We start from the raw sequence: 71,584 nt of genomic DNA, 5'->3' as shown, positions 1-71,584 counted from the left end.
TGCACTAATCCAAAAGCATATATAACTCAATTAATGTATTTTCTTGTATAGTTGAGCTCTCTGCTTGTGACATGCCCGAGTTCTTGTCTTACATCTAATGCCCTTTGTGCTATGCGTTAGTTACATGATCCAAATAAAACTTTTCTTTTGTTATTTGTATTTGTGAGTTGTAACAACAGACGAGTATATTTTAAGGCATCATGTTAGACATAACAAAATTGGTCAATGCTTTTGGAAACAAAATGAGTCTGTTCTGCTAGACAAATACTAAAACGAAAAATAGATAAGGAAGAGCACAACATCTTATTTTTGCTAAGAATCAAAATGGACTGTATACATGGAAAAAGCCTACAATAAAGAAGAGTAGGAGAGCCTGATAGTTAAACATGATAACATCATTCAAACAACATTTGAGATGGCCACAAGTTTTGAATAATTTTGTGGACAACTTTTTGCTCTTCTGGGAATTCAAGCTGGCCTTTTTCTTGGCCTTGTTCAAAACTTGGATCAGGCTCTCCAAGCAAATCTCAGGCCTTCCTGAAGCATTTTTAGGCATCAAGTTCTCGGCCACATCACAAGGACTCACGTCTACTTCCTCTATTAGACGTTGAATCTGTTGAAACAAAGGGTGTGTTTCAATGCCCGAGTAATTCTTAGCCAACACTTTGAATGCTTCGTATCTGCAATATGACATCTCAATGTGCATATCCATCCGTCCTCTATGTATTAGAGCTGGATCAAGTTTGTCCACATGATTAGTCGTAAATATAATGATCCTCTCTTGACCACAAGCTGACCATATTCCATCTATGAAATTCAACAGCCCCGAAAGTGTAAGTTTGTCTGATTCCTTATTTTCACTTGCTTCCTCCTCATCTTTTGTCGTTTCCTTATTTTTCTTCTTTTTATTCTTTCTCTTGCCTGTGAGATCTATAGAGCAATCAATGTCTTCAATAACAATGATGGACTTGCTTGTTGTTTCCATGAGCAACTTCTTAAGCAGTGAGTTGCTATTAACTGATGTGAGCTCAAGATCATATATGTCATAGTTCAAAAAGTTCGCAATTGCTGCAATCATAGTTGATTTTCCAGTTCCTGGTGGACCATAAAGAAGATAGCCGCGCTTCCAAGCCTTTCCGACCTTGGAATAATAGTCCTTCCCCTTGCTAAAAGCAACGAGATCATTGATTATTTCCTCCTTGTTCTTAGGGTCCATAGCGAGAGTATCAAATGTTGCAGGATGGTCGAAATTAATGTGGTTCCACATGCCATACCAATTCGAATACCCATTGTCATTAGAGTAAATCCTTTGTTTCTTGTTCTTGAATTCAATGGCCTTGCCTTCTTCCATCACATGCCTCAAGTATTGTCCAGTGACCATGTCTTGATGTTTTTTATTGAAAGTTAGCGTGAAACATTTCTTTTCAATCGGAAGCTGAGAACGGGCCCCTGGAGAATTATCAGGGAATGTTTCTTTGTAAGAGCGCCAACAGAGTTTGGCACCTTGAAATTCATCAATGACCTCTTCACCATCATCCAAGCTAACAGCTAAAGACTTGCTCTTCTTGAACTTCTCAGCTTTGAGATACTTTGCATCCTTATTGGACTTAGTACCCAAATAAGCTTTGACAAGTTTGTAGACTTCATTTCTTTTATCATTGGAGAATTCATCGATGGTAATGTGGACATAGGGTAGAAATAATTTTCGAGTCGATGCCACAAGGATTTGATGCGCTTGTAGAATGAATGGGGAACAAGTTGCTGAATTGTGCCCAAAATGAACATCAATCCAGCAAGCTTGGAGCATAATTCAGTCAATGTATCTACCATTGAGTTTTCCTTCTTTAGCTATATTTGTGGGCAAGATTTTGAATAAAGAAAGCAAGTGTATTTTGTGGTTAATGATGGTGATTAATACAACTAACTCATACAACTATATATAGAAGGGGAAATTGATGTCCTTCGTGTGGCACAAGTACAAGAAAGTTGGCCTGTTGTACGCGGTCCCCTTTAAAGGAACTTCACTACTGTAAGATTTTATAAACTGTTATATAATTCTTAATTTAGTATAAGCATGGAGAGAAAAACGAATATTAATGTATTTCCCTAAAAGATGGGTATGACTCATGTTTTCAAAAGGAAAAGATAGAGCCAATATGTTCGTTTTCGAAGCTTCGGGGTGGCTTTTCACACAACTTTGTGGAATTAAAAAAGGCAAAAACTGAAAAGATAGTCCAACTCGAGCTATTAACTTATCACTAATCACTTTTTCTTTTTCGTTCAATAGGATTTCTTTTGTAAGCCTGCCTTCAGTTTTTATAAAATTGGACACGATCTGCATTCTGCACCTTCCAATAGCCTTGCATCAATCGGTTAGCGCGAAATAATAGTATATTATACGATGGAGTAACTTGGGCACGAAGCATTTCGTGGAAAGATTTTAATTAATTACATGCACTGATAATTTACATTTTTTTTTTTTTACATTATCAATGAATTTTAGCATGTGATGGCATATTACTTACTCCCTCCGTCTCATTTTATATGAAGGTGTTTGACTGGGCACAGAATTTAAGAAGGAAAGGAAAGACTTTTGAAATTTGTGGTCCAAAATAAGTCATAAATATTTGCGTAGCTATAAAATCATTAAGGGTAAAATGATAAATTTGAAGTTAAATTGTTACTGAATATATAAATGTGTCATTCTTTTTTGGACTAATTAAAAAGGAAAAGAGCATATAAATTGGGACAGAGGGAAGGACCATTTTCAATGGATTACCAATTAATGTTTATCAAGAGACTTATAGATAATTATCTTCTAAATGACATGATTGTGTAAATATTCTTATACTATTTAGTGTGTAGAACTTAAACTTCAGGAGGAAACTTCTTTTGGCTAATTTACCACCATCACACATTCTTAATTCCAGTACTACATGAAATGAAATGAGAGTGAAACAATTTTATGGAAGGATTTAAGTTATATACACAATGTCACAAGTATTTATATTTTTAGTAAACTCTTTATCTTGTTCTGCATTTAAATTCCAAATTTACAGACTTGGCTTAATCAGAAAACCCCAAAATTCAATTGGTATTATAGGATTACGTTATGCAATATATATGAATATGAATAGGTTCGACGAAATCCCCGTATTATTTTCTTTGATTTCTAGATAAGGAGCAATATGACGAGCGGTAGTTCAAATTCTATACAATGTTAGTATTTTTTTTTCGTCTCTAAATCAATTAAATTATCCAGCTTTCTTTTTCCCTTGAAACTAGTCAATTACACAAATTCTCTAGACCGTTGCTTCGTGGTAGGTGGGATCTTTTAAATGCATTACCTTTGGATAACATTTTAAGTGAAAAAATCGTTAAAAATGATGTCAAAAGAACTTTTCTTTGGGAACATGTGGAAAGAACCTTTCTGCAGATCTTGGACTTATTCGTCAAGATATCTAATGAGCTCTTCAAATATTATCCTTACTTTTTCTTTTGATAGAATCAATTACTTATCTCATAAAGCCTTCTGAGGTAAATCATGAGAATTATGTTGGAACAAAAGAAGTTAATTAAAAAGAGCATATCGCTAATTGAGATTAACACTAGTAGATACGTTATCATAAAACCTCTAATGAATCGAACATTAATCTGAATTACAAATAGATAATTTAAAAACTCTTAACAATCAATTATTCTATGGTTATATTGAGTTCTAGTGGCAAAAGTACTCCTAAAACAAAACCAAAATCAAGGAATACAAGATACAGCAACAATTTAACAACTCTTAACAGTCAATTATTTAGATGGTTAAGATAAATATATTAAAGGAGTCACAAATGTTTTACTCGGTCCGTCACCAGACCTATGTCCACCAGTGGAGATGAGAACAGTTTCAGAGATAATACAAGAGATAGCAACAATTTTGAATTTACACTATACTTAGCTCGAAAATATCGGACTGCATAACCTCGTGAAATGCAACTATGATGAATTTATTACAAAGTCAAATTGAGTATGATGCCTGCAGATTTCAATTAAGGATTGCAAAGTAGATAGTACACTAATATCTATTAATTTTGACATGTTTGACATCCTAAGTACTCCATTGCAATTGTCAATGCCACAAAGAGCAAACAGCATCTTACTTCTGGTAACACCAATACAAGACTATACATGGAGAAGCCCCAATTCCCTAGCCACCAAAAAGAGAAGGAAAGATCGAGTAGTTGAAGTTAAAAATATATGAAAACATCATTTGAACAAATTTTGTACGATGCCAAAATTTCTAACTAATTTTGTCGAGAACTTCTTAATTTTCTTGGAATTCTGCTTAGCTTTTTCCTTGGCTTCTTTTTTGTCTTTATTGGCCTTTTCTTTGGCCTCTTTCAAAGCTTGAATTAACTTCTCCAAGCAACTTTCAGGTCCTCCTGAAGCATTCTTGAGCATCAAGTGCTCTGCCACATCACAAGGACTCATGTTTACTTCCTCAATTAAACCTTGAATCTGTTGAAACAAAGTGTGAGTTTCAATATCCAAGTAATTCTTAGCCAACACTTTGAATGCTTCATATTTGCAATAAGACATCTCAATGTGCATATCCATTCTTCCTCTACGTATTAGAGCTGGATCCAGTTTGTCCTTGTGATTGGTGGTAAATATAATAATCCTCTCCTGACCACAAGCTGACCATATTCCGTCAATGAAATTCAACAACCCCGAAAGTGTAAGTTTGCCTGATTCCTTGTTTTCAGTACTTTCTTTCTCTGCAGACGAGTCCGAGTCTTCTTCCTGATCTTCACCCGTTGTTTCCTTTTCCTTTTTCTTTTTCTTCTTTCTCTTGCCTGTGAGATCAATAGTGCAATCAATGTCTTCAATGACAATGATGGACTTGCTTGTTGTTTCCATGAGCAACTTCTTAAGCCCCGAGTTATCCTTAACCGAGGTGAGCTCAAGATCATAAATATCATAGTTCAAGAAATTCGCAATAGCTGCAATCATGGTTGATTTTCCAGTTCCTGGTGGACCATAAAGAAGATAGCCGCGCTTCCACGCCTTACCAACCTTGGAGTAATAGCCCTTCCCCTTGCTAAAAGCAACGAGATCGTTGATTATTTCCTCTTTCTTCTTCGGGTCCATAGCCAGAGTATCGAAGGTTGCAGGGTGCTCGAAATTAATGTCCCTCCACATACCTTTACCATACCAATACCAATCTTCACTACAATTGTTGGAGTAGATCTTCTGTTTCCTATTCTGAAACTGAATTGCCTTGCCTTCTTCCATCACATGCTTTAAGTATTTTCCAGTAACAATTTCTCTGTGTCGTTGATTGAAAGTAATTGTGTAACTTTTCTTTTCCATTGGAACAGAATTATTAGACCGACGCCCTGTAGAATCATTGGAAATTTTTTCCTTGTAAGAGCGCCACCAGAGTTTAGCACCTTGAAATTCATCAGTAATTTCTTCTCCTTCATCCAAGCTAACAGCAAAAGATTTGCTGTTCTTGGATTTTTCAGCTTTGAGAAACTTAGCATCCTTGTTGATTGACTTAGTACCCAAATAAGTGTTAACCTGGCTGTATATTTCATTGCTTTTACCATTGGAGAATTCCTCAATTGTAATTTGGACATAAGGGAAGAAATAATTTTCCACTCTGTGCCACAAGGATTCGATGCGTTTGCGGAGAGCATAAGGGAAAAGTTGCTGAATTGTGCCCCAAAGGAACATCAGTCCAGCAAGCCTGGACATCATTTCAGTCAATGATGCTTCCATGGTGTTTTTTTGTTCTTTCTGTTTTGAGGTATTTTTGGGGGAAGATTATGAATGAGGATGAGAAATGAAAATTGGTCTGAGTGTATTTTTGTGATTTGAAGAGGTGCTTAGTACAACTATATATATGAAAAAAATTTGCCCAAGTTACATCAGAAGCAGTGTCTGCACCGTGTAGCGCAAGGAAAAAAAAAAGGTGGGTTCAACCCGGCCATAGAGCTTTGACGTCGGTAGTCGGTACGAAGTGAAGTGATAAATGACGATAATACTTATATTGCGATTTGCGTCATACAAACTTGCAGCATCCAACTCATTGAAAAAATACATACTCCTCCGTCTCAATTTATGTGATACTGATTTGGTAGGGTATAAAATTAAAAAAAAAAAAAAAAAAAAAAAAAAAACTTTGAATCTTGTGATTTAAAACAAGCGAAAGATATTTGTGTGGTTATAGATTATTTCGTTAAGCATAAAAGATAAAGTTTAAAGTTAAATTGTTCACAAATAAGGAAATGTATCATTCTTTTTGGACGGACTAAAGAATAAGGTGTATCACATAAATTGAGACAGAGGGAGTACTTGTTTTACAAAGACAGCTCAAATAAGACACATACAAATCATAAGTGGATTCATGATTTGAACTTTATAGTTCCGAAATACTACTTGATGCATACATATTTGAATTATATTGTGCAATATTTATTATGTGTATATATTTAATAAATATCTTAACATATTATAAAAGTTTTGCGAAAGTTAGTGGGTTAAGTTAAGCCATAACTTATACGGAGTTTTCTATATTTGTCCCTGTTACAAATTATTTTTTGTAAACTCTAAAACAAATGCCACTTCTCACCCCAATTTTTCATATGTGTGACTGGTCGTGCTGTTCAAGAAACAAAAGAAGTTGTTCTATCAAAGTAAAGTAATGTTTGTCGAATTTAAGTTTTTATAAGCTTACAATTTGTTAGATTTTTCACACAATTAATATAAAATGAACCAATTCTAGCATGGTATTTACTATGTTTTCATGTTTTTAATTTAGCTTAATATAAAAAATTACCTTTAGTTGATTATAACTAATAATGCAAAATGCTGAAGGTTGCTCTAGTAATAGAATCTCTCGTTGTAATTAAGAGTTACAAGCCACTCGAAAGGCAAAAATCATATGCTATCACTGATGAGCCATGTGGGTTTTTGTGACGTGGGAACAGGGGTTAAGGGTGGGTTAACATAAAACAAAAAGATAATGCTTCTTTTTTGTAGGGCCACGTTGGTACATAAGTTACTCTAAATTATTTGTAACGTTTGTTAGGATGTTTCCCCATACTTCCAATGGGGATAGCTTTTCTCTCAACAACCCTCACAGAAAGGACACAAAGTCAAAAGATAATCCATAGCGTCAAACTCTAGCTGTTAAAATACTCACTCAAAGGCACAAGCTATCACTCTCGAAAGACTCGTGTGGAACTAACATGCTTCGTGTTCTCATTTACGCATATAAGCCAAACATTAGAGTGGAAACTTCATAGGTAAGTTTCACTACATTTTTAAATTGTAAATTTAACTTCACTTGTTTCAAATATTAGTTATGCGAGGATATAATGTAGGAATTGTAATGATTAATAATGACTAATAATGAAAGAATTAGTATGCAGTGATTAATAACGATGATTTATTATGTATAAATTGCCTATTTTCATAAGGTATTCTTATCTTTAAATGAGTTTAATCTCTGCATTGTTATATGTATTTTTATTTCATACTGTTAGTCAATATTATAATTATATAGTTATTACAATATATATTCCTTCCAAGAATAGAATAGGACTTTGATTGTATAGTTATTACAATATATTCTCCTTCCTAGAATAGGACTTTAACCATACAGTTGTATAGCTATAAATATTCCTATGATATTATTGAATAAGTACATAAAACAATTCTAAAAGTCTTGCGTTTCTTCTATCATAGTATACAGAGCCAAAATCTTTTTTTTTTTTTTTGTGCTCTATATTCCTCTACACAGGTACTTTGCCACCTTCTTGTTTCTCTGTTTTCTCTAGACAGGTAACCTGTACCTTTTTTTTCTTTCTTTTTCTCTCAGTCGTATTTTGTCGCTCCATGGATTCAAAATCATCCTCGCACGATTTGCTCTCCACAAAATTGGACGGTTCCAATTTCGCTCTATGGGAATTCTACTTCGGAGTCTTTGTTCAAGGTAAGGGCCTTTTGGGTTGTTAGATGGTTCTACTCGCCAGCTAACATATCCAAAAGAGTTGGATCTCTAGAAATTAAATAATGCAAAGGTAATAACTTGGATGCTGAATTCGGTACATGCTGACATTGCTATGGTACTTAGACCATTTAGTCATGCTTCTGAGTTGTGGCTCCACATTCGTACAGTCTAACAATAAAGCATTCTTGCGTGAGAATTTGAAGTGGAACGAAACATTGCCGAGTATACACAAGGGGACAAGAATGTTCGCTCTTTTAACGCTGGCTTGCAATCACTCTGGTCAGAACAAGATCAATTTTCTGGGCAGAATATGTCTACGGCAGGGCTCAAGGAAGTCCTGAAAGAACGGGAGAAGACAAGGATGGTGCAGTTCTTAATAAAACTTAGGCCTGAATTCGAGTCGATTCGTGGCAGCTTGTTGAACAGAGAAGTCACACCTTCTCTGGACGATGTGTTGGCAGTCGTCTTGCGTGAAGAGATCAGGCTTGGAACTCAGGCTGCCATGGAGTCCACGCCATTACCTGTTGTTGCACTACTTGCAGAAAAATCAGATTGTGTTGCTTCGACAGGAAATACTAAGTGAAGTGTCCAATGCTATGAATGCCACGCCTTCAGTCACATAGCAACCAATTGTCCAAAGAGGAAAAAGTATTGTGCTTATTGCAAGATTGCTGGCCATCATATTTCGAACTGTCGTCGTCGTCATCCAAACCGTTCGCGACCTACTCACCAAGCATATCAGACAGATGTTACTACACCATCTAGTTCCTTCTCTGCTGGTCATAATCTCGAAAGACTAATTTGAGATTCTATAGCAGCTGCCCTTCTCGCTGCCATCTCAAGTGCACTCTCGGCATCCTCTTCAGGTACAATTAATTCTATTAAATCTACTTAGCATCTCAATTCAGTTGCTTTTAATCATATGACGGGAAATTTATCTCAATTTTCTTCATTATCTGATGATGTTTCTAAACATGTTATTCATACGGCAAATGGGCACACATTGCCCGCGTCGGGTATTGGTTCTGTTGGAAATCTGTCGAACATTCTTTATGTACCGAAGTTGAAGGCTAATCTTATTTCAGTTGGTCAACTAGCTGATCAAAATTGTGTTGTGAAATTGTCACCTAACGGTTGTGTTGTTCAGAATCTGAAAACCGCAATGATCATGGCCACGGGGCGTAGAGTTGGCAGAATGTTTCTACTAGAGTCGGTTCATCGTCACTTGCATCATTGTTTTCTTTTAGTTTCTGCAACGGATGCTACTCGCTCGAATAAGTTGCTCACTCTTTGGCATAATAGGATGGGCCATCCTTATTCCTCTAGGCTTCAACACATGCTTAAATCATGTCTTCCAGCAGCACATGGCATCCATTCCAGTCTCCCTCTGTCATGTTCTAATTGTGCCGGTTCGAAAAGTCACAAGCTCCCTTTTCCATCCAGTTCATCTGCTTATGAAGATCCGTTTGATTTAGTGCATAGTGATGTTTGGGGTCCTTCTCCTATTTTTACAAGGATGGGATATAAGTACTTTGTTTTATTTATTAATCATGTATCTAGATACACATGGGTGTTTTTTATTCGAAATAAATCTGAGGTTCCGGCTTGTATTATGAATTTTGTTGAGTATGTGCATACACAATTTCATAAAACTATAAAAATATTTCGTTATGATTCCGGGGGAGAGTACATTAAGACTAATCTTGTTGAGTTTTTCAAAAACAAAGGAATTATAGCCCAACACACTTGTCCTCATACTCCAGAACAAAATGGCATCGTAGAAAGGAAAAATCGACATGTTTTGGAAACTACATTAGCTCTTTTGGGTACGTCTAATATGCCAAAGAGTTTCTGGCCTGAAGCTGTACATACTTCTGTCTATTTGATCAATAGACAAACTTCCCCAATCATTGGCAATGAGACTCTGTACTTCAAATTATTTCACAGGAAGCATGATTATTCTCACTTGCGAGTTTTTAGTTGTGTTTGCTTTGTCTATCTTCCAGCACATGAATGGCATAAGCTTTCAAAGAAAGGCAGCACAATGTATTTTTGTTGGCTACAGCGACACGCAAAAATGGTATCTATGTTATGATGCCTTTCGTCTTCAACTCCGAGTATCTAGGCATGTTATTTTCTTTGAGGATCATTTTTCTTACAAACACGATTCTAAAAAGCATGATTCGAAATCTGTTTCTTTTATGTACAAGTTTGATGATGATGCGGTAGCTACTGATCCTCCCCTTGACCCTCCAGAACAGCCCGTGAACTATGATAACAATGATCCCCAACTCTCTTTTACTTCCAGTATCTACTCTTCATCTGCATCGTCAACTTCGAAAGAGGTTTCATCCCATTCAGTTACTCCCCCATGCCGGTCTGGAAGGACAAACCATGTCGCACCTGAACGGCTTAGTTACTCTCCGGGGAAATTTGGTAAGTCTTACGCCATACATACTACATTACATTCTGTTGACGTTCCTACATCTTGCTCACAAGCTTCTACACAAACCTGTTAGAAAGGGGCAATGTCGGAAGAGCTCCGTGCACTAAATGAGAATTCTACTTGGGACTTCGTTGATAAACCAGCAGATGGAGTTCTCATTAGAAGTAAGTGGGTGTATTCCATTAAACTCCAGGCAGACGGTACAATTGATCGCTACAAAGCTCGGTTAGTTGCTCAAGGGTACAAACAAGAGTGTGGCGTGGATTATGAGGAGACATTTGCACTTATTGCTAAGATGACAACGGTACAAACATTATTGGTTGTGGCTTCGATAAAAGGCTGGACCTTACATCAGATGGATGTGAAAAATGCCTTTCTCTACGGTGACTTGCAAGAAGTTGTGTTTATGAAACCTCTACTCATGTGTTCTGCCAAGACCAAATGCAGTTTGTCGTCTTCGTAAATCTCTGTACGTCTTAAAACAGGCTCCCCGAGCTTGGTTTAATAAATTTCGGTCCACGATTCAGACTGCGGGCTTCTCTTAGAGCTCTTCAGATCATTCATTTCATACTTCTCCGACAGGTATCACAATAGTTCTCATTTATGTTGACGATATCATTATCACAAGAAATGATCCAGAGAATATTACGAAGTTGAAAGAGTTCTTGCATGCCTCATTTAAGATGAAGGACTTGGGACGACTGACATGCTTTCTTGGGCTTGAGGTTTTATACTTGCCTACTGGGATCATGCTTACACAACAAAAGTATGCTAGTGATCTTGTTGCGACGGCTGGTTGTTACATTCCGTATTTTGGACCCTCGGGTAAGTCAAGGCAAGTGACACAAGTTGCGTATGGAAAATTGTAAAGTTGAAATATTAAGAAAGGCCAGGGGTAAAATGGTAAATTTGCATAATGACTCGTGGAAATACGGAGAAAGGCTAGGGGCAAATTTGGAACAAGGGAAAATATTTTTCATGAAATTGAAGAGATTTGCTAGAATTTTCAAGAAAGGGGCCACTTGGCCATGGACCCCACTTTCAAAATGTGGCCAAATGAAAATAAGCCAAACAAGGGACAATTTGTTCAAATTTTATTGGAGGGAACTAAGTATATAAAGATGTGGAAAGATGATTTATTCATCTTCTTCTCTAGAATTTCCAAGAGATAAGAAAGAAAGAGAAGAGAGGAGAAAGAACACAAGACCATTCGGCCTTGAGGAAAAAGAAAAAAAAAAAAAAAAAAAAAAAAAAAAAAAAGGGAGAGAATTCTCAACTTGTTCTTCATAGACAAACAATCCCTTGAAGAGTTTGTAGTAAGTTGGAGTGGTTTGTGGAGCAAGAAAAACACATATTCATACAAGTTGGTAAATTGAGCCAAGTGAAGAATTGAGGAAAAGGTAAGGTTTAATTCTATTTCTATGTGTTATGGATGTTTAAGTATGTTGGTTGCATGAAAATGGATGAAACTCATGTGTTGTGGAAGTGTGTGTGGAGCCGTGAGTGTGTGTATGTGTGTATGTGTTGTGTTGTGTTGTGTTGTGTGTTGGTTGTTGTTGTAATGTATGGAAAATATGGAAATTATGAAAAACATGCATATGGGGAGGGGGTTGGCAATTCAAGGTTATGGTAGGGTGTGATGAATTGATTTTATTTAGAATGGAAATTGTTGTTATGATGGGTTTTATGATGTTAGAATAAAGATTTAATGGTTTAGAGGAATGAAAATTGGATTGTCGTGCTTGAATTTGAAAGAAGGAAGAAAATGTTGTTGTTGTCTCATAAATTGGAAGATGTGAGCAAGTAGTATGTTGATGGTATTGTTGGAATATTATGCGAATTATATTGTATTAAATTATATCAAATTGTATGGAAATTGTTGGAATTGTTGAATATTGGATATATAGTTTGAAATGCTCTTGGTTTATGTTTGAATGACCTTAAATTAGTATGTGAATATGAACATATTGATATTGGATTGTAAGTGTAAAGTTGGATTTGGAGTTGTTGGGTTATTTGGAAAATAAGACTATTTGCGCTAGAATGCGTTTTAGTCGATTGTTGATGTTGCTTATATTGTTGTTGGTATTGTTGGTTGATAGTTTGGCCGGGTTTGAATTCCCGGATTGTTGTTGTTTGATATGGGCCAAGTTGAACTTGGTGGGATGGAGTATTTATAGGGGAGGTGCTGTCGAAATCTCGGTAGCCAAGTTTTATTTTAAGAATCCAATTCCAAAGGCACTAATCATGTTTGGTAAACATGACCAATTTGTAGATTTTGGCGAACTTGGAGCTTGAGTTTGGAGACGTGTACAAAGCGTAAAAGGTATGTGAAGCCTACTTCTCCTTCATTTGGCATGTCCTAGTTAGTATAGGTCAAAATCCGACCCTCGGGAAAAGTTCTACCCCTCGGAAACGACACCTAAATTTATTCACTATTCATTCGGTAGAATTGAACCCAAAACTTGTGCTTTAAGGTAAAATGATGTTCAAACGTCCGAAACCTTTGGAAATGAAATTGAAATGTCTTGAAACCTTCGTGGATGACCCAATGGGACGTAATGACCGTGTTTTCATGTTTGTCACTCGAGTCTCGATATACGTTTCCCATCACTTGTTTTATTGAAACTTTATAATCTGTTTTAAGTTTTCTTGTGGTGTTGCTATTCATTGCCCGGTAATGTTTGTTCTTTCAAGGTGAGACGAAGCGACCGTGGTTATTCCATAAGGTAATCGGGGGCTACCGACCTTACGTCACCCGATAGACACATGACTTTCTTTGGGTTCTTATGCACACTGCTTATATGATATGTATATGACATGTATATGATATGTATATGAAAATGGGGCGGGGAATGGATACATGTTGCGCTATAGACAAGGTCGGTGTATAATTCCATCCCGGACGCGGGATGCCGGACGCGGGACACATATGAAAGCCGACGTATTTCGGCGACATGACTTGTTATTTTCACATGTATATGACACGATATGTTTTGAACAAAAGTATATAATAAGCAAGCGTGACATCCGCACGAAAGGCACTACATGATTATTCCTTTTATCTCGTTATATGATCCTTGGTCCCACATGTTGTTATTGTTCATATGTTACATGGTTCACTGTATTATTTCCATGGCTTACATACTCGGTACACTGCTTGGACCCCTTTTCTTCGATCTCGTACCACGCGGTGACGGTTGACGGGATTGACCCCTAGGAGCTTTTTGGTTGTACATCGAGAGGCGCTCCGTTGTTTCGGAGCTTCTATTTTGGGTACTACTTTTATGTATATATTTGGACACGGCAAAATCGATTACTTGTAATTATATGTATCGTGTTTAGAGCTCGTATATGTACGTAGATGTTTCACGACCTAGTTGTCTTTGTCACCATATGATATGTCGATGCGAGTTGATATTACTACTCGTCTACATGTATGCTATTATCGACGATGTTGTTAAGAAAAAAAAAATGTCAGTGTTCATACGGCCCACTTAGTAATAAGAACAAGACATATGATCGGGGGTGCTCGGTACAAGTATCGGGTGCTCGTCGCGGCCCTAGTTGGGTCGTGACTGTTGGTATCGAGCGGTCGGTCCTAGGATTTGTCTATGTCTAGTAGAGTCCTACTTTTGTGGGTATGTAGCGCGCCATACTTATAAACGGGAGGCTGCAGGGAATTTAGGAAATATGACCTCCTTTGTACTCTAAGATCGTGCGATAGAGCTATGTTACCGGTTTCTATATTCTTTCTTAATCCTGCGTTATGGTTTCAGTAATGCCGGTGACGAGAAAAGCTACAGCAGCCCGGAAGGGCAAGAGGGTGGCCGGGAAAAGAGAGTTGAACGGGAGCCACCAGCGGAAGTCGAGTCCCACAACGAGGCTTCTCTGCTTCCCCCTTGTGGCGAGAGCGAGGGTAGAGCCCCGGCCACCCCGGCGGCCGCGGGCCGGCGCGGTAACGGAGGCCATCCGGATTGTCTTGACGATTAGTCGCCGCACAAGCTCGGCGGCGGGATAAAGGGGACGGGCGGCGGCGCCGAGCCCGTGATTTTGTCTCCCTAAATCCTACGAGTTCTATGGATCGAAACCGAGAGGAGGACCCGCAAAGCTTTTTGGATGAAATGTTGAGGACGCTGCGAAAATAATACATGCTTCGGAGACCGAGTCGAAATTGCGGGATATAGCGAAGGGTATAATAATTGGATATCCTCGAGGGGAGCGAATGCGCCTCCCCCGGTCCGAGAGTTTGCGAGGCATTTCTGCGACATTACTTACCACCGAGGTTCGACGGGCCGGCGACATGTTCTTGAATCTCGAACAGGAAATATGAGTGCTCGGGAGTACGGTCTCCGTTTGACTCATTAGCCCGGTACGCCGGCCATGGTAGCGGATATGGGGGATCGTGTGCATCGGTATGTAAGAGGGCTGGGGCCGCGTTTGGCTAGAGAATGCTTGACGGCCTCACTCCGGGACGGGATGACTATCGCTCGCATTCGAACGCCCAAAACACGGAAGAACAATACCGACAACGGAGGGCGGCGGGATTCGGATAGGGGCTCCAAAAAAGGGCTAGATCTTTTGGGGCGGGAAGTGAATATAGAGGTGGACGAGCATCGCGACATTCCCGGTATCCGAACCGGATCGAGTGCCGAGCTCCGGGGTCCCGACATAGAGCGGATTCAAATAGGACGGGGCCACCCCCACCACGATGTACTCGGTGTGGCAAGTTACATCAGTCTTACCTTGACACGGAGTGCTTGTTTTGTACGTGGTCGGGCCGGCCACTTGATGCGTGAGCGCACGGAGGACGGAAGAGATCGAGACTCGGCCGCCGGATCCGCTATCGGTTCGTCGTCGGCCGTGCGCCCTCCGGACGAACGTCCCGAGCCCCGGCGGTCGTGGTCGAGCAGAGGAGGATATCCTCGGAACCGCATATTCGCCTTGACGAGACAACGGGATCCCCGAGCCCTCCCGGGACGCGACCACGGGTACCCAATCGGCATTCCCTTATAAAGTACATATGTGATCGATTTAAACTCTATCTTGTCATGTGTCATTCCTTATATTCTTTGACGAAAATCTAGAAATCCTGGACAAAAGGTAGTTATACGCATAGACAAGAAATGAGTATTAGGGCCGAGAAGGCTAAAACGGTAATTAAGAGAAAAGTACGTTCCGAGGGCGTATCAAAAGTGACTAGTACTCTAACACCGCCCGGATTATGTGACAAAGCCGTGCGGGAGAGTGGATGCGAATATGTTAGCGTTAAGATACCGAATACGATAACGTTTCGGGGTTAAGCGTCTTTGGAATAGGAGCAATTCCATGATGGGTGACCCACCAGGAAGTATCCCAAAAATTTCACAAGTATAGAGATAGGAGGCAAATGTGAAGTTAGGGTAGCTCGGATGATATTAGAGTATATGGGATGACCGGATACGTGATAGAGGTTGCGTAGGCCGAGTTGGATATATAACACGACCTAGAATCAAGGCGAGTTTAAATAGTGGTTGGAAATGTTGGGAATGAGAGGGTAACAAGAATTTGGGATATGTTGGCACGTTGAGCAACTACGAGAAGAAGGCGTAGAACAAGATTGACGACGGGTACGATGCGACGCAAATATAGAACAACCAAGGAAGGTAACCGAAAAGGATCGGTAGAGATAAAAAGGGACAACGAGACGACATCCTATGAAGTATAGTATAATAAGAAAATATAAGTCAACCAAGGTATACGAACGGACGTGTTGAGTGATTGTGTACGACGGTATAAAGGAAACCTCCCCGAAATTTGGTAACTCTCTATAAGTTCGACATTCGAGGACGAATGTTCTAAAGGGGGGAGGATGTTACATTCCGTATTTTGGACCCTCGGGTAAGTCAAGGCAAGTGACACAAGTTGCGTATGGAAAATTTTAAAGTTGGAATATTAAGAAAGGCCGGGGTAAAATGGTAAATTTGCATAATGACTCGTGGAAATACGGAGAAAGGCTAGGGGCAAATTTGGAACAAGGGAAAATATTTTTCATGAAATTGAAGAGATTTGCTAGAATTTTCAAGAAAGGGGCCACTTGGCCATGGACCCCACTTTCAAAATGTGGCCAAATGAAAATAAGCCAAACAAGGACAATTTGTTCAAATTTTATTGGAGGGAACTAAGTATATAAAGATGTGGAAAGATGATTTATTCATCTTTTTCTCTAGAGTTTCCAAGAGATAAGAAAGAAAGAGAAGAGAGGAGAAAGAACACAGACCATTCGGCCTTGAGGAAAAAGAAAAGAAAAACCGAAAAAAAAAAAAAAAAAAAGGAGAGAATTCTCAACTTGTTCTTCATAGACAAACAATCCCTTGAAGAGTTTGTAGTAAGTTGGAGTGGTTTGTGGAGCAAGAAAAACACATATTCATACAAGTTGGTAAATTGAGCCAAGTGAAGAAGTTGAGGAAAAGGTAAGGTTTAATTCTATTTCTATGTGTTATGGATGTTTAAGTATGTTGGTTGCATGAAAATGGATGAAACTCATGTGTTGTGGAAGTGTGTGTGGAGCCGTGAGTGTGTGTATGTGTGTATGTGTTGTGTTGTGTTGTGTTGTGTGTTGGTTGTTGTTGTAATGTATGGAAAATATGGAAATTATGAAAAACATGCATATGGGGAGGGGGTTGGCCGAATTCAAGGTTATGGTAGGGTGTGATGAATTGATTTTATTTAGAATGGAAATTGTTGTTATGATGGGTTTTATGATGTTAGAATAAAGATTTAATGGTTTAGAGGAATGAAAATTGGATTGTCGTGCTTGAATTTGAAAGAAGGAAGAAAATGTTGTTGTTGTCTCATAAATTGGAAGATGTGAGCAAGTAGTATGTTGATGGTATTGTTGGAATATTATGCGAATTATATTGTATTAAATTATATCAAATTGTATGGAAATTGTTGGAATTGTTGAATATTGGATATATAGTTTGAAATGCTCTTGGTTTATGTTTGAATGACCTTAAATTAGTATGTGAATATGAACATATTGATATTGGATTGTAAGTGTAAAGTTGGATTTGGAGTTGTTGGGTTATTTGGAAAATAAGACTATTTGCGCTAGAATGCGTTTTAGTCTTGATGTTGCTTATATTGTTGTTGGTATTGTTGGTTGATAGTTTGGCTTTGAATTCCCGGATTGTTGTTGTTTGATATGGGCCAAGTTGAACTTGGTGGGATGGAGTATTTATAGAGAGAGAAATCTCGGTAGCCAAGTTTTATTTTAAGAATCCAATAAATAATCATGTTTGGTAAACATGACCAATTTGTAGATTTTGGCGAACTTGGAGCTTGAGTTTGGAGACGTGTACAAAGCGTAAAAGGTATGTGAAGCCTACTTCTCCTTCATTGGCATGTCCTAGTTAGTATAGGTCAAAATCAGACCCTCGGGAAAAGTTCTACCCCTCGGAAACGACACCTAAATTTATTCACTATTCATTCGGTAAATTGAACCCAAAACTTGTGCTTTAAGGTAAAATGATGTTCAAACGTCAGAAACCTTTGGAAATGAAATTGAAATGTCTTGAAACCTTCGTGGATGACCCAATGGGACGTAATGACCGTGTTTTCATGTTTGTCACTCGAGTCTCGATATACGTATTCTCTCTTTCCCATCACTTGTTTTATTGAAACTTTATAATCTGTTTTAAGTTTTCTTGTGGTGTTGCTATTCATTGCCGGTCTTCTTATAATGTTTGTTCTTTCGGTGAGACGAAGCTGGTTATTCCATAAGGTAATCGGGGGCTACCGAACGTCACCCCGATCACATGACTTTCTTTGGGTTCTTATGCATCTATGATATGTATATGACATGTATATGATATGTATATATGAAAATGGGAATTTTGGGGAATGGATACATGTTGCGCTATAGACGCAACCACTGTCTAATTCCATCCGGAACGCGGACACATGTGGGAAGCCGACGTATTTCGGCATGACTTGTTATTTTCACATGTATATGACACGATATGTTTTGAACAAAAGTATATAATAAGCAAGCATGACATCCGCAAAAGGCACTAAGAGAGATTATCCCTTTTATCTCGTTATATGATCCTTGGTCCCACATGTTGTTATTGTTCATATGTTACATGGTTCTTTGTATTATTTCCATGGCTTACATACTCGGTACAACTTCGCGACCGCCTTTTTCGGGGGCGCGTCTCAAACGGGTTGACGGGATTGACCCCCTAGGAGCTTTTCGGCTGTACATCGAGAGGCGCTCCGGTTGTTCGGGCTTCTATTTTGGGTACTACTTTTATGTATATATTTGGACACAAAGAAAGTCGATTACTTGTAATTATATGTATCGTGTTTAGAGGCTCGTAGACGGATATGTACGGGTAGATGTTTCACAACTTGTCTTTGTCACCATATGATATGTCGGTACTTGATATTACTACTCGTTTACATGTATGCTATTATCGACGATGTTGTTAAGAAAAAAAAATGTCAGTGTTCATACGGCCCACTTAGTAATAAGAACAAGACATATGATCGGGGGGTGCTCGGTACAAGTATCGGGTGCTCGTCGCGACACTGGAGGATGACAAGGTTGTATACACCGATGGAGATTAATATGAAGTATAAGGAGCTATGGAGACCATTCGTGGATCCTACAATCGGCGATTGATGGGATCATTAGTTTATCTCATTATGACTAGGCCGGACATCTCATATGTAGTGCACATTCTAAGTCAGTTTGTGGCTAATCCTTATCGTGTACATTGCACTGCATTACTTCGTGTCATTCGGTATGTTCTGGGTTCTATGAGTCGATGTGTTCTCTTCCGTTCTGATTCTCCTATATGTCTTGAAGGTTATGCTGATGCAGATTGGGCTGGTTGTCCCGATTCTCGTCGCTTCATTACTGGTTGGTGCATGTTTCTTGGCACATCCTTGATATCTTGGAAATGTAAGAAACAATCTCGTAAGTCTAAATCATCTAAAGAAGCTGAGTATCGAGCTATGTCGGCAGCAAGTTCAGAAATTGTTTGGCTACAACGCCTATTATCTGAGCTCGATATTGCTTTTACAACTCCTATGGTGTTACATGCTGATAACACTAGTGCGATTGAAATAGCCACAAATCCGGTGCAACATGAAAACACAAAGCACATACAGGTGGACTGCCACTACATTCGGGAATTAGTCGTCGATCGGCTCATCACTCTACAATAATTTCTTCTCATGATCAGCTTGCCGATTTGTTTACAAAGGCAATGACACGCGCACGACATCACTATCTTATGTCCAAATGCCTACTGTGTGATCACCAGTATCAATTTGAGGGGGGAAGTTAGTCAATATTATGATTGTATAGTTATTACAATATATATTCCTTCCTAGAATAGAATAGGACTTTGATTGTATAGTTATTACAATATATATTCCTTCCTATAATAGGACTTTAACCCTACAGTTGTATAGCTATAAATATTCCTATGGTATTATTGAATAAGTACAGAAAACAGTTCTAAAAGTCTTGCGTTTCTTCTATCACATACTAGTTCTGGATACGTGCGTTGCACGTGTATTCCTTGCTAATTAATACAAATATCTTAAAATGGGATAAATAATTTTAGAAAGCGTGTGATCAGTTATAGCAACACATATACATATACGTATCAAAAAGTTGTTAGTTGTACAGAATTTCAACTAACATATGTTTCCGGAAGACTCCTAGTAGATAATTGTCAATTTCATGGCATATACCTACAAAAAATAGTAGTTATTTGTGATATATTTATTTGATAGTCACTGACATCAGAAAACTGAATTAATGTATATAAAATATAATTGCACGTAAATATACCTTTTGTCTAATCAAACTTTTGAGTCCTTTCATATGTAAACTTAACATAAAAATAATATTACTGCTGAATTGTATAAATATAACTCTATTACGAAATATAACAAAACAATCGCGTGTAAAATGTTGGTACTTTGGTATTTTAGGGTTTTTAAGTTTAAAAAGCCCTAAAAATGCTGTGCTTGAGCGGTCTTAACATCCTCATAGAATGGAGAATTTTGCCTATGATTATACCATATATAAAATAATAATAAATTCCCATATAATTAATGTAGGTTTAACACGACAATAGTTAAGAAGCAATTAGTATATTTTTTCCTAACGTGGCCAACTAGCTAGGCATATCATCACCATCTGCATAATTTCATACTGGAATAATTTTGCCCATACCTTCAACCGAACGACCCTTAAATGAAAGTTAGAATTTTATTAAGTAGTCCTCAAATGAACATCATAAGTCCTCAAATGAACATCATAAGAAGAAGAAAAAAGTTTAATTAATTTTGCAAAGTGTTCACAATACTTTGTGAGAAGTTTAGGTAAACAATTATAAGTACTTGAAAAAAAATCTGTGACATGTATTATATTCTCTGTACTTTTCCACCGCAAGTTCTCAACTTGCATGATATTAATGTTAAACGATTTGATAACCTTTTTTTACAAATCCTCAAAAGTATTGTGAGGTTTACTGAAAATTTTGTATCATGGGTTGAGCGCCGGCGGAAGGGGGAGCATGTTACTCTGCGACAAACAAGAAATATTGTACAATTATTTAATTGACCAAAATAAATCAAAGACTAATCTGTTATCAATTAGACTAATCAGCATTATGTTATTAGCTAGAAAATCACTAGTGAGCTTCTTGGAGGAGTACTTGTTTTGATAAGTGCAAAGTAGATTAAAGAAGTTGTGAAAAGAACCTTTATCGTACTACTAGATTAAAGAAGTTGACTTATTTGTCATGACTCATATATTTTGCCTCCAAAGTCCGAACTGATAAGCCATACTGATCATTGATCATCATAAAATATTTGTTCACACCCAGATCAATGTATGACACAGTATTTGTCTTTTACATAATCTTACTTAACATGATTAATCATATACATATATTTCCACCTCAATTTATAATTATCATACTATATTAATTTTGTTGTTGTTACGGACAATGAGGATTCGAGCAATTATGAAAAAGAAGAATAAACAATTTTAACGTGGAAATCCTCAAGGGAAAGAAAACCACAATCATCACCACTCTTGTTATTCAATGAAAGATGTATTAACAAGGATACATAATTATGAAAGAAAGACATGTATATATAGCCATGGGAATACTGGGTGCCGTGCATGAAGAGATTTAAACAAATTAATAGGAAAACAAAAAGACTTCATCTAAAAGAGATAAATAGTACTCCCTCCATTCTAGTACTTTAGGATTTTAAGAAGAAATTGATCTTCTTCTTCCAAAATGACCCTTATTTAAATAATCAAAAATCATTAAGCTTTTATTTTTCTAGGCATTTAATTAGAGGTAAGTTAGTAAAAGTACTCCTAATTTTCTAGGAGTGAGCACTTTCTTAAAGGGTGTGCATAAGCCTAAAAAGTCACTTATTATGCAATGGAGGGAGTAGTACTAATAATTACTAAGAGAGACATAAATGGAGTATGAAAACTGAAATTGAGAATTGAAAAGGTCGGGTTGAACATGGTGGATAGATGAAACAGTGGCCTAAGTTTAATGTGTCATAAAAAGAGATCTAAATAATTAAAATATTAAATAGGATAACAAAGAGACTCTAGAAAAGAGATTATCAGTGATAAGTGATAACTAAGAAATAGATAAATAGAGTATTTTTTAACTTTTTGCCAATTATTTAAGTGAAAAGTAATGGAAAAAAGTTTTAAACTTAAGGTGAGGTTCCACATTCCCTTCTTTATAACCAGAATTATTGCATCTCTACATGTTCACAATGGTAGTAATTGATCATTCATTGGATTTCATCAATTAAGCCAAATTTTAAGCAACAAAATTTAATACGGAGTATTTAATAAGAGGTTATATTGGTCAATCAACTTTTGAAAGGTATTATCGTAATTCAACTATGATGCTTCCCACTTTTAATATAATATGATTATACCATGTATAAAATAATAATAAATTCCCATATAATTAATGTAGGTTTATTTAGTATTGCTACCAAACACGACAATAGTTAAGAAGCAATTAGTATATTTTTTCCTAACGTGACCAACTAGCTAGGCATATCATCATCTGCTTAATTTCATACTGGAATAATTTTGCCCATACCTTCAACCGAACGATCCTTAAATGAAAGTTAGAATTTTATTAAGTAGTCCTCAAATGAACATCATAAGAAGAAGAAAAAAATTTAATTAATTTTGCAAAGTGTTCACAATACTTTGTGAGAAGTTTAGGTAAACAATTATAAGTACTTGAACAAAAATTCTGTGACATGTATTATGATTCCCTGTACTTTTCCACCGCAAGTTCTCAACTTGCATGATATTAATGTTAAACGATTTGATAACCTTTTTTTACAAAATCCTCAAAAATATTGTGAGGTTTACTGAAAATTTTGTATCATGGGTTGAGCGCCGGCGGAAGGGGGAGCATATTACTCTGCGACAAACAAGAAATATTGTACAGTTGTTTAATTGACCAAAATAAATCAAAGACTATGATCTGTTATCAATTAGACGAATCAGCATTACGTTTACCTAAAAAATCACCAGTGAGCTTGTTGGAACATCCTAAAAGCATGATATTTGTTTTGATAAGTGCAAAGTAGATTAAAGAAGTTGTGAAAAGAACCTTTATCGTACTTCTAGATTAAAGAAGTTGACTCATTTGTCGTGACTCATTTTGCCTCCAAAGTCCGAACTGATAAGCCATACTGATCATTGATCATCATGAAATATTTGTTCACACTCAGATCAATGTATGACACAGTATTTGTCCTATACATACCTTTACTTAACATGGTCAATCATATACATATATTTCCACCTCAATTTATAACTATCATACTATATTAATTTTGTTGTTGTTACGGACAATGAGGATTCGAGCAATTATGAAAAAGAAGAACAAACAATTTTAACATGGAAATCCTCAGGAAGAAAAACCAATCGCATCACTCTTATTCAAAGAAAACCACAATCGTCACCACTCTTGTTATTCAATGAAAGATTTATTAACAAGGATACATAATTATGAAAGAAAGACATGTATATATAGCCTGCGAAAGATCCTAAATCTAGTCTAAATAGGATGTCCCCTGCAACCCCTGCGGTCGATCCAAGAAATTGGTCCTTACATCAGTCCTACAAACATAACAGTTGTAAACACTAAACACTAAAACATAACGGTGTATAGTAAATTTTCTGAACAATATTATTTGTTCGAAAAACAAAATGGCTCTATTACTTACTGTTTACTTGTAGATCGATCGCAACAAAAAATAATTGTGATATGGCGGTTGAAAATTTGGTTTAGCAGTAAAAAAGTTTAGCTGCGGTTTGGACTGCCGCTAATAAAGCCATCATTGAAGTATTTTGCGGTAACTTTTCGTGATTGCTGGAAAACCACTACAATTAGTTCATTTAATTTATTTATACCTTGTTTGGCCAAGCTTCTATCAATTTATTTTGAAAAATGTTTTTCAAACAAGTACTTTTGATGAGAAGCAGTTTGTGTTTAGCCAATTAATTAAAAAGCACATTTGAGCAGCAATTAGTATTTGGCCTAGTGGTTAAAAACTGTTTATTTTGAAAATAGCTTTTCAAAAAAGTACTTTTAATGAGAAGTATTTTATGTTTGGCTATTCATTTGAAAAGTACTTTTGACTGCATATTGTGTTTGGCTAATCTTCTTTAAAAAAAAAAGCTTTTGAGTGTCAAATTACGAAAAAGGACAAGTATCAATAAACGTTTATTATCAAGATTATTTTATAGAGAGAAATTATTTTAAATATCAATTATGAAAGACTTTTGTTAAGTTTTACATTTAACTAATTAAAATTTAAAATTATATATTAAATTTTTTAATTAATATATACATAAATAAATAAATAAAATATTAAACAATGATATAATATCAACACGATGATTTAAATATACTCAAAAACTACAACCAAAATAAAATTCAACACAAAAATAAGTAGAATCCTTCGTACATCACGAAGATCCTCAATTATTTCATTCCTAATGGATTAATGAGGGATATACTTGGTAAATATGTATTTGTGGTAGGGATATTTTTGTCTTGAAGAAAATTAATTTCTGCTTCTGCTTTTTTCAAGAAGCAGAAATTTTCTACTTCTCCCTAACCGCAGAAAAATTTCTTCTACTTCTACTTAAAAGCAGTTTAACTAGCATATTTGGCCAAACTTATTTTTGTCCAAAAGTACTTATTTTTTTCAATAAATGCTTATTTTTTAAAAAGTGAGGTGTTTGACTAAACTTTTGGGAGAAAATAAATGCTTCTGGGGAGTAGTAGAAGCCATTTCACAAGCTAAAAAAAATAGCTTTCGCCTGAAAGCACTTTTGAAAAAAATACACTTAGAAGCACTTTTTGAAAAGTACTTTTGAAAAAAATATTTTTTAAAATAAACTAATTTTAGAAGCTTGACTAAACAGGCTAGCCAAACACCTCAAGTATCCAAGAAAAGTGTTTTTTTCTCAAAAAAATGCGCTTTTGACCTCAAAACCGCTAGGCCAAACAGGCTCTTATTTTCTCCCAAAAAAAATTGGTGAAACACCTTACTTTTTTTTTAAAATAAGTACTTTTAAAAAAAAAAAAAAAAAAAAAACTTTTGCATTTCAAAAATTTGGCCAAACAGGGCTATTATCGTTAATGCGGTTTCAACCCCGCTTTAAGCAAACAAAATAAAATTATTGTCAAATTTTTCATTTTTTCTTAAATACATTTCATAATCCTAGTGTCCCGATGGTCCCACGCTAGGACAAGGCTAAGCCACCAAATTCATGCCCTTCAATGATCATCTCTGGTTGCAACCCCATGCTGGGCGTGGAATTACAAGAACCCATTTACATGTATTCCTCGGCATTTTTTTGCTGCCTGGTTACTTATAAATAGTTAATTTCTGTTCAAAGACATTTCACTTTCAATAGTGTTCACTAATCTTCCTTCCTCCTGTCTTTTTCATCAGCAAACTTAATTCGCATAAATATGTTGTCTGGCAATTAATTTGAGAACTAATCTACAAGACCTATTTTTGTTTATTTCTCATTAGGATTTAATTAATTAATGTAAAGTCTTATGTTTAATGATGAGTACTTGCCCTCAGCATTTTAGAATTTATGATCAGACTCCACTCACTTACTTACCACCGAGTCAAAATTTCTAATTCTTTATTCAAGATTCAAGAGGTCTTTTTGCCCTCTTCTCCTCAAGTTTCCCCCAAATACTTCGTGGCCAAGGTACTGGAAATCATAACGTGCATATAATGACAATTTTTTAATTCTAAATTTATATGAGATCCCAAAGATATGTATGACTAAATTCAATTTAGGATTTAAATAATGAGATATATGAGGAAAAAAACGGACAGAGAATCAAATCAAACCAAGTGTTGGATACGTATGACTTCGGGCTAGGAAACCGAGGTCGATATCCTTTCGTTACAAGCTATCACGAGGTACAAATAAAATGAAACTCAAGAACAGATGGGAACTGATTCAATAAATTCTTATGATTGTTGATATGAACTATTTCTCTCCTTATTGTTGCCAACCTCTTTCATGAATGAAGACCTCCTCTTTATATAGTAGAGGAGTTTCAAACCTAGTACAACTCTAAATAAAGCAAGTAAATCTGGTGACAGCTGCATCGCCGGGATCGACGCCGAAATATCCGGGTGAGGGCGGATATTTCGGTCTTCTGTTAATGGCAGTCAATCACCCTTCCTTTATCGCCTCGTACTGCCGAGCTCGAGACCCCGTTCCGGTGAGGTGGTCGTGTTGCACCCGAGCATAACCATGACAACGGAAAACCGAGCGTGCTTGTGTCCTCGATTTTACCCGTATACAGATAGTCCCCCCATTTCCCGTGGTGCATTTACTGACGGCGGGAAATGGAACCTTTAAGTCAAATCTCACTCTGCCCGATGCTGGGTCATTATTACCCAGCCGCCAAATCTTTTTGGGGAATCCTCCTTGAATCAGAACTCTTGATACGCTACAGGATCTCTTAAATCTCCTTCTATATAAAGCCCATGCCTTCTTTCTTTCCCATGCATCCTCACTTCTCCAAATCTCACTTTGTTCCTCCTCTAAACCTACTGATATTCCTGCATTGAATCCCACAATACTCCTCGGATTTTCAATCTTCGTATTCCAGTGGTGAAGATACGTATTGTTAAGGAGAACCTTCCACGATCATGGCTTACGTACCATTACTGACTCAGGGTGAAGACCAGTCTTCATTCATGCCATCGGCTGGAACCGAAGGTCCTGATAGGGAGTTAGAATCTATTGCTGCGGGCATTGTCCCGTCGGGTTTTAGTTACACGAATGACTGTAAAGTTCTTCACCATCTTGACCCGGTGGAGGATTTCGAATCTCTTATCGATAATAGCGCCATTACCATGGTTAGGGAAGATTGCCGTCTAGGCGCGGACGTTGACCTTCTCCCCGTTGGGGAGGGTGTGAAAATAACTCATCATGTTCCTGGCTATTCGTTGTTGTACACGTATCCCTTTGCCATAGGGTTCGTCCTCCCCGTTCATAGAATAATCGAGGACTTCTGCCGTCGATATCGGGTATGTATCGGGCAGATCGCCCCACAAATTTGGAGGCTCGTGTTCTGTATTGAGAAGTTGGCCAACGCGGCCGGAGTGGCTTTTACCCTCGATCACTTGCTTCATTTATATATACCTCGGGTGATCCGAGGGGGAATTGTTCAGTTGATTCCCAGGGGAAGCCGAAGCCTCATTGACCCTGAAGACGATTATGATCGAGGGTGGCTAAATCGGTTTGTGATGGTACGCACGGTTCAACTGCACCGCCCCTCGCCTGTCGATTTTCCCGAAGTGTGGAACCCTTCACCGAACCCAATTGAGCCCATGCTCGAAGCTGCTATCTTTGAGTGGGTGATTGCCCTTCTCAGGGCTTCTCGTAGCCTAGGGCGCTCTTGGAGAAGAATGGCACCCGAAGGGTGGAAAGGCAAGGACCACGGTAACTTCTTAACCTGAATGTTTCGATCTTTATTTCTCTGCATCATATCTTAACTCAATATCTTTGGTTTCCAGGACTTCGGTCGAGGAGGGCTCCCAAGGAGAGATCGGTAACCGAGGATGTAGCTCGGGGAAGGAGAACACATGCTCCACCGAGGCCGCCCAGGCGCAGGGAGGCCGGCAGTTTTCCCATTGTGCATTCGGGGGTTGGATCTCGAGTCCGAACTCGCCATATTATGGGGACTCGCCGGGAGATGCCTTTGGGTGAAAGCACACCAGTGATTGTACTTGATGAGGAAGATCTGCCGGAACCGGATATCCCCGGGTCGTCTGCCTCCGGTGCAAGTCATGGGGACAGCTAATCGGTATCATCCGTCACTGCCGCATCCCGTGACTATATTCGGAGATCTCATCCTCCGACTTGTTAGTTCGAGCCAGGATGTGGCTGCTTTACTTTTGTTTTCCAATTACCGGTCGTAGAGTAGGGTTTCTTTTTTTTTTTTTTTTTTTTTTTATGTACCGATGTACCCGGCACAGTCGGGGTTTTATGAAATGGGAAAAGATCTTTAATGGAATCTTGCAACTGGTTGTTATTGGACTTTATCGAGCATTCCCCGTGTGATGTTTTGTACCCAAACTTTTAGCATATGCCTTTGTTGTATTCTATCAATAATTGTTTATTCCATACTTCGAATGAACCCGGCGTGTCTTGCTTCTGGTTTGAATTTCATAGTTCATAAACATTCATCCCATAACCGAGTATCCGGTTAGTAAACTCGGCCAAGACCGGTTCGAAACAACACCTTTTGCGAGATATTTGCAAGCTTTTACCTGATCATGGAGGGATTTGTACGAGGTGCCGACCTAGGTCTCTTCGGAAGGTCGATCTGTTCGATCACGACCTGTTGGTTGAGCGGACCCCCCCCCCCCCCCCTTGCTTCTCTCGTACGCTTCCCATGATCAGATAGGATCAAGGTCCCATCCGTCACATCCGTCTGACACCGACACGTGTCGGAACCCCGTTGGCTTTGAAAGCGGTTGCAGAAGATTAACCGTCTCGGTCCCACTCTATAAAAGCGAGTTTCCTCCTTCTTTTTTCACTTTTCGATTTTTACCAAAGGAAATTTTTACCTTCGTGTGCTCTGAACTCTTTGATCTTCATATCTTCAAACCTTCAAACCTTCATACCTTCATATCTTCATCCCTTCTTCTTAATTGCCGTTCCAATCTTCAAACCTTCATTTTAGACATTTTTATCTTCACACTTTCAAAATGACGAGCAAATCTTCAAAGGCTAAGGCCGGTGAGACATCCTCGGCTCCTAAACCTGAGCCGCTGCTGTCTGACTTCGTTCCTCAAGACTACTCGACAGTTCGAGACTTCAAAGTTGAGAAACCTTCTCAGCAGGGGGATCGAGGTGTCGAAATATCCGCCTATCTGTGCACGATACCCCCGAATAAACTCGAACAAGTCAAGGAAGATTGTGGGTGGAAAGGGAAGGAGGTCGTTATTCCCGACCAAGATGAATCCATAACGACCCACGTAGATGGGTACTTGAGTGTTTATACCTACCCTTTCACCTTCACCACACTCGACCCTGTGGTGGTCGATTTCTGCAGGTGGTACGAGATCACCCTCGGCCAAATTCATCCGTCATTTTGGAGGATCGTTGTGCTCCTCCGCTATTTCGCTACAAACGCGAATATCCCGTTCACGGTGCCACACCTTCTCCGCCTGTACAGCCCCCGTGTCTTCAGAGGGGGAATGATAAAACTTTCCAAACGAGCCGCAAAAGCGCCCTTCTCCGGTTTAGACGAAGATAGGGATCGAGGCTGGCAAGGCAGGTATGTCCGAATCAGGACAGCGGACCTGATCCCCGTTGACAAATTACCGTTTCCCGAGAAATGGAACCCAAAACGTAAGTAAATTTACATCGATGTGGTTCGGCCGCGTGCCCGTACCGATTCTAAACTTTTTATTTGTTCGTGTGTATGCAGCGCTGATCCGAACCCTTAGTGCGGTTCCCAACCTCGACCAATGGATTGGAAAAATATGCTCCCAACTGACTTACGCCGAACGCAACTGGAGGCGTTTATCCCGGTCCCGTTGGGAGGCCGGGACCCATGGTAAGCCTTCTCCTTAGAGTGTCGTCCTTTCTGCCCTGTGCAGTACGCCACATTAGTTAAATAACGACTGTTCTTCCCTTTGCTTCACAGGCTTGTCAAAGGCCACCAGAATTCGAGGCCAGGAAACTGCCGAGGCCTCAGCTGACGAGCAGGATATCGAAGCTCCTGGTCAGGGAGATCTGATTGTAAGGAGGAAAAGAAAATCCTCCGAATCATTTCAAGCCCCGTCCCAGGCTAAGAAAAGATCGAGGGATGTCACTCGAGAGGCCTCATCAGAAGATATCTCGGCCCGTGCTCTGGATGCTGAGGTCGTTGGTCAATTATTGGACCATTCAGACGACGATGATCAGGTTTGGGGTGGGCATCGTCTTATTGACGAGCTCCTCGAGCATGATTTACCTGGTTCTGCTGCAGTTACTCCACCGTTGGTGGAAAGTTCAAGTCGAATCCCGAGTGATATCTCGAAGTCGACCGATGTCGGGATCTCCGGGTCGAAAGTTGGGGTCTCTGACCATACTTCTGCCCGAAGTGCTGAAAAATTGCCAGCCGCAGCTGCTGGATCGAGGGCAACTTCCTCGGTATCAGGCTCTAAGGTACCTACTATCCCGCCTTTGTACGGTATTGGCTCCGTCCTCCCGATACAAGCTGTGGCCTCATCTGAAACGATAATTTGCATACAGGATTCTCCGCCGCCATTGGTGGACATTCCTGCCGATGATGAAAAAGCCAAAGGCGGGGTGACCGAGCGAAGGGCGGCCGGTCATGGAGATTATGAAATACCCGCTCCGGGCATGTCGGGTTTCGAGCATTTGCCCATCCCTGTAGCGGAGCGTTTCGGGGTTAACTCTGGCCCCAGATTGGAGAAATCGTTTCCTGCCCCTAGTGTCGACCCGAGTCGGAAGAGGCTAATTACCTTTAAGGTGCCGGCCGACATGAACATGTTATCGGGTCCTGTTGGGGTATCCAGCTATCTGTATCCTTTGGTGTCCCAAGAGGACCGTCAGAAAATGGCCGAGGTTGGCGAATCGTGCCTGTTCAACGAGGCTCAGCACGCATTGAATCGGGTAAATCTCGTCCTTGAATTCTTTTTACTCAGCTTTTAATTTCATGCCTCATTTTAATACCCGTTCCCTTTTCCCTTATAGGCCTCCGTGCTTCACCATGCGAGCTTCCACCGGCTTAGGCACGAAGTGGATCGACTCAAGGAGGAACTCGAAATTAAGAGTCAGGAGGTGGACGAGCTCATGGCCTTATATGAAAAGAAATTGGAATATATCTCGTCTCTCCCTGATCTCTCCCTCCTTAAATCGGATCTAGCAGCGGCTCGGAGCGAAGCTGCCGAAGCCAAACGGGAACGTGACCAGTTGGCAGAGAAGGTAAAGGCTTTCGAAATTTACAATAAGTCTTTAATAGCCGATGCTAATGCCCTCGCTTCTCAGGCCCGAGCTTATGTCAGCCAGATCGATCAACTTCGGGCGGAGCTCGATGGGATCAAACCCGAGCTTGATTCCCTCCACGAAACAACCGTCGGTGCTGTGGCCGAGCGTGATATTCTCCGGGAGCAACTTCGGTCGTCGGAGGAACAAATGAACAGCCTTAGCGCATCACTTGCTGCGGCCGAAGTGGAAAGGGATCAATTGAGCCAGGTCATCACCGATTTGCAAGCTGAGCATGGAAAGGCTCTCGATCAGCTCTCGGGTTATGATGACATGCTCGAGCAGTACAAGGCCGATGTGACTGCCGCCGAAAAGGCCAGTGATCTTAGAGCTGAGTACGAGCGATGTTTGTCCCGAAGGAGGACCCTCGAGGAAGTTCAAGCCACTGGTGTGGACTTATCAAGTTTGATCGAGGAAGCAAAAAAGCTTGAAGCAGAAGCAAAGGCTGCGTTCGACCCCGAGGATTCGGATATTGACCCCGAGTCGGCCGATGAAGAGGCCGAGGAGTCGGATGAAGAATAGTTTGGGGGCCTCGCGCCCCCTCTTTTGTTTTTGAATACTTGTTTTGAGGCCACTGTCTGGGCCTTTGTAAATCTTGCTTTATATATGAATGAATCGAAATTTGTGTTTGATTTTGCAAGGTATTTTCACGTTTCATTGTTTGCTTGGTTTATGTCTTCGTTATAATTTGCCATATTGCGGCCAAGATAAAATTCGAATGGTAACGGCCCACGATCGGGCTTTGGTTCGTGCTGTCGTTAGTCGCTGCTTTATTCATAATTTGCGAGACAGCTCCGATTGTGATAATTTCGCGTTTTTAGACCGTGGTCTTTGACCGTTTCGGGTCGCAGCTTTCGAGCCTGCATTTGTTTTTTAGACCGTGGTCTTTAACTGTTTATGCCATAGTTTAGACCGTAGTCTTTAATTATTTTTGGTATTTGGCAACATCGGATCCTTTTGATCGAAATAAGTTTTTTATTGAAAAAAATCGGCTAGGGATGCATTCGTAATTGTTGCCGTGGCAAGAACAAACTAAGTGGACACGATTCAATCGATCGTTTGGTCCTTACATCTGATCCTATTGTTCAAGCCTTGGCTTTTACATAGTTTTGACTTAACTCATGGTATAGTAGTCCCCTAGTATTCGAGTTCGAAGTATGAGGGCTCGGGTACTACTTGATCGGAATATGCAATCCCCGATTTCGATCTCTGATCTATGCTCTACATTCGTAGCACGCTGTTCGGCGCTGCCTCATTAAAAACCTTGCCGAAAACCCACTTCGGGACAAAACGGTCGAAGGGAAAAAGAGTGCAGCACGTGCTTTCAGTCCTAAGTCTATGACTTCCGAGTAGCCGGTATGCCGTTTTCGCTATCCCTCGGGCTGCATCCCTGCATGGTTAGGTCGAATAAAAGAATAAAAAGAAAGTTATTCATACCTTTAACAATAATATCGCTTCAGGTGTGCCACATTCCAGTTGTTTTTCAGCCGGTGTCCGTCTTCATTTTCGAGCTGATAAGAACCTTTCCCGGTTATTCCAGTTACTCGGTATGGACCTTCCCAATTCGGGGCTAATTTCCCTTCGTGAGGGTTCTTCGTATGAAGTGTGACCTTCCTCAGTACCAAGTCCCCAATTTGAAAATGTCTGAGGTTTGTCCTCCGGTTATAATACCTTTGCATCCTTTGTTTTTGTGCGGCTATCCGGATATGTGCAGCTTCCCTTCTTTCATCCACGAGATCCAAATTGACGGTCATTGCTTCATGGTTCGAGTTCTCAGTGGCATAACGGAATCTCAGGCTCGGCTCACCAACTTCAACGGGTATCAGGGCCTCGGCTCCATATACAAGGGAGAATGGAGTCTCCCCGGTGCTTGATCTTACCGTTGTGCGGTAGGCCCATAAAACCTCGGGCAGAACCTCCTTCCATCGGTGCTTGGAACCGGCCAGTCTCTTCTTTAAATTCTGCAATATGATTTTATTGGTAGACTCGGCCTGGCCATTCGCGCTTGGATGGTACGGGGTTGATAAGATCTTCTTAATTTTGTATTCTTCAAAAAACTTGCTGACCTTGCTACCTACGAACTGCTTCCCGTTATCACACGCGATCTCCGCTGGTACCCCGAATCGACAGATTATATGATCGTAAATGAAATCAATGACCTCTTTTTCCCTGACTTTCTCGAGTGCCTGTGCTTCGACCCACTTAGAGAAATAATCAGTCATAAGTAAGATAAATTGCGTCTTACCTGGAGCCCATGGCAAAGGTCCCACTATATCCATGCCCCATTTCATGAATGGCCATGGGGAGAGGACCGGGTGAAGCTCCTCCCCGGGTTGATGTATGGACGGAGCGTGCCTTTGGCATTCGTTACATTTTTGAACGAAGGTTTTGGCGTCTCCCTCCATCTCGTTCCAGTAGTATCCTGCTCTGATCAATTTGCGGACCAATGAATCGGCTCCCGAGTGGTTTCCACAAGTGCCCTCGTGAACTTCCCTCAGAACGTAGTCGGTTTCCCCTGGTCCTAGGCATCTCGCCAAGGGGCCGTGGAATGATCTTCGGTACAACTGGCCATCGACCAAACAAAATCTAGCTGCCTTGGTTCGGAGGGCTCTTGATTCCTTGGCATCCGATGGTAGCTTCCCTGTTTGGAGATAGTCTATGTATTTGTTCCTCCAATCCCAAGTGAGGCTAGTCGAGTTTATCTCGGCATGGCCGGTCTCTATGACTGATTTTGTTAACTGTACCACAGCTCCGGAGGCGAACCCTTCCGATTCGACCGAAGACCCCAGATTTGCCAGGGCGTCCGCTTCATTATTTTGATCACGGGGTACGTGCTCCAAAGTCCACTCCTTGAACCGGCGAAGGACAACCTGCAACTTTTCTTGGTATCTCCGCATTCTGTCATCTTTGATCTCGAAGGTTCCGTTCGTTTGGTTGACCACCAGGAGAGAATCGCACTTGGCCTCTACGATCTCGGCTCCCAAGCTTTTGGCCAGTTCTAAACCTACAATCATAGCCTCATACTCGGCTTCGTTGTTAGTTAAATCAGCAGACCTAATAGATTGTCTTATTATGTCACCTGAGGGGGTTTGAGAACGATCCCTAACCCGGACCCTTTCACATTAGACGCACCATCCGTGTGAAGGGTCCAGACTCCCGTGCTAGTCCCCGAGGCAAGAAGCATTTCCTTGTCGACCTCGGGGATCATGGCCGGTGCGAAATCGGCCACGAAATCCGCCAATATTTGGGATTTGATCGCAGTCCGGGGTTTGTATTCAATGTCATACCCGCTAATCTCCACAGCCCACTTTGCTAGTCGGCCTGAGAGTTCGGGTTTATGCATGACGTTCCTTAGGGGGTACGATGTTACAACGCATATGGGATGACACTGAAAGTAAGGTTTCAATTTTCTAGATGCACTTAACAGAGCCAAAGCGAGTTTTTCCAAATGCGGATACCTGGTTTCGGGGTCACCGAGAGTTCTACTTACATAGTAAACCGGATACTGCGTTCCATTCTCCTCTCGAACCAGGACACCGCTCACCGCAATCTCGGACACCGCCAGGTATAAATACAACTGCTCGTTCGTCTTTGGTGTGTGGAGTAGAGGTGGACTTGATAAGTATCTTTTGAGTTCTGTCAAAGCCGCCTGACATTCGGGGGTCCATGCAAAATCAGTCTTTTTCTTGAGCAACGAGAAGAAACGGTGACTCTTATCCGAGGATCTGGAGATGAATCGGCTTAGGGCGGCTATCCGTCCCGTTAATCTCTGTACCCCTTTGATGTCGTTTATCACAGTGATATCTTCGATTGCTTTTATCTTATCCGGATTGATTTTGATTCCCCGATTTGACACCATGAACCCGAGGAACTTACCCGATCCGACTCCGAAGGCACATTTTTTCGGGTTCAGCTTCATGTTGTATTTTCTTAATATGCTGAAAGTTTCCTGCAAAAATTTCAAATGGTCCTCTGCTCGTAGGGACTTAACGACCATGTCATCAATATAAACTTCCATGGATTTCCCTATTTGGTGTTCAAACATTCGATTGACTAGACGCTGATAGGTTGCACCGGCATTTTTTAAGCCGAAAGGCATTACATTATAACAATATGTGCCGAACCTAGTTATAAAAGAGGTTTTTTCTCGATCCTCCGGGTCCATTTGTATTTGGTTGTATCCGGAATATGCATCGAGGAAACTCAACGTGTCGTGACCCGCGGTAGCGTCGATCATGCGATCGATGCTGGGCAAAGGAAAAGAATCCTTCGGACAGGCTTTGTTTAGATCTTTATAATCTACGCACATTCTAAACTTATTCCCCTTTTTAGGCACTACCACAACGTTAGCTAACCAATCCGGATATTTTACCTCTCGAATGGACCCTATATTAAGGAGCTTGGTTACCTCGTCTTTGACGAATGCATGCTTTACCTCAGGTTGTGGCCTTCGCTTTTGTTTGACCGGGGAAAAACTCGGATCCAAGCTCAACTTGTGTGTCGTCACGTCCGGTGGGATACCTGTCATGTCTAAATGGGACCAAGCAAAGCAGTCTGAGTTAATTTTAAGAAACTCAGTAAATTCTTTCCTGAGCTCGGGTGTTAACCCCGTGCCCAGGTATACCTTCTTTTCTGGCAGATGGGCAAACAATGTTACTTGTTCGAGTTCTTCAACGGTGGACTTGGTGGCGTCAGAATCATCGGGCACCACAAAGGTTCTCGGTACTCCGAATTTTAACTCCTCGTCTAGCGCGTCCCCGTTCCGATCTTCCGAAGATTCCGGGATCGGGGTCTGTGATTGCTATTTGGCATTCTTCCCTTCACCCCGATCTGGAGCTTTTATGGTCTTAGCAGATTCTTCAACCGCGAACATTTCTTTTGCGGCCTGCTGTTCACCACGGACGATTTTGATACCTTCTGGGGTCGGGAATTTCAACATCTGATGCATAGTCGAGGGAACCGCTCTTACGAGGTGAATCCACGGTCTGCCCAGCAGTGCATTATATCCCATATCCCCTTCTGTCACATAAAATTTCGTCTGCTGCGTAGTTCCTGCCATGCTGATCGGTAGAGTGATCTCACCTTTAGTCGTTTCGCATGCCATGTTGAATCCATTGAGGACTCGTATGGCCGGCACGATCTGATCTAGTAGTCCCAGCTGTTCGATGACTCTCCATCGGATGATATTAGCCGAGCTACCTGGATCAATCAACACACGTTTAATTCTAAAATTATTGACAAGGACAGATATTACCAGTGCGTCATTATGCGGCTGGGCAATGCCTTCCATGTCCTCGTCATCGAACGTGATGGGGCCATCGGGATCATCGTTTCGGATACGCTTTTCCCTCGTTATGGAGATCTTCGTGCGCTTCATAACCGGTCCCATGGGAACGTCGGTTCCTCCCATGATCATGTGTATCACCTGATGGGGCTCTTCCGGCCTATCCTGCTTGTTGGAATCCAGGTTTTTAAAATGGGTTTTTGCTCGTTCGCTCAAGAATTCTCGAAGATGCCCCAAATTGAACAGACGGGCCACCTCCTCCCTCAGCTGTCGACAATCCTCGGTCCGGTGGCCGTGAGTATGATGATACTTACAAATAAGGCTTTTGTCCCGCTTCTCCGGTCAGATTGGATGGGCCTCGGATGCCTTGTTTCTTTGTTTCGGCTAACGGCCGCCGCTAAAGTTGCTACATCGACGCAAAAGTTGTACTCGGATAACCTTGGAATCTCTCTGTTTCCCGGAACTCTATCGACAGTATTTCTGTTTATCAACCCACGGTTGTTTGGACCTCGATCATTCCTTCGATCGCTTCTCCTATCATTCTTGCCCGATTCGTTGTTACGCCCATTTCCTCTTCGATCGAGCGGGTACGGCTGGTATCTGTCATATGACGATCTGGAATCTCGATCCACCACTCTCCTTGTGCGATCACTTCCTTTACCGGAATGCCACGACACTGAAGCGGTCCTCAGAATCTTATCGTCTTCGACCCGGATTTTCGACTGGTATCTGTTATGCACATCAGCCCAGGCGATTGCCGGGTATTCTATCAAGTTTTGTTTCAGTTCCATAGACGTGATCGAGCTCCTCGAATTGAGCCCTTGGGTGAAAGCCTGAACGGCCCAATCGTCGGTAACTGGAGGTAAGTCCATGCGCTCCATTTGAAATCGAGCCACGAACTCGCGGAGGGTCTCGTCATCTCGTTGCTTGACGTTGAATAAATCTGACTTTCGGGTTTCGACCTTGATGGCCCCGGCATGGGCCTTAACGAAGGCATCAGCGAGCATGGCAAATGAATCAATCGAGTGCTCGGGCAAGTTATGATACCAAATCATAGCTCCCTTTGACAAGGTTTCCCCGAATTTCTTCAGTAGCACTGATTCCCGTTCGTCATCGGCGAGGTCGTTGCCCTTGATAGCGCATGTATATGCAGTCACATGCTCATTTGGGTCTGTTGTCCCGTTGTACTTCGGGATATCGGGCATGCGAAATCTCTTGGGGATTTTCATCGGCGCCGCACTTGGCGGAAACGGCATTTGAACAAACTTTTTTGAATCCGGACCCTTCAACACTGGCGGAGCCCCCGGGATTTGATCGACCCTCGAGTTGTAGTTCTCCACCTTCTTATCGTTCGCCTCTATCTTCTTTTCACCGGATTCGACTCGTTTGGTCAATTCTTCGAGCATTCTTTTTAATTCGGTGTTTTGCCCGAGAAGTCCCTCGTTACCCCGTGAGACATGTCTTTCCTCTGTATCCTGGGTCGGTTCCGATGGGGCGACATCGGGTGCATGACCCCGATTTTGCAATTGCACTATGATCTCTTGCTGGGCCTGCAACTGAGCCATGGCCATGTCTAACTGGTTCTGGAGCTGTTGCAGCATGGCCCCGTTGTTCTCACCGACCGGAACGTTGCCCACCGATGACCCGACTTGAGCTGGATTAACGGGGGGCGCGTTGTTGTTTGGTACGTCCCCGTCGTCATGCTCGTGATGGCTTGGTTCCACTTGGAAGTTGACAGAATGTGAATCCGACATTTCCGGTATACCTGAAATCAAACCCTAAAGAACAAGTGTAAAATATCGAGTGTGACCAGAATGTTATATTGAACCGCCACTACTATCTAAGGCCCCACGGTGGGCGCCAAACTGTTTAACCTTAAAACGTAGAACAGTTAAATTTATATGAGATGCCAAAGATATGTGACTAAATTCAATTAAGGATTTAAATAATGAGATGTATGAGGAAAAACGGACAGAGAATCGAATCAAACCAAGTGCTGGATACGTATGACTTCGGGCTAGGAAACCGAGGTCGATATCCTTTCGTTACAAGCTATCACGAGAGAACAAATAAAATGAAACTCAAGAACAGATGGGAACTGATTCAATAAATTCTTATGATTGTTGATATGAACTATTTCTCTCCTTATTGTTGCCAACCCCTTTCATGAATGAAGACCTCCTCTTTATATAGTAGAGGAGTTTCAAACCTAGTACAACTTCTAAATAAAGCAAGTAAATGCGGACAAACAGATCGCCGGGATCGACGCCGAAATATCCGGGTGAGGGCGGATATTTCGGTCTTCTGTTAATGGCAGTCAATCACCCTTCCTTTATCGCCTCGTACTGGCCCGAGCTCGAGACCTCGTTCCCGGTGAGGTGGTCGTGTTGCACCCGAGCATAACCATGACAACGGGAAACCGAGCGTGCTTGTGTCCTCGGTTTTACAGAGATTTAAGTGCCACAAAATCACTCATTCTCATCTTCGAGCAACAACATGGTAGATACACTGACTGAATTATGCTCCAAGCTTGCTGGATTTATGTTTATTTTGGGCACAATTCAGCAACTCTTCCCCGGTGTACTTCACAACCGCATCGAACATTTGTGGAGACGATTGGCCAATTTCTTCTACCCATATGTCCATATAACCATTGATGAATACTCCAATAACAAAACAAATGAAGTGTACACCAAAATCAAAGCTTATTTGGGTACTAAGTCACTCAACAAGGATGCAAAATATCTCAAAGCTGAGAAATTCAAGAAGAGCAAGTCTTTAGCTGTTAGCTTGGACGACGGAGAAGAGGTCATTGATGAATTCCATGATGTCAAGCTCAAGTGGAACTCTTATAAGGAAACATTCACTGATAATTCTTCGAGGGGTCGTTCCCAACTTCCGATTGAAAAGAAATGTTACACGCTAACTTTCAATAAAAAGCATCAAGACATGGTCACGGGACAATATTTGAAGCATGTGATGGAAGAAGGCAAGGCCATTGAGTTCAAGAACAAGAAACAAAAGATCTACTCCAACGACAATGAGGATTGGTATTGGTATGGTAAAGGTAAGTACATAAGACAATGAGGATTGGTATTGGTATGGTAAAGGTAAGTACATAAATGAAGAGGCAAATGAGCAGGTTAGATCAAAATAAATTAGGTCGAAATGTATTAAATAACAGGTCATAACCCAATCCATCCAACTTGATGATCGTCCCTTCCTTTTTAATTTGTTTTACACAAGTACTCCAACCTGATTGATTTATTATGTTTGGGTTGCATTTTGACCTATTGGATTACACTATTTTGACCAGTTTGACCCAATAATTTGATTTTTGTCATTTTGGGTTCAAGGTGTTGAATTAAGTCAACAAACATGACCGAACCTGTTTAAACTAGGATGAATTACTAAAAGGTTGGTTATTTTTGGCCATCTCTAGGTATGTGGAGGCACATCAACTTCGAGCACCCTGCAACGTTTGATACTTTGGCTATGGACCCTAAGCAGAAAGAGGAAATAATTGACGATCTCATTGCTTTTAGCAAAGGGAAGGACTATTATGCCAAGGTTGGAAAGGCATGGAAGCGCGGTTACCTTCTTTATGGTCCACCAGGAACTGGAAAATCAACTATGATTGCAGCAATTGCCAACTTCTTAAACTATGACATTTATGATCTTGAGCTCACCTCTGTTAAAAATAACTCGGGGCTTAAGAAGTTGCTCATGGAAACAACAAGCAAGTCCATCATTGTTATTGAAGACATTGATTGCTCTATAGATCTCACGGGCAAGAGAAAAAAGAAAAAGAAAAAGGAAACGACAAACGCTGAGGAGGAAGAAGATTCGGACACGTCTGAAGAGAAAGAAAGTGAAAACGAGGAATCAGGAAAACTTACACTTTCGGGACTGTTGAATTTCATTGATGGAATATGGTCAGCTTGCGGTCAAGAGAGGATAATTATATTTACGACTAATCATGTGGACAAACTTGATCCAGCTCTAATACGTAGAGGACGAATGGATATGCACATTGAGATGTCGTATTGCAGATACGAAGCATTCAAAGTGTTGGCTAAGAATTACTTGGGCATCGAAACTCATCCTCTATTTCAAGAGATTGAAGGTCTAATAGAGGAAGTAGAAGTGAGTCCTTGTGATGTGGCCGAGAACTTGATGCCCAAAAATGCTTCAGGAAGTCCTGAGATTTGCTTGGACAACTTAATACAAGTTTTAAACAAGGCCAAGAAAAAGGCCAGCTTGAATTCCCAGAAAAGCAAAAAGTTGTCCACAAAATTAGTCAAAACCTGTGGCCGTCTAAAAAGGTTGTTTGAATGATGTTATCATGTATACTGTCAGTTTTAATTCTTAGAGAAAATAAAATGTTGTTGTACTCTTTCTTCCGTTAAGAGTGTTTCATCTACGTACGTAAACAGTTCGTGTTTCTCAATACTTTCGCTGTTAGCCCAATGGGTTGTATCCAACATCCTGCTTTTGAAAATAGACTCATCACAGTATAGCTAAAAGTCGGGGTGTACATAGACCGGATTGGTTCAGATTTTTTAAATACCAAACCAAATAATTGCGTCGGGTTTTTAAATTTATACATCAAACCAAACCAATAAAATTCGGGTTTTTCAACCTCGGATTTTTTCGGGTTATTCGGGTTTTTTTCGGAATAGTCTTGATACAAAACATATAACTTTTACTTCAAATATTTCTTTAGTCCTAGTAAGATACAACTATGTAATTAAGGTGTTTCCAAAGAAAATAATACAAAATGTGAGAAGAGTGATGACATTGTATTAAAATATTCAACAAAAGATAATAAAATCGGTTAAAATAAATATTACTAATTAATAAGCCATAAAGAAAATGACCATAATCTAAAAATACTAAGTCATGCTAAAATAAGTACGGCTAATAAGTATTAATTACATGACAAGAGAAAAAAACTAAGTTATATATTTTCACTCTTTAAACCAATTATGCAAAACTAAAGAATAGATATCCAACATTATTGTCATTTCTATGGGTAAATTGAAATTCTTTTGTTAGTATTAGTGTTGAGTTGGTTTTTAGTTTGGACTTTATATGAGTTACTAACATCAATATAAAACTTATTCGCATTCAAAATTCTAAGTTGCTCGAATAATATGATAATAGATAAAAACTACGAAAAAAATTAAGAAATATTTATAAATTACATTACAAATAAATATTTTTATATATAAAATATTTTAAAAATTGAATACATGTAATGTCGAGTTGGTTTGGTTCGGTTTGACTTTTTTTAGCTAAAACCAAACCAAACCAATTATGGTTGGGGTTTTTTTTTTAACACCAAATCAAGTCAAACCAAACCACTAGTCGGGTTTTTTTCTTGGTTTGACTCGATTTATCGGTTTGGTGTGATTTGTCGGTTTACTTTGTACACCCCTAGCTAAAAGAAAAAAAAGTGTAACTTGGATCATGTACTAATACTGAGCCCACAGACGATTAAATGGATGTTCGGGCCAAAAGTCTTCCACCGAGAAATAGAAAAAATAAGGTTCTACGACATGGAACTTAAGAAACTTCATGATATTGTAATCTTTAAACTATAAGTAAGGTGTTTGGCCATGAAAATCTAATATTTTTCACTTTATTTGGAATTTTGAAGTTGGAGTTGAAGATGGAGTTGTGTTTGGTTATAGATTTTACAAAGAATATTTGGTTGTATGAAGGTACTGGAAGTGAAAATACGGTTTTAGGTGTTTTTCAAATAAAGTGGAAAAAAATTTCAAAAAAAGTGGAGTTATGTACCAATATTTCAGCACCCTGGCGTTCCTAAGAGACTTCTTCTCCTGATTGGCTACCAAATGAAGATAAAAGTACGCTGTAACATACAGCTAACATTTTCAAATTAACTGAGCTGGGTTCAAGTGGCTAATTAAGTTCACTATGATAGGAAGTGATAACTAAGCACGCCTTTCAATTCATTTTCAATCCAATAAAATTTCACGCACCATAAGATCAATGGTGTCAAACTGGAAATTCGTCTTACTCCGTTTGATTAAAATCCAGCTAATTAACAGCTAACAGCTGAATTTTATAAAATTCGCACTAAAAAGTAAACCAAGTACTATTTTTCTTGGAAAATAAAATGTTGCAGTAGATAATAATTTCTAACTATATGTTGGACTTTCCCTCCATACGAGTCATACATACAGAAAAAGAAAAGAAATGAAGAAATTAAGATGACACTGAAGGACCAATGACCAGGAAGTCAAAGTCTTTTGGTCTAAGGCAATGTGAAATTGAAAGAACTATTCAAATGCGTCCCCATGACACCGCATAGACCGAAGACTGACTCTTTCACATGCATCAATCACTACTCATTCAAGCTCGTGGGTTGACTTGGTTGTTGGTTTTATCACACATGGAGCTAGATAATTTGTAAATGTACTTAATTTGGCTCTATAAATGGAGGGTTTTGTGTACTAATCATAATTCATTAGTCATTGAAGCAGGGAAAAAGAAGAGATTTAGGGGATCTTGTCGCAGGAGAGATGGCACTTAACATTCCTTTAATTGGTAAAATGCCTAAAAGGAACCAATTAAGTGCCTCTGTCTTTCGACACGATGCCCACAATTTCTATTGCATGATACATCAATCGTCTGCACAATATATAAGTCCTTTACAACTATACAAGATGAACATCTCCATTTTTTGGTTTCAATAAGGTCAGGTCTAATTGGGTTCTTTCTCCTTCATTATCTGTAGGCAGTAACTCTTCGTTTTGATTGTATATGTTTCTAGATTTCTTTTTCTATTTTGCATTTGAGTAACAGACACCCATAGTCTTCACTAGTATATGTAAGTGCATTTGCAGTCCCTACAATGTCTATATCTCTTTATATTGACATTTGCATCTCCAAGAAGCCGCATAAACAATGTGAAAAGTATTCATTCAATGTTTCATCAGCTGCATATTTTATTTACATTAGAACTCATATATTTCCAGCTCATTGGAAGCTCCAAAAAAAAAAAAGGAATAGTTTTTGACACGATGCGACCAAAGATGGACAAAGTATTTGAAATAATTGCCAGTTTGCCCTTTAAATGGGCTGCTCTTTAATTCTTGTTCTTCAGAACCGAACTTATAGGCATAAGTTGTTTAAAGCGCTTAAGATATGTGTTTCAATTTTTATCTATGGCTCAAAAAAATACAAGAAAGAATACAGGGAAGAAAGTGTTCTCGAGGGGAAATTAACATCTACTATATATACACAAAAAAAATATTTTTAACCTCCGTATATACAACAGAATTTTTCACCGATAGGGGTTTGGATGAACCCTGAGCCTACTTACCCGCCCCCCGAGTCACGCTAACTTCGATATTACGTAATATTATGATGTGATAATATTAACTTATGCCCCACAAAAAATTGTTTGTCTTGAGGGACAAAATTAAAGACCAGCACAAAAAGGGTCAAAAGTGCAAATGACCCAATTATTTTTGGATTAGTAGCCTGCCATTATTTAAGGGCAATTTGCAGGATTACCCTTCGCTGGGGGTGGTCTTTAATTTTTATCCCTCAAAATCCGCGCAAAAAAAATCCGCGCAACATAAAGATTATTTGTTGAATGTGATATGTGAATTCGTTGACTGTGATAAAGGAATCTTGAAATTCTACAAGACCGAGTCCTGTCACTGTGAAATATAGCTTTATTTAGCATTTGGGCTTCTAGATGTAATGGATCAGATGGAGAAATGAGGCCTCTACTTTTGGGCTATAAAAAGCGGCCGGCCTCCATGACGGGTCATTTGCACTTTTGGCACTATTTTGTGCTGGTCTTTAATTTTTGACCTTCGAATGGTCTGGTCTCTAATTTTTGTCAAAATCGAACTTATGCCTGGAGGGGCATAATTTACCCACAAGTTATGCCAGTTCCCTTTAAAAAAAAAAAAAAAAAAATCCCTGCTAGGCATTAGTTCAATTTTGAAGGTTAGGAATTACAGACCAGCCCATTTGAAGGGAAACCGGTGCAATTACTTGCTTCGAGACCAAGCACATAAGCAATAATTTAAGTTTTATGCTTTACTGTTCAAAAATAGGATCAGGATATGTATTAAATTATTACCAGTAATTCTTTTGATAAATATTATTGAAAATCTGATAAAAGTATTTAATAACTGATATGTCACCACAGATTAAGTTCACAAATAATATAAAGAAATCTTTTACATTATTAGTATATATAACATAAATCTCGTAAGGAATAAGGGACCACAAAGTGTAAAGTAAATTATGTAGCAGGCGCAATGGCACCGTGTGCCTACAAATATGGTAGCAGCAAACGTACCTTCCGACACCCAATAGCGATCAGAATAATTTATAATTTGGATATTTTAGGTTAGAGTTAAAAGTGTAAATTGTAAATTCTATATACCAAATTTTATTTATAATTATTTTTCGCGCACGTATGTCAAACTACATTCGTCATGGTCCACCTAAATCTGTCACTATTTGACAAGGAAATTATGACATGCATTAGATTATGAGGAGGTGAAAATCAACGTTGAAACTCCCTTTACATTACACAAGATTTGATCTTTTCATGATGATGAACTCATTATTGACAGCAATTTCTGTATTTAATATCTATTTTAATCAAGCCGGCAGAGGAAAATAAATGGTACGGATTTGTGGTTTGGTACATAGGGTTGGTATGGCTAATGAACTCATTTTATTATGCTTCTAGAATTACTACTTGCTAGATTATTAGTTAAGGTGCCTTTTTTATTTATAGTTGGTCGTTAATCTGCCAATTAGGCGTTGATTTCCACATTAAAAAATAGGAGTGCTTAGTCGGAGAGATCTGGTACAGATGCTTAGTTTATACATGCAAAGATTCGGTAGACAACTCACCTGCTACAGTTGAGCTCAATATTCTAAGTCCTCATATATATAATCTTGTTAGTCCACCCAACTTATGTAAATAATTTGGTGACTATGTACCTCCCACTCTCCGCCAACTTCTTTCATCGACCAACCAGTTGGTATATTAATCAAGTATGGTTGCCTTAAAAAGTTATAAAGCTATATGGATTATAGATAAAGGGAAAACCAGGAACTGTCTTTACTACTCCACTATTACATAAATAAGAAATAAACAAATATTTAATATATGGAATTCCGGAAATTGGGAAAACCACATTGCCATTCTAGACCAGAGGGTTAGGAAAGGTAGAGGGGAAAAAAGTAGACCGTGAAAACTAAACACACACATTGTGTGAGAAACTCACATCGATACCACTAGACTAAGTCAGGGTATTTGAGAAAGTCATATTGCCTTTTCTGGGGTTCTGCCAATATCTCTGTCTCTTTTTGGGGGCCGAGCAGATGCAGGCCAGCCCCTGTTGCCACAAATTATGATGTAGGTCAAACACTCAGGTTGACCTTAGGCGGGCACCCAACAGAAGTGCAATAAAAGTAACCAGCCTAAGCCATGGGTCTTCTTGGTCGTCCATTGACTCCATCAAAGTAAGTTTTCCACAATGTACAAGCCATAAACATACGAAGTTTTCCACAATGTACAAGCCATAAACATACGTTGGGGAAGCTATGGCATTTTCCCATGCAGGCAATTAGAGTCTTTACATGTGCAACAATAGGGCAGCACTTTGACAGTAGTGAAGATAGCATTGCAGATTAAACATAAAATAGAAATATTTTACCAGATTAAATCATGTGCAAACCTCATAAAAGAGACTCCAATTAGTCTTGTTCTACAAGCCTATAACAAAAAGAAAATATCACTACACAGTAGTTTCACATGTGAAGCGGAAAGGAAACCTGATACACTTCTTTCCTCCAAAGGTCTCACGTTGTCAAAATGCTCCATTATAGTAAAGTGACAAGAAGTTCAAAATGAGGAAATTGTATCCTTTGTCAATGCAGGGCAACCTGATTCATACAGTGAGGAACAAAGAACAGATACACATGCCCTTGTGTTCCCGGAGCATTACTCTGCATGTTTTTTCTTTTCTGCAGATTACAAGAATTACTGCAGATTGGATACATTTAGATATTCCTTGCTTTCCTCTGAAGACTATGATTAAGAAAAACAACTTTCTAAGGCATGCTTTTTGCTATATGCACTGTTTGGGGCGGAAATTCTCATTTGATAGGAGAGATCCTATCAACTTCTCCAACCTCTTTGCCCCTGAAGTAGGTTTGAGGACGGTGATATTACCTGCGACGGAGCAAGGATCTGTCCCATTCTTCTGACTTCCAATGCACCACCCACCGGGAACAAGCCTGTCTTTACCTCGAAATAGGAGTTCAGAATCAATTTTGTCAAGCACGGGATCATCCCTATGGAACTTTCTAGCAAAAGGAGCATTACTGTCAACCATCCTTTGCATGTCATCAAGTGTAAGGTAGTGAGGGTGCTGCTTTGGAGGGTTATCCCACGATATATAGTGAAGGTCACTGTTTACTGTGGTGTTGCGAAATTCATGAGCATTACAGATGACAGTATGGAAATAGCCTTCTGGAGAGGAGATGAAATTTGCGTAGTACATAAGAACAGTCCTGGGCAAGTTGTCCCATCCCCATATGCAGAAGTCAATGAAAGGGCGAGAAAGAACCATCCAAGCAGACCCTGTAAAGTGAGCAACCGTAATGTTTTATACCTAGTATGTGGAATTCAAGCAAGCAACAATTATACTATTATTAATAAAAGTCAACAACAAAAATAAAAAATTCAGCTTTCTTTTAAACAAATCTATTTTAGCTAGATAGGGAATAAATGAAGCAATATTTCCCCATGTTAAAATATTGCCCATTGTATACTGCTTTTTCAGCCCCCTCCAATTATAAGGATAGTTTCCCTTATGTTCCCCTAAAGTAGCTTTCAGAAAGTCATGTTAAACGGAAATTTGAGCTGCTTATATTTTGTACTGGCATAAAGAATGAGACTTAAAAGTTTCTTTTAGAAGTCACGAGATATAAACTATATTTACCAAACGTAACAAGAGATAAAATATACAACGTATCAATCCCCACACTTGACAAAGTTGGCAATATTCAACAACATAAATGTGATCCTATGGATAGTCTCTGTCAGCAAAAACATTTATCCTAGTGAACACAATTTCTTGATTGAAACAGTCCATCAAGCTGTAGGAACAGAACTTGATTCCTATTAGCAAACAGAACGATGGAGGCAGAATGACGATAAACTATTCCCCCATTCCGCCCATATGAATGTAAGTGAAGGGTGTGGCTATATTGTTGATAAAGGTTCCAATGATGTGTCTGAACCTACTACTTGCTATGGATGAGACCTGAAGCTCAGGCAAGGTAAACTTTTGACAACAAAGTCATGCGATATATGGGAACTCTTAAAATCTTCAGGCAACTAAATACTTTCTACACGGTAGTTACTGAATCCGCACTGATTTTGGATACATTTAGCATCCACCCCAATGACAATTACAGTTGCTACTATAATCAGACACCACTTCCTTCATAGAAGCTGTATCATAATCTATTAATTTGTCACAGGGCATCCGAATCCTCCAATGTGGCCGTTATGGATTCCTTTTATCAGTGACAAGCGTCACACAGCTCAAATACTTCAAAGACTGTTCAGTACAGGGGGACATCTAAGTTAATACACCAGGCGAATTGCTCCGATAGCCCATGTTTCCAGATATTAAAAGTCTCAATTAATACCGTGTCTGTATGTTGTCAATTATCAATAGGACGTGCCTAATCCTATAAAGTGTTTCCACTATGCCGGAGCAAACTTTTGGAGCAAGATTTCTCCCTCCTACATCTAGTTTCCCTATCCTTCCGCTTTATTTGTAATATATGAGAAACTCTATTTTAACTGTCCAAAAAGTACTTGTTAATTATGACATATGACCTCTCCCAATTCAATTAACCAAATTATGTTGTACTAAAGCATAGAGCAAGTTTCTTTTCAGGTTCACTGGTAAAGCAAACACAATCTGTTTGGAAAAGAAAGAAGTCAAAGTTGAAATTCCCTTACAAAGAAAATGTCTATTGACCATGAATTATTAAATCTTGAGCATCTTAAACAGAATTTTGTGTCCTTGCTCTTCACCAATAAGTGATTTAACAACCATTCCTGCAAGTTCTAATTCAGGTTACAAGGTGGACGCCACCAAAGTCAAGCCCTAGACTAGTGTATGATAGGAAATCAAGATACACGGGGACAGGGGAAGTACTTTCTTTTCTCCTGCTTTTATTCTTCACATTTTCAAACTTCCTAATGTGACCAAGCAAAAATTCAGATCGATTCAGACTTGTGATTGAGTAAGGAATTGAAAGCGACACAACACAGTTTAGCAGGGGTGGACTGAATAATGATTAACACATCATCACATATAAATAAAGTATAACATGTCCAAAAAGAAAAAGTTCAAATCTTTGAGCTCAAGCATAAATGATTCCAAACCCACCAGTAAAAAGCTTAAAAGCTGTTGGCACACTTCTTCTCTGTGTAATCCAGAAAACATCTGCCTTTTTAGTCGCATACAATCCTGGATCAACAATAATTGGCTTTGCCCTTTGGAACCTTCAGAAACATGAGTCAAGTTTAACTCATATAATTAATCCTACCCGTTTGGCCATGAGAATCACTCACTTTTTTCCGGAATTTTTTTTTTTTCACTTTAAATCATGTTTTCACTTTTAGTACATTCAAACAACCATATATTTTTTCTGCAAAAACTATAACCAAACACAACTCCATCTTCAATTCTAACTTCAAAAATTCCAAATAAAGTGAAAAATATTTGATTTCTATGGCCAAACGCGTACTAATTCTCAACCAAAACAGAACGAAAAAAAAAAATCATTTCCTTTGTGGTACAAGATAGAATAACTTACTCTTTCCAGCCAATTTTGCTTGTATGATCAATGAAGTTAAGATCCCGCGGTAAATACGAAAATGTATGAAGCAGATCTAATCAAACAGGAAAAAGAAAAATCCCCATTAAACCCCATTTAATCAAAAGCAATCAGAATTAAGCTAAACAAGAAAATAGCTTTTTTTACCATCTTGAGTAACAAGTGGATAATCAGAAGCACTTAAATTAATAAACCAATCCCATTCACCAGCTTCCTTAAGCAAAATAGCAGCAGCATGAAGTGTATTAGCAACCATAGTAGGTCCTCTATAAGTCACCAGATTAGCTTTAGTAATCATCCTAACATTCTTAAACTCGTTAAAAATCGGATGATTAGTAACATAATTATGCAGATCCAAACGCTCTTCAGGTGATGACTCAGCATCTAGATGTACAACATACTGATTATTCGGATGATAAAGTGCTTGTAGTGTACGTTTCGTCATGCCACCGTCACCGGCTGAACCGGAGATCAGATAAGCGACACGTGGCGGCGGAGGAACGGTGGAGATTGGTAAGGGTTTTAGCTTTGACTCGATGAATACATTAACGGCGTTATAAGAAGAGTAGTAACGGTATAAAGGGAGAAGTGGGGTTCCGTTTGGTGTGGTTAGGGTTGTGAGGAATAAGAGGAAAAGGGAAACAATGGAACCAATTGCAAGTGGAAAGATCCATTTACGTTCCATTGTTGTTGGGTGACGAAGGTGAAGGTAATACGTTTTTAGCTTCTTCATTTCAATCTTTTTTTTTTCATTAACAAAGAAAAAAGATTGAAACAAAGGAGCAATAGAGACAGAGAAGTCTTCAACAATTATGTAATCTGAACAAAAAATTCAACATTAACTGTTTGGTGTAATCTTTTCGTGAATGTATATATTTTAATGGGTTTTGTTAAAGAGGGTGGTTGTTAAGAGTGGTGGAGTAAAGTTAGGTGGGAAGATGAAAAATGGAAGTTGTACTTGAGCTGGTGTTTAAATAATGGAGGCCGACAAGCGTAGGGGAGTACGTTCTTAACATTTATATGAAGAAAAAAAAAATTGTTCTTATCATTTTGATTTTTTTTTTTTTTTGAGATTTAAGGGCAGCGATTGGGGTGGAGCAGTACTAAATTTAATTTTTATATACTGATAAGTGATATAAACAAAAATCTTACTTTTTATTTATAAAAAAAAAAAAAAAATAGTGATGAATTTAAGATTTGAGTTTACGAGTCAAACTTTAAAATCTTTTATTTATACTTATTCAGTGAAAAAATTAATATATACTAGGAAGTACTATTGGATTTGTTATTAACTTATATGCTAAATTTGCCTCCGCCAAAAAAAAAAAAAATAATAATAGATAAATGTTTATAATGGGTGAAGCTGGGTATTTGAATAAAGTTACACTAAAAATGGATATAAGTTAATTAATTATAAGTTATAAATTTGAAATTTTGAAATCTATTACTTATATTTATTTAGTAAAACTTTTAAAATTTGAGTCAATTACTGACTATGAACCCATAATTTATATGCTAAATTTGCCCTGCCTAAACGTAACTATTCATATTCATAAATAGATGTCTATAATGAGTGAAGTTGATAATCTGGAAAAAAGACATACTGAGCATGCATATAATTAACTTAAATTTTTTTTAATTTTTCAGATTGGTTTGGTTTTGCGTGTTTGAACTTTGAAGTGTCTACGGTCCACGGTCTCCAACCCATGACAAGGGGAATCGTTTGAGATTTGTGACGTGTTAGCTTCTTTGAGTAATACGGAAGGTATCATTTGCTATTTTTGTTTGTAAATTGGAAATTTATGTTGCGCCACTTGCGCTCTGGTTTTGTTACTAATTACTATAGAACTAATTGCACGATTTTCCCTTCAAATGGGTTGGTCTTTAATTTTAGCCCTTTAAAATTGAATTTATGTCTATTCGGACATAAGTTCTTTAAAGGTACAGGTATAAGTTGATAGTTAGGGATATTATGATATATAAATTATATTCCTTTAGACATAAGTTCGATTTTTAGAGAAAAAATTAAAAATCAACCGATTTAAAGGGAAAAAAATTAAAGACCAACACAAGATAGGGCAAAACTGCAAATGACCCGTTACTATATAGAATCAAATCATTTTTTTGCGCGGATTGTCCTTCAAAGGCACTAGTCTTTAATTTTGGGGAAAGATCATGCATATCCCCTCAAACCAAAATAATTACCAGCTCATACCCTCATTACTTTTGTACCCCCAGAAAAAATTAAAGATATTTACCTGAAATGCCCCTAGTTACCCTCAGTATGATACCATCATGGGTTATAAATATACTGAGATGGCATCATGGAAGATGCTTCAGTCCTTCTCCAAGTCCTCCATGATACCATCATGAGTATATAAATATACTGAGATGGTATCTTGGAAGATGTTTCAGTCTTTCTCTTAGTCCTACATGATACCATCATGGTATATAAATATACCGAGACGGTATTATGAATGATTTATGTTCATTTATTAAAAATGACACACTTTTCTCGGAAAAAAACTTATATGATATCATCGTCTTATATACATATACCGTTATGGTATCATGAAGAACTGCTTCAGTTCTTCAATGAGACACTTTTTAGGACCATAGTACCATCATAGTATATAAATATACTGAGATGGTATTGGAGGACTATTTCAATTATTCTCTTATTCCTCCATGATAATAGCGTGATATATAAATATACTGCGATAGTATCACGGAGAGGAAGGGGTTTGGCAGAGGTTATGTTGGGTAAATATTTTCAGCCAGCGGGGTAGAAGCGAAAATAGTTTGGGAGGGGGCATGAGCAAGTAAATATTTTGTATTTTGGGGGCAATTGGTGATGTTTTCCCTTTAATTTTTGCCCCTCAAATTGTTGGTCTTTAATTTTTGCCCTTCATCGAAAAAATCATAGGTTCCGGGTTTGAACCTCGCTTAGTCAAAAATTTTAAAAAATAAAAATCGCAAGGCAAAGTTTTGGATTCAAACTCTGCGTTATAAGGTAGCAAACTCTGCCTTAAGGAGAGTTTTGCAGACAAATTCTGCCTTAGGGTAGAGTTTTGCAGGCAAATTCTGCCTTAAGGTAGAGTTTTGCAAAGAAATTCTACCTTGCGATATTTTTATTTTTTAATTTTTGACTGAGCGAGAGTTCAAACCGAAACCCATAAATTTTTAGGCAAGGGACAAAAATTAAAGACCAGCAATTTGAGGGGCAAAATTAAGAGACCACCCCCGAATAAGGGCAATCGTGCAAATTGCCCGAACCAAAGTGGCTCCAGTGACGGCCCATACTGCGTAATTACGAATCTATTGTAGTTAGATTTTCTAATTGTTGATGTCACAACAATTGGATATTCAGGAGGAGAGAATGTTAGTGCCTGACTAGTTTTAATCATTATATAGTAATTGGTTATAATAAAAACATCCAGTCTTCCCAATAGCATTATTAAGCTAATTGCAATTACCCTCTGAAAACAAACTTTGGCCTCGTAGAATTTGCTGAAAAGCTACACGTTCAATAAGGATTGTCGGTCATGTTCGTCATATGAAATGAACGTACGCAAGAGAACACATCAGCAATGAGTACTCATGAACGAAAGTCCACTTTATTTACCAATTGGTAATGATTTTGAAGCCAACCAAAACTAAAGCAATTGAAAATCTCGAGAAAAACACAGCGTACACTTCAATATAATCAGGATGTTTGTGAGTTAATTTCTCAAATGGTCATTGAAGTTGTAGTAAAATCTCACTAAAATAATTTATGATTTTTTTTGAATAATAAAATCATTAAACTATATATTAGTTTCCAATAAAGTAATAACTAACAGAAAGTTAAAGAAGTTAACGGGTGTTTACATCCATTTTTCTAGGATCAACTAGTTGACCCATTTGACCTCTTTTAGCAACTGAAATAAAAATTGCCAAAACCCATTTGACTTATATATTCTATTCCACAATTAGAAGAGAGAAGAGGAGCACATATTTTTTGGGGCCGTAAGCAGACCAAGAAAACGATAAATGCTTCCAGCTTTTTGACGATTAATTTATTTTTATCGTAAATTCGGACACAGAATATCTAGGCTTTTAAAAAATAATATTTACATATTTAGAAACCCAATAAAAGTACAATAAGTGACAAAAATGGACAATTCGAAATATTTAAAATTTATATAAAAAATTTACGGCTAATGATGGACAGAGGGAGTGAATTTACGGCTAATGATGTTAGTCATGTGAAACACTTATTTAGACACAATTTTTGTGACTTCTTATGTTAAAACTGGTGCTCATATATATCTTTATCAACTTATATGAGTTGCTAGTGTTGCTTAATAAGCAATATTTAGTCCAGTGAAGTTGCTTATCAAGCATCTTTTACTCATATCTATGCATATTTTGTTCATGTGTATTGAAATGTCAATGAACAGAGATCGTGCTTTGGATGATTTTATGATAAACAAAGATTATGCTAATGATGGATGGAGGAAGTATATCCCAATTTATATGATACCTTTCGGATTTTGAAATTCCAACAAGTCTTTCTTTAGCCATAAATTTTTTATATCTGTTTTAAATATTTCGAATTGTCCATTTTTGTCACTTATTGTACTTTTATTGGGTTTCTAAATATGTAAATATTATTTTTTAAAAGCCTAGATATTCTGTGTCCGAATTTACGATAAAAATAAATTAATCGTCAAAAAGCTGGAAGCATTTATCGTTTTCTTGGTCCGCTACGGACCCAAAAAATATGCGCTTCTTTTCTCTCTTCTAATTGATGGAATAGAATATATAAGTCAAATGGGTTTTGGCAATTTTTATTTCAGTTGCTAAAAGAGGTCAAATGGGTCAACTAATTGGATCCTAAAAAGATGGATGTAAATATCCGTTAACTTGTTTAACTTTCTGTTAATTGTTACTTTATTGGAAACTAATATATAGTTTGATGACCTTATTGTCCGAAAAAAATCATAAGTTACTTTAGTGGGATTTTGCTACAACTTCAATGACCATTTGAGGAATTAACTCGGATGTATGTTGGTTGACGTTGATAAGACTGACGTCACCATTGGAATGAGAATATATTTCTAACAAATTGTGTTCATGTTAACGACCTCCGTTCTTCAGTTACGATTCGTTTTACTTGTATTTGTCCCTTAATCTTAGATGATTGAAATAATTGCTCCTTCTCGAGTCTCAATCTCTTTCTAGCTCCTAGCGTTTTGGTCTAATAGTAAGAGTGCAACATGATGTGTAGATTAGGCGCATGTGGTGAATTCGAACCTTACTCTAGACAGAAATGTGAAGTATTTAAGTGGAGAAGGATAGAAGGGCCGGCTCGGTATTCAGTATCAGTTGTTATATACTACATTAAAGTGATCAAGTCATCTAGTCATTTTAATTTCAATTGTTCTGAACTTTTTTGTTTTTTGTTGGATATGAATTTTTAATGCAAAAAATTACAGAGTAGGACATATAACTTAAATATTTATTTTTATTTTATAAAAAAGGATGAAATTTATTATATTTTGTTTTAAAATAATGGGAGATCAATGTTAAAATTCCAATGAAGACAACAATAATTCTCTCATTTGTACAGTCTTGTGAGAAATTTGGAGATAATATTTGGTGAAGTAATGATCGTGCAAGGTGTGTTGGGTACCTTTGTTATTAAAAAGAAAATCCTCATGTTTTTTTGTTAAAGGGTCGTTTGGTTAGTGGGATTGAGATAAATAAGGATATTCTAGGGGTTGGAATAACCCATGTGATTAGTTATCCCACACTCTATATGGATAGCTAATTCTATCATTTTAGTTCAAGTTATAAGATAAAATAATCATGGGATTAATTAATATATAAAAAATATTATATATAATATAAAAATGTACTATATAGATGGAGGATTTAAAATGTCAAGGATAAAATAGTCATTGCATTAGATAAGGGGGAAAGAATGTCTATTATTCACAATTGAGGGGAGTTTAATTTTTAAAGCAAAGTTGAGGGATGTAAATGATTTTCACCCAAAAATAATTAGATGTCTATAATGAGTGAAGTTGATAATCTGGAAAAAATTATACTGAAATGCGTATAATTAAGTTAAATTTATTTTAATTTTTCATATAGGTTTGGTTTTGCGTGTTTGAAGTGTATACGGTTCACGGTTTCCAACCCCTGAGAAGGGGAATCGTTTGATGACTTGTGACGTGTTAGCTTCTTTGAGTAATACGGAGAGTATCATTTTTGCTATTTTTGTTTGTAAGTTGGAAATTTATGGTGCACTCTTGTTTTGTTACTATAGAAGTAATTGCACAGTTGTCCTTCAGCTTTTATTTTTGTACTTCAAAATTCGAACTTATGCCTATCGAGCGTAAGTTCTTTAAAAGTACTGCATAACTTGTGAATATTATGATACGTAACTTTTGCCCCTTTAGATATAAATTTGATTTTGATTGGAAAAATTAAAACCAGAGCATTTGAGGACAAAAATTAAAGATCAACACAAAATAGGGACAAAAGTGCAAATGACCCGTTACTATACTGAATCAAATTGGCCCCAATGCCGGCCCATACTGCGTAATTACGAATCTATTGTAGTTAGATTTTGTAATTGTTGATGGGTCATTTGCACGATTACCTTCAAAGGCACTGGTCTTTAATTTTTATCCTTCGCTAAAAATTCTTTGGTTTTGAGTTCAAATCCTCACTCAGTCAATTTTTTTTTTTTAAAAAAACGTAAGGTAGAGTTTGGATTCGCAAGGCAGAGTTTGCTTCTGTCTTTAGGCAATTTTTTTTTTTAACTTAGTTGGAATTTTTTAAACCTCTGCCTTAAGGCCTAACTTTTGCCCGAATAGGCCTAATTTTGGGTAAAAGTTTGCCTTAAGGCCCAACTTTGCTACAAACCTGCCTTGTGAAATTCTTTTTTTTTTTTTTTATTGAGCTGGGGTTCGAACCTAGAACCTCAGGTATTAAGCGAAGGGCAAAAATTAAAGACCAGTGCCTTTGAAGGGCAATCCTGTTACATTCCGTATTCTGTACCCTCGGGTAAGTCAAGGCAAGTGACACAAGTTGCTTATGGAAAATGTTAAAGTTGGAATATTAAGAAAGGCCAGGGATAAAAAGGTAAACTTGCAAAACGACTCATGGAAATACGGAGAAAGGCTAGGGGCGAATTTGGAACTAAGGGAAATGTTTTTCATGAAATAGAGGAAATTTGCTAGAATTTTCAAGAAAGAGGCCACTTGGCCGTGGGCCCCACTTGCAATATTTGGCCAAATGGAATCAAGCCAAACTAGGGGAAAAATGTTCAATTATCATTGGAAGGAACTATATATATATATATATGGGGAAAGATGACTAATTCATCTTATTTCCCTAGAGTTTTCAAGGGACAAGAAAGCAAGAAAAGAGAGGAGAAAAAAAATGGCCATTCGGCCTTGAGCAAAACCGAGAGGAAAAAAAAAAAAAAAAGAGAGAATTCTCAACTTGTTCTTCATAGCCAAACAATCCCTTGAAGAGTTCTTGGTAAGGCGAAGTGACTTGTGGAGCAAGAAAAACACATATTCATACAAGTTGTTAATTGGAGTCAAGTGAAGAAGTGAGGAAAAAGGTAAGGTTTAATTCTTTTCTATTGTGTTATGGATGTTTGAGTATGTTGTGTGCATGAAAATGGATGAAATTCATGTGATGGAAGTGGGTGAGTGTGTGTGTAGTGTTGTATGTGTTATGTTGTGTTGTGTTGTGTTGGTTGTTGTAGTGTATGGAAAATATGGAAATTCATGAAAAGCATGCATATGGGGGGGGGGGGGGGGGTTGGCCGAATGGTAGGTAGTGGTAAGGTGTGATGAATTGGTTTTATTTAGAATGGAAATTGTTGTTATGGTAGGTTCTATGATGTTAGAAGAAAAAAATTTAATGGTTTGGAGGAATGAAAATTGGGTTGTTGTGATTGAATTTGAAAGAAGGAAAAAATGTTGTTGTTGTTTCACAAATTGGAGGATATGGGTAAGTAGTATATTGATGGTATTGTTGGAATATCATGTGAATTAAATTGTATTAAGTTATATTGAATCGTATGGAATTGTATTGAATTGCATCGACAAGAATTGAATTGAGTTGAATTAAATATAAGTGGCTTGTTGGTATTGTTGGTTGACGATTTGGCCGAGCTTCATTCTCGGATTTGTTGAGTGATAATATGGCCGAGTCGAATTCTCGGGATGTTATATGTATAGGGGAGAGTGCTTCAAATTTTGTTTATAAACAAGTATTGGTTAAGGTTAACATTTGGTAATTGTGACCAAATTGTAGATTTTGGCGAACTTGGAGCTTGAGTTTGAGACGTGTGCAAAGCGGAAAAGGTATGTGAAGTCCACCTCTCCTTCCCTTGGCATGTCCTAGTTATTATAGGTCGAAATCCGACCCCCGAGAAAAGTCCTACCCATCGGAAACGACACCTAAATTTGTTCCTTTTTCATTCAATAGAATTGAATCCATAACTTGTGCTGTAAGGTAAAGTAATGTTCAAACGTCCGAAACCTTTGTAAATGAAATCGAAATGCCCAGACATCTCCGTGGATGACCCAATGGGACATAATGACCATGTTTTTATGTTCGTTACTCGAGTCTCGATGTACGTGCTTATCGGTTTCCATTACTTCTTTCATAGAAGCCTTATAATTTTATTTTATGTTTTTCTCGTGGTGTTGCTATTCATTGATGGTCTCGCCTTATAATGATTGTTCCTTCAAGGTGGGACGAAGCGACCGTGGTTATTCCATAAGGTAGTCGGGGGCTACCGACCTTACGTCACCCCGACAGACACATGACTTTCTTTGGGTTCTTATGCATGCTGCTTATGTGATATGTACATGACATGTATATGATATGTATATGAAAATGAGGAGATTTGGGGAAGGGACACATGTTGCGCTATAGACGCATTGCCACAGTCGGTCACCGGCGTAATTCCATCCCGGACGCAGGATGCCCGGACGCGGGACATATGTGGGCGAGCCGACGTACTTCGGCGCTATGACTTGTTCTATTTTCACATGTATATGACAAGAAATGTTTTGAAAAAAAATAATATATTTATAATAAGCAAGCATGACATCCGCCTGAGAGGCACTTACAGGTACAGATTATCCTTTTATATCGTTATATGATCTTGGGTCCCACATGTTGTTATTGCTCATATGTTACATGCTTCATTGTATTATTTTCATGGCTTACATACTCGGTACATGCAACGTACCGACCCCCTTTGCTTCGGGGGTCGCGTCTCGTGCCACGCAGTAGACAAAGTTGACGGGTTCGACTCTAGTGAGCTTTTTTTCAGACACCGAGAGGCGCTCCAATTGTTCCGGAGCTTCTATTTTGGGTACTACTTTTATGTATATACGTTTGGACACAGCAAAGTCAGTTACTTGTAATTACATGTATCTTGTTAGAGGCTCGTAGAAACGAGATATATGCATTAGATGTTTTATAGCCTAGTTGTCCTTGTCGCCGTGTAATATGTTAGTACAGTTGATCACTACTCGTTTACATGTATGCCATTATCGATGTTGTTAAGAAAAAAAAATGCTAGTGTTCATACGGCCCACTTAGTAACAGGAATAAGACATATGACAAGGGGGTGCCCGGTACAAGTATCGGGTACTCGTCGCGGCCCCTAGTTGGGTCGTGACAAATCCGCACAAAAGAATGACTGTTGATGTTACAACAATCTATATATAATATAAAGCTAGGCATAGACAACATGATGTGGCACCTCTCTATGACCTAGAAAACCATTTATCTTTTTTCTCCTTTTTTTGGCCTATTCTCTAATTATAAAATAATAAATAAACTCTAATTATCTCTTAACTATTGGCTCAATAATGGACAACTGAAAGGGCTTACTCAATTTAATATGACAGGAATTTTAAACCAAAAAGTCACGTCTCTAATTAAAAACTTATGAAAGTAATTTAGAGTTACAACGTTAACGGTTAATTGATTAATAAGAATGAATAACAGTCGGTCATTATAATGAAAGAAACTAACAGGCCACGTTCTATTCCTTCATCAGAATAAAAGCCAACTTTTCCTGATTGTTGTCAAATCGTCCCCGGAGATTCCCTGCCAGAGCTCTTCCACCTAAGGGTGAGTATCTTCTTAACTTACAATTGTTGCTTTGTCTACTCGATTTAATTAATTATGTGTGGTAGTTTGCAGGTTTGGTGAGAAGCAAAGAGATTGCCGTACATATTCTGTTATAGAGCATAGCGTACATGGGCTATTTTTTTTAGTAAAATTGTGAAATAGCGCTTAATCCAATGTAATGACTTACTCTAAGCTTCTTGTGCAGCGTTAATTGAACAAATTAAACAGCAGGATTTTGTAGAGAATTTCTTCCACATTTGTTTTCCTCCCTTTTTGTGTTATGAATTTCTATTTCACAACGTCTATATATTTTCATGAATTCCCGAGTCCTGGCAGTTGTCATAATTATTTTAAATCCAGGGGTTTATAAGGATCATAGTTACTGTATGCTTTCATGCAATGGAGCCATGGAGGGCTGAATCAAATGAGGTCTGTTGCAAATGCATGTTACTCTTTTATTTCTTTTCCCTTCTTCTGATCGACTATATTTTTGTATTTTGTATTTGCAATATGTGTTACATACTTTGTCGTTATATAGAAGTGTTTGATATGGTGACACTATTTTTTGAAAATTTGTTTTCCCTTTTTTGGTTCTTCATCACGTTGAATGAGAAAATTATAATGACCTACTTCCTACTCCATTTAACTTATTATTATAAGAATAATTGTCGTAATAACTCTAATTTTTTGATTTTCTTTTCATTTCCTATGATTAATGTTCATTATTTTGTGTAATAATGTGCAAATATTATTCCTATATATTACGTTACAAACAAATCCAACTATCACATTATTAATCTTGTTAATTACTCTTTCTTTCCACTCTTTACTCCATTTCTTACGAATTAATGTAGTATTCATTTGGAATGCAAAATATGTATACTCTTTAATGTTTTTGTATACAAAAAGAGTGTTCACTCATCAAGAAAGAATTAACCTTACTTTTCCAGATTTGTCTTTATTAAGTATTAAGTGACCAAATCTCAATACCTATTTGATCAGAGCATATTAGTCAAATTACCTATTTTTGCCTAAGAGTTAGTATTTTCTTAAAGGATATGCAAGTGACTAAATGAACACTTTTTTTGAACTGGAGGGAGTAGAAGCCAAGCAAAACTAGGAGATTTGGGTATCCACGCCAATTTTTTCTTTTCTTGCACCTTTAATTACCTCCTTCTGTTCCAATCCTCTCCCACGTAGCTATTTCTCTCTTTTGCTTTCTTTTAGTTTTTATTTTTAAATGCATTTTCTTTCTTACCATCCTTTGTTTCCTAATTTTAATAATTATTTTTTTATTTTTTTAGTGATCTTGATATGACATTCCTTTAGGTTGGTGAACAGAAGAAAACAAGAAAGTAAAAGGGGATGAAGTTAGCAAAGAGGAGGAAGAAGTAGGAACATATAAATTGATGCGAAAAATTAAGTAACTCGATGAACGACTTCGAATAACAAATTGTTCATAAAAGATAGGTTATTTCATTGAGTTTTTTCTTTTCATTTTCTATATTTCTTTTTATTTCCTTCTTTTATTTTTTATTTTATTTAGAGAGATTAAAACTGTCAATCTTGTAAAAATAAGTGTCAAGAAATCATACTAAAAATATAATTAAGAAAAGGGCCAGAAAGGAAGAAGAAAAAGATGATCACATCTCAAGTTTAAGGAAGAAGAAAAAGATGATCACATCTCAAGTTTACATTCGGATAATTTTAACATTACTATCTTTTTCTTTTTCGTTATATTTACTTTTACCATTTTACTTTTTCAGGTTCACATATTTTGATTTCTTATATAAGTTATGTGATATTTAGCCTAATCGTAAATTTATTTTATGAAACTTATGAAATATGTGTGATTAATAAAAAATAGCCCTTTTATAAAAGTAATTAATGACATTAATATTCAACTATATTTCAGCTTTTTTCTCATAACCGCGCGAAGCGCGGACAAGTACACTAGTTGGATATTGAGTAGGAGAGAATGTGATTGCCTACTAATTTTAATCATTATTTAGTAACTATTTATAATAAAAACATCCATTCTTCCCAATAGCATAATTAAGCTAATCGCAATTACCCTCTGAAAACACACTTTAGCCTCGTAGAATTTGCTGAAAAGCTGATTCTACACGTTCATTAAGGATTTTCGGTCATGTTCGTCGTATGAAATGAACATACGCAAGAGAATACATTAGCAATGAGCATTCATGAACGAAAGTCCACTTCATTTATCAAGTTAAGAATGATTTTGAAGCCAACTAAAACTAAAGCAATTGAAAATATCGAGAAAAACATAGCGTTTACACTTCAATATAATCAGGATGTATGTTGGTTGATGTTGATACTTGATAAGACTGACGTACCGTCGGAATGAGAATATATTTCTAACAAATTGTGTTCATGTTAACAAGCTCCGTTCTTGAGTTACGATTCGCTTTACTTGTATTTGTCCCTTAATCTTAGATGGTTGAAATAATTGCTCGTTCTCGAGTCTCAATCTCTTTCTAGCCCCTAACGTTCTGGTCTAATAGTAAGAGCGCAATGTGATGTGTGAATTAAGCGCGCGTTATGAATTCGAACCTTACTATAGAGAAAAATCTAATATTTAAGTGGAGAATGGTAGATAGGCAGACTCATACCAGATTAATAAAAATTGTTCATAAAAGTGTTCATTTAGACAGACTCATACCAGATTAACAAATTGTTCATAAAAGATAGGTTATATAAAGTGATCAAATCATCTAGCCATTTTAATTTCAATTGGATATATTTTCTTAACTTTTTCGTTTTTAGTTGGAAAATGAATTTTTAATGCAAATGAGATGTTTGTCTGTTGAATCATGAATGCGGATTTATTCTGTGGTAATATTTCATACACATGCTGCCATGCTTTTGATACCATAGGTCCAAAGTAACCTGGGACATGCAAAGAAATTATTGAGCAGGACATATAACTTATTATTTATTTTTATTTTATAAAAAGGACGATGTGGATTCTTTTTGTTCTAAACTAATGGGAGATCAATGTTAAAATATCAATAGAAACAAATATAAATCTCTCGTTTGTACAGTCTTGTGAGAAAATTGGAGATATTATTTGGTGAAGTAATGATCGTGCAAGGTGCTTTGGGTACCTTTGTTATTAAAAAGAAAATTCCCATTTTTTCCTTAAAAGGTCGTTTGGTTAGGGGGATGGGATGGATAAGGATATTCTAAGGTTTGGAATATCCTATGAGATTAGTTATCCCACACTCTATATGAATAGCTAATTCTATCATTTTAGTACGAGTATTGAGATAAAATAATCACGGGATTAATTAATACACATAACTAAATGCTAATAAAATAATTTCACATTTTATCCCGTGATTATTATACTTATTCCACCAATCAAATGGCCTCAGAGCACACGTTATGTAGTTATTTTGATTTGACATCTGATTAATTTGAGTTTGTGCTGAATTTTTTTATTTAAGGATAAAATATTTATTATCAAAGGCAATTCTATTTTGACACATATGTTATGGTTAATGGCATTGATATTTTAAGCCGGATAAAACGTATGAATATGAAGCAAAAGTGAGATTAATGGTTTGGACCCATGTTCCCCCTTGAACGGTACTATGTCCACGCTTTTGCTCTCAACTTCTGCTTCCAATTTCTGCATTCCATTATCTCCATTTTCTCAACAACATCGAATCACTATCCTCGTACACTACACTAAACATAAGCCACTCCGAAACCATTTCATTGTCTTTTCACTCTCCGCCACGTCATCAACAAAAGATGTCTGGAGAAAAACAACACTTAAAACGCCGCCATTTTCGTCTTCTAACCATCGACCGTACCGGCGAAAACAGCAGTCAAATACGTACTTGGACCACAGCGTTGACATGGATGATTTATTGTCATCAATTGGACAGACAACTAATGAACACGAACTGTTTGCGTTAATGTCGCCTTATAAAAACCGAAATCTTTCAATGCGGTTCATGGTCACGCTTCTTTCACGTGAGTCTGACTGGCAACGCTCGTTAGCTTTGCTTGATTGGATTAATGAAGTGGCGCTTTATACTCCCTCTGTGTTTGCGTACAATGTTGCTTTGCGTAATGTATTACGTGCGAAGCAGTGGGGTCTTGCATATGGACTGTTTGATGAAATGCGTCAAAGAGCTTTGTCACCTGATAGGTACACTTATTCCACTCTTATTACCCATTTTGGTAAAGAGGGGTTGTTTGATGATGCTTTATCTTGGCTTCAAAAGATGGAACAGGATCATGTTAGTGGTGATCTTGTTTTGTATAGTAATTTGATCGAATTGTCAAGAAAGCTGTGTGATTATTCTAAGGCGATTTCGATTTTTTCTAGACTGAAAAGCTCAGGGATTACTCCTGATCTTGTTGCTTATAATACCATGATTAATGTGTTTGGAAAAGCAAAGCTTTTTCGCGAAGCGAGATTGTTAGTCAAAGAGATGAGGTCAGTGGGCGTTATGCCGGATACAGTAAGTTACTCGACGCTCTTGACTATGTATGTTGAGAACCAAAAGTTTCTGGAGGCGCTATCGGTTTTCTCCGAGATGAATGAGGTGAAGTGCCCTCTTGATCTCACAACTTGTAATATAATGATTGATGTTTATGGACAGCTTGATATGGCAAAAGAGGCAGATAGATTGTTTTGGAGTATGAGGAAAATGGGAATTGAACCAAATGTTGTCAGCTACAATACTCTTTTGAGGGTTTATGGTGAGGCTGAGCTTTTCGGGGAAGCTATACATTTGTTTCGATTGATGCAGAGGAAAAGTATTGAACAAAATGTTGTGACTTACAACACAATGATTAAGATTTATGGGAAGACATTGGAGCATGAGAAAGCTAACAATCTGATTCAAGAAATGCAGAACATAGGAATTGAGCCCAATGCCATTACCTACTCGACCATAATATCTATATGGGGTAAAGTGGGAAAATTAGATCGAGCAGCTATTTTATTCCAGAAGCTTAGGAGTTCTGGAGTTGAAATTGATCAGGTTCTATATCAGACGATGATTGTAGCATACGAGAGAGCTGGTTTGGTTGCGCATGCTAAACGTTTGTTGCATGAGTTGAAGCGCCCCGACAATATTCCTAGAGAAACTGCAATAGCGATTCTTGCCAGATCTGGACGAATAGAGGAAGCTACATGGGTGTTCAGACAAGCTTTTGATGCTGGAGAGTTGAAGGATATTGCAGTTTTTGAGTGTATGATAGAGTTATATTCCAGAAATAGGAAGTACACTAATCTCATAGAGGTATTCGAGAAGATGAAGGGAGCAGGATATTTTCCTAATTCTAATGTGATTGCTTTAGTCCTTAATGCTTATGGGAAGTTGCAGGAGTTTGAAAAGGCAGACATGGTATATAAAGAGATGCAAGAAGAGGGATGCGTTTTCTCGGATGAAGTTCACTTTCAAATGCTAAGTCTTTATGGTGCTAGAAGGAATTACGAGATGGTCGAGACATTGTATGAGAAACTGGACACCAATCCTAATGTTAACAAGAAAGAGTTGCATCTAGTTGTTGCTGGCATTTATGAAAGAGCAAATAGAGTGAACGATGCAGCTAGAATTGTAAATCGGATGACTTATAGAGGCACTATGTGATCTTAACTCTTGTATGCTTGAAAGTAAGTAATATTTGTTGTTTCAGCTGTAGATATTTTGAAATATTAATTCTTGTCATATGGTTGGCTGTGTTTGTAATTATATGCATTAAGAATTAAATATGGATGAGAAAGTTATTTCTCTAATTCAACGTAAATGTGGCTGTGTTCGTAGTATAGTCTCTTATAGTTAATTTTTCACCAAAATTTATCAGAATTTTTTACTAAATCGTTTTCGTAAACCAGTTTTGCGATGTACGAAAATTCAATCTTTGCAACCAATCTGAAAATTTTGCTTCAATAAATTGATTGACCCTTTTAGTAGAAAAATTTATGTTAATGTCATTATATATTATTATAATTTTTTTATTTTGAGAAGATACATCTTTTCCAATAGAAAAAAGAAAACAAAGATATTTAAAAAAATGTCTAAAGAGTAGCTTTTTTTTTCTTTGTTCTTTGAGCTAACTGTTCCAAGTCCCTAGGAGTGCACAATTGGATCTTCTTTTACCCTAAAGACTTACATTTGAATTTTTTTCAAATTAAGATAAGAAAACAGATTCAAGTGGGTGGTAAACACAGGCAATGCGTATCTCCATGTACTTTAGGAATTAAGAAAAGAAACAGAAACATTAGCAAAATACTGAATGAGTCAAGTTTGTTCAGAGGTCTAAATCTGAGTCTTTCATACTCACAGGAATTAAGAACTAAGAATTAAGAATCAAGTCTCCATGTACTTTAGGAATTAAGAAAAGAAACAGAAACATTAGCAAAATACTGAATGAGTCAAGTTTGTTCAGAGGTCTAAATCTGAGTCTTTCATACTCATAGGAATTAAGAACTAAGAATTAAGAATCAAGTCTCCATGTACTTTAGGAATTAAGAAAAGAAACAGAAACATTAGCAAAATACTGAATGAGTCAAATTTGTTCAGAGGTCTTAATTTGAATTTTTTTCAAATTAAGATAAGAAAACAGATTCAAGTTGGTGGTAAACACAGGCAATGCGTATCTCCATGTACTTTAGGAATTAAGAAAAGAAACAGAAACATTAGCAAAATACTGAATGAGTCAAGTTTGTTCAGAGGTCTAAATCTGAGTCTTTCATACTCATAGTTTAACAAATTGAATATCCATAAACATTAATTAAAGAAAACAATAGATAACTTTAAAAGAAAAGGAAGAAACAACTGTGACTTGTCACAAAATTGACACTAGTTAGGCTTAAGCAGACAGTTGACTACTAAGCTCATTTGACATATCAAAATCAGGATATGTGATTCCTTCAGTACTGGACTCACCTTCAGTACTAGAGAAGAATGGGACCATGAACATCCCATTGCCAACAGAATTTTCACTAGAAGAAATTAGTGCTAAATTTTGTTGTCTATAGATATCAAGCTGAGTGTATACATACTGAAGTTCTTGTAAGGCAAGCTGCAACTGTTGGCGAAGATAAGAAATACACTCCACACAACCATAGATAGGAAACTTTTCCCTCATATCAGATTCGAAAATTATAGATTTCATGGCATCAGCTTTTTGATCTTCATCCTCCAATTGCTCCAAAATTTTCATGATGTTGCGTACCCCGAAGAGACGATGCGCGTTTTGGAACTTTTTCGGCTGATCTGCTGGGAAATAAGAAGCTAAAACACACTGTGGAGTGCATTTTCTTCTTTGATACTTGCACGCAGCGCAAGCAACCCGACTCTTCCCGCTTTTCACTGTCATTTTTTTTCAGAATAGACGAGACGAGTCTGTTTAACTTTCAAATTTGGTATTATGTATCTTTTATCTGAATAGATCAATACAAAAACACAGTTTGAATTAGTTAGGATTATATGAAGCTAGACCAAGTAAATATTTTTTGAAATCCGTCTCTTAAGGAAGTTTGGTAAATGTGCAGTAAACAGTGAATCTAGGTGTCAAGCATACGTACATTTAGCATGTTATATTGCTAATGTCCATTTTCCAAATCAATTAATCAATCTATTTATTGAGTAATTAATTCTTTGGTGTGCTTGAGAACGTAGTTTTACTTTTATTTTTATTTAAAAAAAAAAAAAAGAGAAAATAGATTTCTACGTGGCTAGTATTTGATACTAATTACGAACTGATTTGCCGTGTGGAAACAAAAAAGCTTAAGTATTTGACTGGAAACGGAAAGGTAAACGTGTTAATTCGAAAGTTACATTTTGTTGGAGTCTGAGACTGTTATGGAAACTTAGCTTGAAACTTATTCTGCAAATTTGAATTATACTTTTCTAATTTTTCTGAAAATTGTTTCTCAGCAACAACAACATATCCCCTGAAATCGCACAAAGTAGGGCACAAGAGGATACAGTGTATGCAGACCTTACCCCTACCTTGAAAGGTAGAGGGACTGTTTCCGGCGGAATTGTTTTTCAAAAACAAAATCTGAATTTCTAATAACGTAGCACCGGTTGTGATTTTTGGAATAAAATGCATTCACATGAAAAATTGAGCATGAACCAAATTAAATAGAGTTAGTAATTTAATAAGCTGAATTTATTCCGGCAGAAGTGTTTTTCAAAAACAAAATCTGAATTTCTAATAACGTAGCACCGGTTGTGATTTTTGGAATAAAATGCATTCACATGAAAAATTGAGCATGAACCAAATTAAAATAGAGTTAGTAATTTAATAAGCTGAATTTAGCTAGAAAGAACCTAGCGCAACTCCATTGGCCATGTTGAACGAAAGAAGCACATGGTGATAGATGCAAGTAAAAATATGTAACACAATTTGGGATTAATACCATTAGAAGTAATTTAAAAATCCAATCTAGGACTATCATCTATTAAACCCCTGTGTAGACCTTATAAAACATACGTATAACAAGTCCAAGCTGAAAGGAGGACTCTAGGTTCATTGACGATCGACTTTGGATTCACCATATAACTTCAAACCTAACAGGCCTCACTGAAATAATAGAAAAGCTCGAAAGTAATTTGTATCTCTAATTTAGTCCTTGTACTTTCAATTATAAAATGACAATTATGAGGTAGTTTCCATCCGTAAGTCTTCTGAAAGTTAATAAGAAGTTCAAGTTTTGTCTTTTCTACAAGCCAACGTCTAGTTGCGGACCTTGTGACCCTATAATTCCGCAACGTTGATTTGGTCTTCCAAAACTTTCAACTAAACGGCATATAGAATTTTGTTTCTTCCTATTTTTTTCCATTTATTATATGCCGCAACAACTAGCCCAATCGTTGTGTTCTAAAGTTGAAATGTCAAATATATATGAGGTCAAGGAAACATGTGTCCCGCCCCAGGCTTCCAAAAAATCAATTTCTGAAGTCAACCCTCAAAGTCGTCGATTTGAACGAGTTGAATAGTATATTATTTTCAATATTAGAGAGCAGAGTCCTTTAAATCAAATGACCATAAGAACCAAAGACTACCAAACAAACAATTGCTTTACAATACAGAAAGAAAAAAAGTTAATAGACAATGGAGTTCTTCAACAAAGCTAAAGTTGTCAGGCTCAAAGGTCATCTTGGCAAGTACATTGTCGCCGATGATGACGAACAAACCGTCCGACAAAGCCGTAACGGTTCATCAAAAAAGGCACGTTGGATAGTCGAATTGGTCCAAGGCAATCCTCACCTCATACGTCTCAAAAGTTGCCATAACAAATACCTCTCGGCTTCTGACGATGCTTTCCTTCTTGGCATGACGGGTAAAAAGGTACTCCAAGCATTAGCAGCTACTGCAACGGACGGTTCAATTGAGTGGGAGCCTATAAAAGAAGGATACCAAGTGAAGTTAAGGACAAGGGGAGGCAAATTTCTGAGGGCAAATGGGGCAACACCCCCTTGGAGAAACTCTATAACTCATGATTTACCTAATAGAACTGCAACACAAGATTGGGTGTTATGGGATGTGGATGTGATTGATGTGGATGTGTTAGATTCTGAATCTTTAAAGAGTTATCCTTCAACTCTGTCGAGCTTCTCTTCTTTTGGAGATGATGAATGCACTCATCGCTCTGTTTCGTCAATTCCAAGCTGGCCATCAATTGAATCTGATTGTTCTTCACATTCAAGTTCAGGACAGGTAAGACAGTAAGATTTTAGAGGTCGCAAATGGATGGGTGGGATTAAAAATTTGAGTGGATGAAAACGAGTCAAAATCAATAATGTGTATAAGCCAATTACCTAAAGTTTGCTTGAGTCAAAATGGGTTGAATGAGGATTATTCAAAAGATGGATCATAATACAATTTTTCATTTTTTTAATTTTTATGTTAGAAAGATAAAGGTGAAAATTAATGTATTTTTCTTAAATTATAAGCTTAAGTTCTTTGAAATTTATATGATTTTTGCTATCCAAGTTTGATTGTATGTTTGGGATTAGGTTGTATTTTGACCCGCTTATTACATTGCCTTCACTCATTTTAACCGAATATTTGATTGGTGCGGAGCACGATTACAGCCAACAGTTTTGGCACAGACCATGTATTTGTGTTAACAAATAGACTTAATATAGTATATAAATAATTTTGGAATTTAGAATTCATAAACTCAAAATTCTAGCTTCGCCACCGAATTTAACATGTTGAATCGAGTAAACAATGAGTGATAATCCGATCGTTTAACATGGAGGATTGGAAAATGAATTGATTGTATCTTTACAAAGTTTTCTTCAATTTAGCTCATTTTTTCCTTTGGCTGGTTAAGCTGATGCTCCCTTTGACCTATGAATGTAGAATGGCATGGAATTTTTTGAAAGAGCTAAAGCAGTAAGGCTTCAGAGCCACCTCGGAAAATACCTAGTGGCTGACGAAAACGAACAAATTGTTCGACAAAGCCAAAACGGGTCATCGCACAGAGCGCGATGGACAGTCGAATTAGTTGCAGAAAAAAGCAACGTAATTCGACTAAAAAGCTGTTATGGGTTGTACTTAACAGCAACTGAACAGCCATTTCTTCTGGGGATGACTGGTAAAAAGGTTCTTCAAACTGTTCCAACAAAGAATACGGATGCATCAATTGAATGGGAGCCAATACGAGAAGGATTCCATGTGAAGCTTAGAACAGGTGAAGGGAAATATTTGAGGGCTAATGGAGCTACACCACCTTGGAGAAATTCTATAACTCATGATGTTCCTAACAGGACATCTACTCAAGATTGGATTATGTGGGGTGTAGACGTTGTGGACATTACTATTTCAGATACTAGTGAATCAATGTCAAGTTGTTTATCGTCTGCATCGAGTTTTAATTCTGTGGACGATGACTATACGGTTTCTCCTGATACTGGATCCCCAAATGACATAAACTATCAATCCCGAAGGTGTAAGAAGGCACCAGTTAAGCAGGTACTATCTTTTCCTAATGAGTTTAATTTCGATATATTGTCAATGTAAATAAATATAATTGCGGATAACCATCCAAAATAAGTGAAATTAGTACCCTGAAAAAATAAGGCCGCCAATAACATGCTACAATAGGCTAATATACGTCAATATTGTACAAATTCTTTATGGCATCCTATAAAAGTTAAATTCTTTTCCAATTACTAGTAGCGATGACAAATCTATGGCTTTCCCCCCATCAGCTGTTATTTTACGAAAAGAACGTTAAAGCTTTTGCTCTAATAAAACTTGAATTTTCATTTTATTTTTGGTTCCACTGTGATGTGGGGTCTAGCAACCCACTAGGCCACGCACTGGTCAACAACCAATTCGGTAAAGTCAACATGCAAGGCTGGAATTTTATTCTTGTTCGATATTGATTAACTAGGAAACTAGTAGCTCAGTCCCCTGCCCCAGTGTAATAAAATTTTGAAAAAAAAATAGTAATTTATAATTGAAATTTATAGTGAATCTTCAATATTCAAACCGGCTAAAAAACAGATCATCAATAGTCAAAACCAATAAAGAAGTCGACGTGGCCGTGTCAGAGCTCATAAATCAATCGGGACACTCTAAAGTGACGGTAGTGGATTAAAAAAATTATGTACATATCTAGGGATAATAATATAATGGAACTTTTAAACTATTGTGCAAAAATTTCGCCTGTCTATTTTTCAAGTCAATTGTACTTGTTATAATAATACCAACAGTTGCTTTTGAGTGATTTCAATAGCATCTATTTTTTGCATGCAATGTACAAAAATTGTAAAAAAAAAAAAAAAAAAAAAGAGAGAGAGAGACCTTCACAAGATGCAAAGGTAAACTCCTTTCAACCTATTACTGATTTTTTTCTCTCACATGTGGCATGCCGTTAATAACCGCTAAAGCACACCTAGCTTCCATTGTTAGTTTCGTCATAAATTTGCAAATCTTTTTCCCGTGTCCATCCACATGGATTATTCTTTCTAAATACTCAAAGAGTCTATGATCCAGGTTGATTTCAAGATTGTACCAACAACAAAAAAATTAGTTTTTTTTTTTTTTTTTGAAAAAAAAAGGGTGTTTGATCATTGCAATTTGCATTATTTTTTTGTAAATCAT

General features: G+C 37.8%; 7 protein-coding genes, 1 non-coding gene and 1 pseudogene across 8 annotated transcripts in view; 3 read left to right on the top strand and 6 right to left on the bottom strand.

The window, feature by feature from the left end:
• Positions 1–319: 319 nt before the first annotated feature.
• On the bottom strand, positions 320–1,876 carry LOC132047904 (AAA-ATPase At3g28610-like; annotated as a pseudogene).
• A 2,069-nt stretch (positions 1,877–3,945) lies between these two features.
• LOC132047135 (AAA-ATPase At3g28510-like) lies at positions 3,946–5,887 on the bottom strand. Its single transcript, XM_059438041.1, has one exon. The coding sequence runs from the start codon at positions 5,773–5,775 to the stop codon at positions 4,258–4,260; it is 1,518 nt and encodes a 505-aa protein (XP_059294024.1). The 5' UTR covers positions 5,776–5,887; the 3' UTR covers positions 3,946–4,257.
• Positions 5,888–35,884: 29,997 nt separating this feature from the next.
• Positions 35,885–38,121, bottom strand: LOC132047903 (uncharacterized). Its single transcript, XM_059438879.1, has 2 exons — positions 36,682–38,121; positions 35,885–36,532 (listed from the first exon to the last, which is right to left on the bottom strand). Exons 1-2 carry the CDS (start codon positions 38,119–38,121, stop codon positions 35,885–35,887), a joined length of 2,088 nt encoding a protein of 695 aa, XP_059294862.1.
• A 726-nt stretch (positions 38,122–38,847) lies between these two features.
• On the top strand, positions 38,848–40,894 carry LOC132047134 (AAA-ATPase At3g28610-like). The gene is made up of 2 exons (XM_059438040.1): positions 38,848–39,434; positions 39,810–40,894. The coding sequence occupies exons 1-2, from the start codon at positions 38,864–38,866 to the stop codon at positions 40,703–40,705; spliced, it is 1,467 nt and encodes a 488-aa protein (XP_059294023.1). The 5' UTR covers positions 38,848–38,863; the 3' UTR covers positions 40,706–40,894.
• Positions 40,895–45,743: 4,849 nt separating this feature from the next.
• On the bottom strand, positions 45,744–45,906 carry LOC132048422 (U1 spliceosomal RNA). Its single transcript, XR_009412968.1, has one exon. It is a non-coding gene; the product is annotated as a U1 spliceosomal RNA (small nuclear RNA).
• Positions 45,907–46,059: 153 nt separating this feature from the next.
• On the bottom strand, positions 46,060–50,273 carry LOC132047133 (beta-glucuronosyltransferase GlcAT14B-like). The gene is made up of 4 exons (XM_059438039.1): positions 49,448–50,273; positions 49,280–49,355; positions 48,850–48,965; positions 46,060–47,021 (listed from the first exon to the last, which is right to left on the bottom strand). The coding sequence occupies exons 1-4, from the start codon at positions 50,031–50,033 to the stop codon at positions 46,507–46,509; spliced, it is 1,293 nt and encodes a 430-aa protein (XP_059294022.1). The 5' UTR covers positions 50,034–50,273; the 3' UTR covers positions 46,060–46,506.
• A 12,734-nt stretch (positions 50,274–63,007) lies between these two features.
• LOC132047132 (pentatricopeptide repeat-containing protein At5g39980, chloroplastic) lies at positions 63,008–65,185 on the top strand. Its single transcript, XM_059438038.1, has one exon. The coding sequence runs from the start codon at positions 63,085–63,087 to the stop codon at positions 65,101–65,103; it is 2,019 nt and encodes a 672-aa protein (XP_059294021.1). The 5' UTR covers positions 63,008–63,084; the 3' UTR covers positions 65,104–65,185.
• Positions 65,186–66,325: 1,140 nt separating this feature from the next.
• LOC132047902 (LOB domain-containing protein 27-like) lies at positions 66,326–66,835 on the bottom strand. The gene has a single exon (XM_059438877.1). The coding sequence runs from the start codon at positions 66,833–66,835 to the stop codon at positions 66,326–66,328; it is 510 nt and encodes a 169-aa protein (XP_059294860.1).
• A 1,637-nt stretch (positions 66,836–68,472) lies between these two features.
• The window catches only part of LOC132047131 (uncharacterized), a 4,299-nt gene continuing 1,187 nt past the window's right edge, over positions 68,473–71,584 (top strand). The window contains exons 1-2 of the mRNA XM_059438037.1: positions 68,473–69,184; positions 69,836–70,447. Coding sequence (XP_059294020.1) covers positions 68,579–69,184; positions 69,836–70,447 — 1,218 coding nt within the window. The 5' untranslated portion in view covers positions 68,473–68,578. The remainder of the gene's footprint in view (positions 69,185–69,835; positions 70,448–71,584) is intronic.

The sequence above is a fragment of the Lycium ferocissimum genome, chromosome 2 (assembly GCF_029784015.1).
Source record: "Lycium ferocissimum isolate CSIRO_LF1 chromosome 2, AGI_CSIRO_Lferr_CH_V1, whole genome shotgun sequence".
In the NCBI taxonomy this organism is placed as follows: domain Eukaryota; kingdom Viridiplantae; phylum Streptophyta; class Magnoliopsida; order Solanales; family Solanaceae; genus Lycium; species Lycium ferocissimum.
The sequence above is the reverse complement of the archived record's forward strand: the minus strand, read 5'-3'. Positions and strand labels throughout refer to the sequence as shown.

Bases quoted from the DNA above. Each gene is read 5' to 3' on its own strand.
- LOC132047902 (XM_059438877.1), bottom strand. From the start codon at position 66,835: ATGACAGTGAAAAGCGGGAAGAGTCGGGTTGCTTGCGCTGCGTGCAAG.
- LOC132047134 (XM_059438040.1), top strand. From the start codon at position 38,864: ATGGTAGATACACTGACTGAATTATGCTCCAAGCTTGCTGGATTTATG. The intron at 39,435-39,809 runs GTAAGTACATAA...GGCCATCTCTAG, and splicing joins TTGGTATTGGTATGGTAAAG to GTATGTGGAGGCACATCAAC.
- LOC132047903 (XM_059438879.1), bottom strand. From the start codon at position 38,121: ATGTCGGATTCACATTCTGTCAACTTCCAAGTGGAACCAAGCCATCAC. The intron at 36,533-36,681 runs GTAAGTATCATC...TCCAACAAGCAG, and splicing joins GCGGGACAAAAGCCTTATTT to GATAGGCCGGAAGAGCCCCA.
- LOC132047133 (XM_059438039.1), bottom strand. From the start codon at position 50,033: ATGAAGAAGCTAAAAACGTATTACCTTCACCTTCGTCACCCAACAACA. The intron at 48,966-49,279 runs GTAAGTTATTCT...ATGTTTCTGAAG, and splicing joins AGCAAAATTGGCTGGAAAGA to GTTCCAAAGGGCAAAGCCAA. The intron at 47,022-48,849 runs GTGGGTTTGGAA...CTCACTTTACAG, and splicing joins AGCTTTTAAGCTTTTTACTG to GGTCTGCTTGGATGGTTCTT.
- LOC132047132 (XM_059438038.1), top strand. From the start codon at position 63,085: ATGTCCACGCTTTTGCTCTCAACTTCTGCTTCCAATTTCTGCATTCCA.
- LOC132047135 (XM_059438041.1), bottom strand. From the start codon at position 5,775: ATGGAAGCATCATTGACTGAAATGATGTCCAGGCTTGCTGGACTGATG.